Genomic DNA, 72,089 nt, shown 5'->3' with positions numbered 1-72,089 from the left:
CTCTGTCTTTCTCTGTCTCTGTCCCTCTCTTTCTGTTTCTCTCTCTCTCTACTTTTCTTAATGTCCCTACAATCATATACTGTGTGAGGAGTAACAGTGAGAGCACTCTTTAAAAGATCATTCTGATAATTATTTAAACTGCTTGGGGCTGATGAGTGGATTAGCCAAGCACCTGGCCACAGCATCTACAAGGCTTAGGTAGCTTAACAAAGCGCAAGGTGAGTTCCTTCACTTCCAGATTTCACAAATACCCAGACATTAAGGACAGTCAGAACCCAGTTAAAAGGCTAACAGACCAACCACCACTGGAGCTGTCCATAATCTGGCTACATCTGGTATGCCTCACTACACTCCTGTAAGTAGCATAAAGGAACCCCAGTCTGCTTTTTACCATGGGTATTTAAGACTGTAACTGGAGGACCTAACTGTGACAAAACGATATCTTTAGATTGCAGTAGTTTGTGTGTGCATATACAGTATGCGTGTATACGTGTGCTATGTGTGTGCATTGTACTCAGCAATCAACATACTCAAACAAGTTACTGCTGTACAAGGTTAACTTGAGAGTTAAATGGAATTTTAAGGGGCGACACAATTTTACAGTGAGGAGTGGACAACACTCAAATGTTATTTTGAGTACATCATGTTGCCTGACAGATGGTGGGAAGTGGCAAATCCAAGATTTGGACCGTATATAAGAGTCATTGGCATGATTCTGGGGGCAGGGGTATGGATGGGAGGATGGTGGCAGGGTTAATTGGAGAGAAGGTGTAGCAGCAAGGGTAGCAGCAGTATCAGGTAGCTGACCCCTCCACCCAGCTTGGAGCCATTGCCTGTCACGTTGCAGTCGTCAGAGAAACAGCAGTGAACCTTGACCCCGGGTGCCCTGTAGCCTTGGCTGTTGGCCTGGCTGCAGAAGGACTTGTAGGAACAAGACTTCATCACCCCACCTGGGACAGAGAGAGGCAACATAGAACACCTCCATCACACCAGGGTTTTGGATTAGATAGTCCTAAATGTACAATATGTAATTGTTGCTAATTCAAGTAATTCAAAAACAGCTAGTTAAGATTATTGAATGACTCAACATCAAATCTTCTGTTTACCCCAGAAAGCCACTAGTCCCCTGCCGTTTCTGAGCTGTGGCCAGACAGAGCAGCCTGTTTGCCCAAGCCCACACACATGCAGGCATGCACACATATATACACGCACACACACACTGTGTATTGATATTAAGACGTATACTACACTGTGTGACTCACTGCCGTGGCCTCGGACAACGGCACATGCGTCTGAGTAGCTGGGACAGATTTTGGAGCCCTGGCGGTTGCAGTCCTCGTCATTAGAGCCCATGCAGGTGTAGCATTGTAAAGCTTCACCTGGAGACAGAGAGTAAGAAGGATTGATATACGGTATACAATATAGTGTAGATATATTACAGTTTTAAACATGCAACAGGACCCAAATGGTTTATAAAGTATGTGTTACGATTAAAAGCAAGAAAATATAAAAAATGCAATCAAACTGGAAATCTGTAAGAGCTGAGGTTGTTAGTATCAGACTGATGTTACATTAGGATTCATCCGATAAAAAACACCATCTCATACCTTATCCCTCTTTACAGTAGAATGTATTTCAACACCTCACTTACAGTAGGTAAACAATACAAAATCAAACTAGTCATACAGCTAACAACAAGCCTGATAAAACCAGATTATTGAGTGACATCCAATGATTGAGTGATGGTGGATGAGTTTGTCTTGAATCTGACTCAAGGTGAACACGATCCATTACTGCATTGGTAAAATGCAGTAGCCACTGGACTTCTGAATTACTCTGGTACAGATCAACACAGTGAGCTCCTGTATACCATACACAGGTTCTCAATCTCCCTGGTCTTTATACACCCTTGAAGAAAAGTTAGTAATAGAAAGGCTTCTAAATAACAAACTTACATTTCTGCAACCTCAGTCAGCCTCACGGCCTGACTTGTGCTGAGATGGATTCAAAAGCAAAACAATATTTTTTGTGGTTGTTTGTCTTATGAAAATCCTAAAAAGAAAGTCAATTCAAATGACCACCACAACTCAAACTAAACCATTACACAAACAAGGTGTTTGTGATGTATGCTGGTTGTACACCAACTTAGCTACAGTGCTGTGACAGGTGTAAGAGTTTTGCACTGGAATACACTTTTTTGTTGACATCTATAATTCATCTACCTTCCAGCTTCTGACCCTTACTTCTTACTACTTCTTAGCCCTTACTTCAACTACATCAACAAGGTGAAGTCAATCCCATTAATGTACTGTAATTGGTATGGTCTACTATGGCAACAACCCGCGGCTTTCTTTTTGATGTATGATTTTAATGTTGCTTTCATCCATTTGTCTCACATTACCATACAGCAAATACAGTGGATGTAAACTGTACATACACAAGATAGAGTGTTGTCCATTTAGGACAGATGAGACTGAACTTCTTACCTTATTCTCTGAACTCCCTTAGAACTCCTGTGGAAACACTTATTCTCCTCGTAGTTTTATTGTATTTTTGTAGAAGGGATCAAACAGGACCCAGCTCAGAGGGACCAGAGTCAACTACACTCACCCCCACCTGTCTGATTTGTTGGACCAAAAAACTATTTTCTCAAGCCTTTCTTTGAACAAGTCATCAGACTTGACTGTAGAGCAAAACAGAGTCAATGTTTAGTCCACAGAGATATTGATCTTCAAGCTGCACCAGGTCCAAGTTTGCATACCCATCAAACCCCTTTGTACGGCTTCAGAATTCCAAATCTCCTGTTCTCTAAAGTATATGTTTTTATTGTTTCTATTCCTACAGAATTCAGAAGAAAAACAACAAATTCCTGGTAGCAGCAATCGTCTGTATTTTGGGTATCTAAGATTGTCTATGGTTTGACATTTAAGTGCCCCCTGCTGTGTCCAGATGACCCCAATCCATCCCTGCAGCTTCAGCAGCCCAGCTCACCACACATGCTTCTGGAATTAGCCCTCAGGCCTATTAGGAGATTAGCTAATGGGATGGCATGCTCGTTAGCAGATGACAGATTGAGGTGTTGCAAAATCTTGAAACTCAACTAACAAGACAAACGTAATAAATGTAAGGAATCAATAAAAAGAGAGACTTTCTATTTATAAATAGATAAATAAATATAATGTAACACATAATGTAATCAATTAAAATACTGTACAATAACTGGATGGATGTTTCCTATCAAGAAAAAAAGTTAATATTCTACGTTGCATGTTCTCAGATAGGAGCATACAGTCAGCAATTAATAGTTAAAAGTATTTGGGAGGATAAGGGTCAGAAAACTGAATTAGAGAGGTTGCTCTCTATGTACATTACATTTCAAAAAAGCGAAAGAATGAAGACATGAAGGACGTAACGAGGAAATATGGATGAAATCAATCAAAAGGTAATACGCTTGTGAGTGAATAAGGGATAGAAATTCAGAGAAGCTGAGACAGTGTGTGAGGGAGAAGGGAGAGAGTCCTTACTGTAGGTAGTGAAGAGGATGAGGGAGGCCAGAAGCAAGTAACACTGGATGGCTCTCATGTTGCTGGTAGTCCGTACTTGTGGCGATCGCGGTGAAAAGCAGGTTGTTTGCTGCTAAAGCCCCTTTTTCTTAATCCAAGCTATCACAGAGTTAATACCTCTGCATGTAGGGACTCGGAGATGATCTGCTCCTCCTCTGAGGCACCTCAGCAGACACTAGGGCTTTCCCAAACAGACTAATCAATGGAGAGGCAGGTACAGTACTGACGCTCATCTTACAGCTACTTTCCTGGACTCTGCCAGTCCTGACTCCGCCTTGTCCTGCCATGCCTTATAACACCCAGTCACGCCCCTCTCTCTTCACAGGGCTTTGAAAATGTGTTTTCTTAAAGAAATCATAGTGATGAAACTAAAGTTTGTAACATGAGCTGAGGATATCTCTGGCACTGTTTATGTCCAATTTCCTAGTATTGTGATCATGTTCATAAAGACAGCCTTTGGTCAATCGGCTTTCTCGGTTAAAGTAGAGCAGAAGTGGGATTTCATACCCACAAACATTAGAAACTCAGGATGCTTTGCCGTGTTTAAAACCAGCTTCAAGCTTTGGCTAAAGTCAAAATAAAAATTTCACCACCATTGATAGACTTGCATTTGTTGTATTTATCATACTGTTTCTATCTCACATTGATGGACTTTTATGAATTGCAATGTCTTATGTAATGTATTGGCTGCTCTGTGGTTGCTTTTTGTCTACCTGGAACAACAATGAACATGTGATAAAAAAAACACAATTGTAAGATTCAAGGTACAATACGATGTACACTGATATTGGCCGGGTTTCCCAGATTCGTTAAGAAGCTCTTAACGCTAAGAGCGTCTTAAGAACGTTCTAAGAGCGCTCTAGAACGCTTAGATCGTTCTTAAGAAGATCTTGGCGTTAAAAGCTTCTTAACGAATCTGGGAAACCCGGCCATTATTAGTACATACATTTTTGCAAACAGTATTAAAGTCCATGCAGGTGTAGCATCAAAATAGTACAGACAATTTTGCTTTTGGACTGAGGCGTTGGCATAATTAGCCTCTGTTGGACGTCATATAGGACGGCGGTCTGTGATACATCAATTTTCAATCGTTAAAATAATAAACATGCCTCACATTTAAATGAAAGTTTTAGGATTTATTATGACATTATATTACTAGTAAACTATTCATGGGTAAAATTGTCATTATATACCTGTAGTCTTTAGCCAATATAGCTCACTGTATCTCTGTACGCGACACGGTTTACAGAGCTGCCGACTCTCACGCATTGGCCGTGAGACACGCATTTCAACCAGTCCACACGCTCTCACGCCACACCTTGTATTTCTCACACTGAGAAGTCAAATCTTTCAAATCTTTCTTCCTCAATCTTTCAGCTACAGCCACCATTCAAACTTAAAAATGTTGACAAAACCCTAGCTATTAAAAAAAAAATCTTCTTTTTGATATTTATTCAACTTTTTTTAATATCACTGATTATGTTTCACAAGTTTTCAAACCGTTTCTGAGATTTTTACATGGGTGTGTATATGAGAGCCGAGAGTGCTGACTGAAACGCTTAGAGTGGAGGGGAGCTGCAAAATCTGTTTCAAAAAGTATTTCTAGTTTGCCAGCATTGCCATAATTTTCACTCTTCATGCTTCATTTTTGGATCAATAGATAGCACATTTTGTGTTGGTCGTAGACAGTTGTCTGTGGAATCCAACAGACTTACACATTTGTTCAGAGCCTCACGAAAGTCCAACTCTCGCCCCATAGAGACCAATGCAAATCTAGTGACACATTTCTCAGAGAAAGCAGAAGGAACACGATTTTGAAACTGCCGGTAGAGTCGTATTTATGACCGCACAGACATATAAAGGATATCTATGGTTTCGGCAGAGTCTTGGGTCTCGGAAAATATCATTATTTTGGGTATTGGACGTATAGTTTTGCGTCTAGGTTAACTTGTATTGAGGTGTGGATTCTAGGTACATTTCTGTTATTCTCTCGCCCTCAGCGCGAGAGAATAACAGGGAGTTCCAAATAGAGTTGGTTTAGTCCATAGCCCGTCTTTTCCAAAAAGTTTTCTCAGATAGGCTACCAATAGCTGGGCCGGGCGGCCCTACCATAATACGCGTCAAGGCTGAATTAAGGCCGATATATGCTTCACATGGGACACATGGGATACATGGGATATATGCGACACATGGGAATGCGTCCATTCGGCATTTGGCTTTAGAAAGCAAATGCAGAATGCCGTAACATAAGTTACGGTTCTTTGCCTTTGTTTTGTGGCACTCAAAAACGTTCAAATGGAGTATGGTTTCACTTGAACTAATATGTAACCTAGCAACAACAAACACATCTAGCATTTGCCTAGCCTCTCACTGGCATTCAACACAAAAAAGGGGTCAAAAGTGCTGTTTAAGATCGACATTTTCAAAAATTCTAATTTAGATAATGTGTAATCATTAAAACATCAAACTGATAGATTTCCAGTGTCCTACCTAAAATACATTTGGCAGGACAACTACTTTGAAAGTGCAAAAACTTTGAAGTCGTTTTTCTCCGTTCTACACTTCGGCGAGTTACGGTCTTTTGCTTTTGTACGGCAGTATAGGCCTAATGATTAACATTAGCAACATAATTGTGTGGCGGCCTGGGGAAACCCTTCACATGGTGAAAATGTGACTTACTGGGTGGTTTTCATCTTTGGAATCTACAAACTTTCATGAATACAAATCTGTTTAAATCAATCAGATATCTTTATCATAACTGAAGTTACATCATTTTAAAGTTGACCTGTGTCAAGTAATAAGGGAGAAAACTGCATTCAAAGATTCCACTCTGTTTCATTCAAATTCTTTTGTGATGCATGAGGGAAACAACAACACTCAACTCGACTGTTTCAAACAGATTTTCAATCTGTTTACATTAATAACTTTTCAGCAAGTTATTTTAACAGCCTGACTTCATTGATCAGTGGTTTGAAAAAGAGCAGGCAAACTGAGAATTTGATTTGACATGGCTTGAAACTTTTGCTAGCTAACATCTCCAAAAACCGTTGAACAGTATTTCATCCGCCACACAATTCGGCTAATATCGTTGTAGCGTTGTCAACCTACTCGCAAGCAAAATAAAATCAAAAAACGTGGTCCGGTCTTGGGCTTGAAAGCTAAATATTAAATGTAATTAAAATATTAGCCTTTTTGTATGCACCCAATATATGATACAAAAAAAAAGGTCCGGTCTTGGGCCTGAAACTCCCGGGCTGAAAAATTGCCCCACTCCTGCTCCTGGCCCCACCAAATCTCACTCCAAGGTTTTTTGAAAAGTTAGCAGCCCATGGTTTAGAAAAACGGAATTCTGGTCCGCCTGGCCAACGAGTTCTACTGTAGATTTGAAAGACAATTGGACTGTCCTGATCTACCCCCTACCGCCCATGTGGCCTCCCCCCCCCCCTCTACAGTGACGACTTTCCATTCAGGAGTTTGTGGATTTCAGCTCTGCCTTCAACACCATCCTCCCGGCCAGTGGCGTAACGAAGTAACGACGGGCCCAGGTGCAAGATATTATGACGCCCACCCCCACCCCCTAGTGAACGCATTTTTTTTTTTTACATTGGTTTAGATGGGGAAACACTTTGTTACATTTGGCTCCCCTCCTCTTCCTAGGAATAGCCTCCCTTGCACCCTGCGAGGCTATTTGCTAGCTTAACATAATAATATGCTATCCACCTAGTAGTGACCACTATTTACCCAACTTGTATCCTAGTTATCCTGCCCGACCATAATGTATGAAGGCTATAACTTGGCTTGAAATGTAATTCTATCACAATAGCCGTAGGTTACTTGTCTGAGGGCAGCGATACTGATCCCAGCTGAACTGCTGCACTGCTGCTAGCAGGGGGGACGTCCGTGTCAGACTTTGTGTGCTGGCGACTAGTTGATGGTCTAGTTAAAAAATAATCTAATTTTGGCATCTTTACCGGCTTCTCATCTTGTTCTTTTTTCTCTTGCCTTTTTCTGCTTCCACTCTTATGCTTAAATGGCATTGCTACACGTTCAGTTGTGCTGTGCTCAATGAACTGCGTTGTCGTGACCTTTGTCGGTGTAACTATATCGTATTGTATCGTCACATGATCAATAGAGACTTGACATTGGACAACAACATACTTATTACCCAGCAATCATCATTGCTAATCACAAAAATACAAAAGCTTACAAAAGAACTTATTGATTTCATTACATAGTTTTTTGATAGTTTCTATAGTATATGTAGGATAAGCAAATGATTTTGGTATAAATTGCAACTTTTCCCCCCAAAATTACAACAACCATGACTGAGATAAGTTTGCCTTATTAAGTGTATAAATAGCATTTGACACCACCATTAGATTAATAACAGCGCGTATTTGAACATAAGCATATCCAAGAGGGAATACAGCGCTGTACTGAGGGAGGGCCCGTTGAGCAACGGTACTTGGAGACATACACCCGACGAGTGATGGGTGTATGTCTTTGGGCCCGGGTGGGGACCCCGGCGGGCCCAGGTGCAGCTGCCACCTGCTGCACCCTTTATAGTTACGCCCCTGATCCCCCCCTGCTTCAGGACAAGCTGTCGCAGCTGAACGTGCTGTAACTTTAGGGGGATCACAGACTTCCTGTCTGACAGGAAGCAGTGTGCTAAGCTGGGAACACAAGTCTCTGACTCCCTGTCCATCAGCACCGGATCTCCTCAGGGCTGCGTCCTTTCCTTCCTGCTCTTCTCCCTGTACACCAACAGCTGCACCTCCAGTCATCCGTCTGTCAAACGTCTGAAGTTTGCGGACGACACCACCCTCGTTGGGCTCATCTCTGACGGGGACGAGTCTGATTATAGGTGAGAAGCTGACAACTTGGTGACCTGGTGTTGCAACCAGAACAACTTTACAGCTCAATGCTCTTAAGACAGTGGAGATGGTTGTGGACAACAGGAAGAATACAGCCCCACTCACCCCCATCACCCTGTGCTCCCCAGTTGACTCCCCAGTCAACACTGTGGAATCCTTCCGCTTCCTTGGCACCATCGTCTCGCAGGACCTCAAGTGGGAACTGAACATCAGCTCCCTCACCAAGAAAGCAAAACAGAGGATTTACTTCCTATGGCAGCTGAAGAAATTCAACCTGCCAAAGACAATGATGGTGCACTTCTACACAGCCATCATTGAGTCCATCCTTAACTCTTCCATCACCATCTGGTACGCTGCTGCCACTGCCAAGGACAAGAGCAGACTGCAGTGTATCATCCGCACTGCTGAAAAGTATGGAAGCAAATCGTTACCAAAATTCAAATGCAAATGCTTTCCAGAAATGCATTTGCATTTTCAGAATGTGGCTGCATTATTTGACTCATAAATGAAATTTGTAATCAATCATCCTATTTGCATTTGAATTTTATTTGTCAAGAGTGCTCAATCTTTCACTTAATTAAAATGAAAAAGAAATAGACATTTGAGATTTAATTTTCAAAATATGCCCCAGCAAATGGATACCAAAATTCTATTTGAAATGTAAAATTTGAAAATTGAAATGCAGCCAGAAATTCAAGAACGTGGCTGCAAAATCGTGACCACAATTCAAATTCAAATGCATTTCCAGAAATGCATTTTCATTTTAAGAATGTGGCTGCAAAATCGTAGCCTGGCTCTGCCCTCCTACGTACTTCCGCTCAATTTGGATTTTGCTTCTGTACTAGGTCTGGGAGTTTGACTTTGAAGTCGGTTTTCAGAAACAAACTTTTTTGTAGGTCCGATCAGCGAACAGAGGGAGTGGTTGAGAACGATGACGTTAATGTTGTGCACTTGTTTGAGTAGTTCAGTAATGGCTGCGAAGAAAGATGCGAGCGAAGCTATTCTGCGGTTGTGGCAACGCTGCCGAATATCCATAGGTTAAAGCCGGAGCAAGAACATTCCTTGCTGAGTTTTGTTGGTGGCCATGATGTTGTGGCCCTCCTCCCCACGGGGTTCGGGAAACGTTTGATTTTCCAGCTAGCTCAGTTACAGTAGTGGTGAAGGAGTTGGCTAAGGCGAACGCTTGCGATTGGTTATGGCAAATCAGTGTGGCTCTGGGCAGATCCAATAGTTTTAAACTTCAACAGAGGACCTGCCTTCAAGGAAGTTAACGTTTGTCAATGGAGCGATCCCAGACCCTCTGTACAAATTAAATGTAAGGGGGTCTGGTTAGGACCAGGCTAGCAAAATCGTGACCACAATTCAAATTCAAATGCATTTCCAGAAATGCAAAATGAACGAAAAAGCATTCTGAGCGGCGCAGCAGAGTGACGTCAGTAGCCGCTCTTCTTCAGCTCCCTGCTGACCGAGCTACCCATCTTGTTCGATAGGGGGCGGTGTGCACAACTGCATTGCATTACATTGCAAATGTGCCGGGAAATCGATGCCATAACCAATCGCAAGCGTTCGCCTTAGCCAACTCCTTCACCACTACTGTAACGGAGCTAGCTGCCTTAGCTGGAAAATCAAACTTTTCCCGAACCCCGTGGGGAGGAGGGCCACAACATGGAAAGAATGGATACCTATGGATATTCGGCAGCGTTGCCACAACCGCAGAATAGCTTCGCTTGCATCTTTCTCCGCAGCCATTACTGAACTACTCAAACTAGTGCACAACATTAACGTCATCGTTCTCAGCCACTCCCTCTGTTCGCTGATTGGACCTACAAAAAACTTTCTGAAAACCAAATTCAAAGTCTAAATCCCAGACCTAGTACAGAAGCAAAATCCAAATTGAGTGGAAGTACGTAGGAGGGCAGAGCCAGGCTATGATTTTGCAGCCACATTCTTAAAATGAAACGCATTTCTGGAAATGCATTTGAATTTGAATTGTGGTCACGATTTTGCAGCCACGTTCTTAAAATGAAAATGCATTTCTGGAAATGCATTTGAATTTGAATTGTGGTCACGATTTTGCAGCCACGTTCCTGAAAATGAAAATGCATTTCTGGAAATGCATTTGAATTTGAATTGTGGTCACGGTTTTGCAGCCATGTTCTTTAAATGAAAATGCATTTCTGGAAATTTAATTTTCAAATTTTACATTTCAAATAGAATTTTGGTATCCATTTGCTGGGGCATATTTTGAAAATTAAATCTCAAATGTCTATTTCTTTTTCATTTTAATTAAGTGAAAGATTGAGCACTCTAGAAGAAGAAAATTAAAATGCAAATAGGATGATTGATTACAAATTTTATTTATGAGTCAAATAATGCTGCCACATTCTGAAAATGCAAATGTTTTTCTGGAAATGCATTTGAATTTTGGTAACGATTTGCTTCCATAGAAAAGGGGTTCGGCTGCAATCTCCCTACCCTCGAGGACCTGCACACCTCGAGGACCCTGAGGCGAGCGAGGAAGATTGTGGCCGACCCCTCCCACCCTGGCCACTCCCTGTTCCAGCTACTCCCCTCCGGCAGAAGGCTGCGGTCCATCCAAAACCTCACGCCATAAGAACAGTTTTTTTCCATCTGCTACTAGCCTCTTCAATAAGGCCAAGGACTCCCACTGATATCCATTCATTATTTAACCCAGTATCTGATTGCACTATTGCACTGTTTACCACTCATGCAGCTCATTCTTATTTTTACATGTTTTATTTTATATTTCAATTGTTTTATTCCTAGATTGTTTAGTTCTTAGGAACAGTTCAACTTATGTACCTTTACTTAATTTAAGATTCGTATATGTTTAGTGTTTGCACCTCCCTGCCACAGTAAATTCCGTGTTTGTATAACATACATGGCAAATAAACCAAATTCTAATTCTGATTCTACCACTGTTTAGGAAGCCAAACGGCGACAGCAAACTCTCGGCACTCCCCTTACTTAAATCAAACTTCCCAAATGAGTTTTTCAATTGATAAACCAACCTGTCACTCAAATTTGAGCCAATCCCTGTATGAATACCATTCTGTATGTGGCTTGATACTTGTTTACTGAGTCAGTCTCCACTGAACGCAGTTAACACACCAGCTTGTTTTTATTGTACAGGTCTTGTTATGAACGCACAAATCGTGTGAAATCGTGATGTTTCAGTGGATAGCTAGTTAGCTGCACTTTTTCTACAAATTCTTAAAGATTTAAATTTATTTACACTCCTGTGTAGTAATTCTGGCATCACCACACCAACTAATGTTGAAGCTATTGAGAGAAAAGTTGCCTTCCATACCAATTACTTATCAAAGGTTTTGGCAGTGCCTTCGCACATGGTTCCACTACATTTTACATTTGAACACTAGATTTTCAATATCTCTCAAAGGCCTCATCATACGACAGGAAAGTGGAACCAACTAGATATAGCTGGGCTCACCTCTATGCATAGCACTGGTTTGAAACCAAACTCCTGGAGGGGGAATGGACTCTGTCCTTTTCTGCAGTTAATCAGGATGAGAGGCAGGTGTCCGCAGCTTGTTTTTGGTCCATTTTGGGCTGGTTTGGTAGAAGTGTGTTGGAGAACTGGTAGGGCAGGCTAAGTTTTGCGAAACCAGCAATTTTGGCTTGGGATTGAAAGTAGCCAACCCAAATAACCCACTCCCTCCCTTCAAAGTCACCTCCAAAAGGTAAACAGGCAAGTAGCACGTCCAATCATTGCATTCGGTCCGAACACAATTATTGGTCATGTTTATTACGGTCCTGTGAGGTCCACAGATATTGGATTCATTGCATTTTACTGCCAGAGCATTTGATTTATTGATTGATAACAGGATGTGAAGTTTATTTCAGCAAATAAGACCAAAAGTGCTTCTCAAAAACATTACCTACCTTGCCTTTAAACACATGCATTCCTTCTTGCTAAATCCAAGATGATGGTACTGGGCACATGGCATGCACCATCTACAGTACACTGGTTTGACACACACTGGTCTTGACTCACACAAGCAATGCCTGTTACTATTATTATCTGTCTACAACCTTTGTTTCTATGAACCTGTGTATAATATCATTGGTGAGGTATGATTTCGGATCAGAGGGCTTCATTTATGTCGTGTTGAGCAATGCAAAAAAGACGATGAGTAACAAAGGTATGTGTATTGCCATTTTTATTGCACTTTGTAAGCAGATGCTGTGCAGTGTAGCTGTGCACTGTGGACTCAACCCTCTCAGTCAGACACGCCAACCATAGCAGGACTATGACATATTGATCAAAAAGTAAATTACCCTGCAATCCTAACTGACAATTAGATTAGTTATATATCAAAATAAAATCCCACAAGGTTTTAAGGAAGCTATGACATTAAATTCACATCAACTATCTACAAGATTACACGAGGAAAGCTGTTTGAACTAACAGTAAATTGTATAAAAAATGCAGGTGTGAACTTTTTATCTGCATAATATACAAAAGGAACTATCCATCCACTTCCACATGCAGTTATCTCTGGGATAAGGTGTACAGTACCTTTTGGCAACGAAACATTGATAAGTCTAAATGTGCCATATACTGTATGTACACACTATCTCTGTTTTTCACAAGTCTTTCCTTTTCTCTAAGATACAATATGTGGATAAACAGTCGTTCCCCTCAGTGGCTGTCATGGCAACATAATTCTTATCACCTCATCAACATAAAACTCTTACATAATTTGTTTTTAAGTAACTCACTCACACTTTCTTTTTCTCACACAGTCTCTTTTACGATATGGAATACGTTTCTAAAACCTTTCACTGACCCCTGATACAGGAAACATATACACATTTACACAACATGTTCAGGGTGAACAGTGAAGTCATTCCAGTGGGTAGGGTACTGTACTATACAGGGAGAAAGTCAAGAGATCGCTCTGGCCAGAGATGTCCATCTATCCAAAGAGGCATTCATGTAACCTTTCTCTTCTTTCGTTCCCCTTTTCCTCCTGTCATCTTCTCTCCTAGGATGACTAAGAACACAGAAACAGCAGTGCTGCTAGCTCTTTCCCATCTTGGCGATCAGCTCATCACAGATCTTCGTTAGCTCCTCAATCTCTTTGTTCTAGACAGGAGAGACACAATCAGGAAGTCACCATCCATCATTAACTACAATAGGATATTTTCTGTAGTTAGCATTTAACATCAAAGTCATGTTGATGATATGGTGTATCTACAAGATTTGCTAATGCAAGGTTCCATCATGTCTGACCTTCTGCTCCAGTGTACGTTCTAGGGAGTCCACCTTCATCTGCTCCTTCCTCAGACTGGCCTGGTAGGCTGCCTGCTCTTGCTTGGCTTTAGTCCTCACCTGGGCTATGTCTGTATTGGCCCTGAAAGACACACACATTATCAGTCACATCTAATCACCTTCACGGACTAGGCGATTGAAAGGGTTTTTGAAAAGACGTCCTCATAGGAAGGTAGCTATTTTTAGTTAGATTCTCAAGAGTTTGCACACTGGAACTGTTGTATTCACTGTCATTGGACTGCGCATTTATTCTCAGTGTGGACTAACTTGTCAAGTTTCTCCTCAGCATGGATCTTGAGTGCCTGGTAGCGCTGCTCCTCCTTACGGACCCGTGACAGGTACTCCTGGGCGCACTTTTTCAGAACCTCTTCATTCTGAAAACACTCACACACATTGATCAAATACTGTACCTATGTGTGTGTGCGTGTGTGAGCGTGTGTGCTTGTGTGTGGCCCACCTTGCGGAAGCCCTCCAGCACGTCTTTCATCTTCTCGTAGCGGCGGAAAAGATCGGCCAGTGACTTCTCCACTGAGTTGAGGTCTGCCAAAGCCTGGTCCTTCTCCACGATCAACTGCTGGATAGTGTGGTGAGACAATGACTTTTCCTTCTGCTCATCCTCTGATGAAAAGACACACACACACACACACAGTTTAGATTGCAATCCTGGAACTTCACTAATGCACCCATGCAGGACACACACTATGTGCTCACAGACTATTGTGTGCACCAACTGTAATAATCACAAACAATCACATACTGTACACATACACTCTTAAAACAACTTCACTAAACTGAGTAGATGGGGACCTAGCTATTGCCCTCTGCATGAGAGTTTTATTGATCCACAAGTTTCTATGTGAAGCATGCAGACAGAACATAGAACTATGAGAGAAACTCGAGACCAAATGACTATTCGGAGGTGTCAACATACTATCAAGGGCGATTGTCTGTTACAACCCTTGACCCCCTTAAGATATATTTTCCATTCCAGTTTAGGAAGAGAATTCTACTACACCTACTAACTGACTTATCTCTTTAGAACCAAAGGGGAGGGCTGATAAAATCAGAAGCAAGTTTCTCACAAGTGAAAGACAAAAATGCAGAGATGTCACAGATATCTAACAGGTAGAGGAGGTAGTGTCTCACTCTTTCGCTCACTCTCTCTCTGATGGACAGAGATGTGCTGACACAAAATACATAAGAGTATGTGCCACTTACCTGGCATGCCTGATAGGGGGGTGTCAAAGAGTAAGGGGCAACAATGAGAGCAGAACAGAAAAGAAGGGACTGTGTTAAATCAAGCTGGGAGGACTTGTGTGACAAAGCTGTGTGGTAGACAGAAGTCAGAGACTGAGGAGGAGCACTCAGAATTCAGAATATGAACAGGGAGTGGTGCCAGAGAGCGGCAGAATGATTTGTTCTGTAACAGAAGTAGAGGTAGAAATAAAAGAAAAAGAGTGCACGAAAAAGATAAAGAGTGTCATTGAGTGAGGGCAGCAGGATGTGCTGAAGATAATGCCATGTGGGTTTGAAATTATATGTGGCACAAGAAATAGAATATGAGGATATTTATTTTCAATTTCATCACTATGAAATACCATCCAACCATTTGAACAAAATAGGCAAACAGATAAAAGAGAATAAATTAGACACAACAAACTCTCAAATAAGGGCTACTGAGGAGCCTCAAGCAAGGCGTATGCTTTTTCTTCACTTGCAAACAATCAACATGTTGTGAAAGGCAGAGGGGGTGTGGGGTAAGTGGATGAAGGGTGTGTAAGAGATAGTGACTGTGAAACGCTGGGAAACAAGTTCTAGCATGTTTTAGAATCTCACCACTCACCTATCATCTGTGCAATAGTCTTCTCATACTCTGCAACGATTCTCCTAACAAACAGAGTCCACGTGAATATTAACAAAATGTTGGTTAACAGATTATTTTCAGATGCTGCTATAAACCATGCTATCTGGCAAAGAAGATCACACAGTGCTGTACATTTACATTTAGTCATTTAGCAGACGCTCTTATCTAGAGCGACTTACAGTAAGTACTGGGACATTCCCCCCAAGGCAAGTAGGGTGAAGTGCCTTGCCCATGGACACAACGTCATTTTGCATGGCCAGAAATCGAACTGGCAACCTTCAGATTACCAGCCCGATTCCCTAACCGCTCAGCCACTCAGCCACCTGACTCCTAGAGGTGAGTAATATAACTATCTTTAGGCTGGGACTAAGTCTGTCCGGCTTTGTTTTCCAAGCTGAGTGAGTGGCCTCCTAGGAAGGAGATCCTCTAACAGTCACCAGCTCGGTGGGCTGAAGGAGGGAGGGAGCACTTGTTTTGGGAAAAGCAGGTTACCATAGAGTTAAGCAGCTGGATTAGCAGTGCCTTCCCCTTAGCCTCTTACAGGCTCCTTATCCTGTACCCAATCAGACTAATGCAGTAAGCTTCTATCTTATCCACAATAACTAGGCCGTAGCCAGATGGACCACCAAGCCTCCACTCCCCTAGTCCATCATCTTCTCTCCTCCTCTCCCAGCCTCTCCCCTCTGCTTCCTTAACTCCCTTCAACCTCGCTTTGCTTTCCTCCCCTCTGCTACCCTCCTTTTCCTTTCCCTCTTCTCCTCTTACCAACACCACTCCCCAATTCTCTAGCTCACCAGCTACTTGATGGGTGGAGACCTTTCCATGATGATGTCACTGTGATGCATCATCTGAGGCTATTATGAGCCATCATTCGCACTGTGTAGCAAACCAGGGGAGTCAGACCAGCCAATCCGGCCCGAAGGCGGGTCCATCAACTTCGATTGGGGGAGGTGATAGAGGGAGTCTACCTGCCGGTCGAGGTGCTGCAGCCACTGGGCACATGGCACTGGTCACACCTGGAGCCCATCAGGCAATCAGGCGAGGGCTTAAAGGGGAGCCAGCCCAAGGCCGCAGATGGAGAGAGAACCAGAGAGACAACCCTGGAGGAGAGTTGCCATTAACCTTTCCCTCTGCTTTGACCCCCCAGAACCTCACTCCGTAGAGGACCACAGACCCCGGATGGGAAGACCCCTAATTTGAAGTTTGTCCCACTACCCTTACCCTGAAACCCTTAAGGTGCCAGTATGGTACTCCGTTACGGATGGGCGGGCCGCCGGATAGGACGGATTAATTAGCATTTCTGTTGCCTTTATGGTTCTCCGAAGGCTGGGGGTGCTGAAAACAATTCACCGCCAGAACAGTAGGTGGAGAAGCGTTTTCTTGTCGAAAACACGTTGCTTTATTGCGTCTTTGTATGTTAAAAACATCGCTGTTTATCTCCCACCTTTCATCACACGTGTGACCCTCCTACCAGCTGTCACTAGTCAGACGATGAGTGCAGCAGGTGCAGTCACATTATATTAAAGATTGTGTCTAATGCTATATAAACACCTGAAAGAGCAAACTTTTCTCTATCATGGTAGGTATTATTTGTGGGGAAAATAGTAGCACTCTATAACAAAATGATATGCTTATCTTATATACACTATAGAAACTATTAAAAAACGATTCCATGAAATGAATACGTTCTTATTTTCTTGGGTATTTTTGTGATTAGCAATGATGATTGCTGGGTAATATGTATGTAGTTGTGCAATGGCAAGTCTCTATTTGATCATGTGACGAGACGATACGATATAGACAAGGCTCTGGTTTTGTAAATTCATTTCTCCACCACCAAGTGTATAATCCAATGTGAAAAATGATAAACAAAAAGACTAATATAATTGGAAACAAAAAGATCCATACAAACTGTATGTACAGTCAACTACAATGTACTAATCTTGGTCACTAAACTGTGGCAGTCAGTGCACAGACAACAAACTCACGTTTCTGAATTCGCTAGAGTAGAGCATAAAGTAGCTCACAATAAACTTTCTCTCCAAGAAGTTCTCATCACAGACGTCTTTCAAAAAGACGACCTTAGAGAAAACGCCTTCTGTCGAAGTCGGCAGCGTCGTCGTCGAGTGTTTATGTAGGGGAGACTGGGGACAGTTGCAACACTTTTTGCATTTCTCTCAGTTACTCAGAGACTATTTGGACTAGACCAACCAAATGTGTATATATTAAACTTGCTTCTGTCTGCTAATTACCCATACCATTTAAAGATGTATTTAAATGGTATTGTGATATAGGGAATGAGACAGGAAACGCGAGGTACAAAAATGTGAGATTCCGCAAATGATGTCTTTTGGAAATGATGTCATAGCGGACCAATCACGGCCAAGGGGTATCCGTCGCTGTACAGCACGGCATGACGGATCGACAGGAATTTCAACGGTGCACGGGAGAGCTCTCCGAGGGCCCCGCAGACGACGGAGAGGGCGTTCCATCTATGTGTAGGCCCTTCCCATGTGTCCGTAATCGTGAAGTATGGAGTACCATATAACGGCCTTTAGTAAAAACCCATTTATGTTAACCCCCGTGTCTGAGTCCTATTTTATGGTGTATCGGGCCTTCAAGTCCCCTGGGTTGCTACAACACATGTAAATGCTCAAACAAGCACATGTACACAAAGATGCATACAAAAGCAAACAAATGAGGGACATCTGAAACATTAAACACTAAATATGTGGTCCAATGGTGGTCAAGGACATGCAACATGATTCATTACTTTAATCTCACCTCATCTCCACCACTTCCTGATGACTCTCTTCATACTTCCTCTGCCACTCCAACACCTCCTTTTCTTTTGTCACAATCTGTGGAAACGAGAAATCACTGTTTGGAACTGCACAGCATATAATGCATTTAATGTAAAGTAAAAATTTGTGTATGTGTGTGTTTACCTCTTCCCGTGCAATGCCGAGGGACTGGTCAAGGTCTCGGGGCAGGTAGGGGCTCTCCTGCTGGGTGTAGGCTGGCCGGCTGGTGTAGAGCGAGCCCTTGGACTCTGAACTCTCTCTGGGAGATGCTACCTCTCTCTCCCTCTGCTGTTGCAAAGAGCCAGGCCACACACACACATACACACTTGTTAGACCTGCCACCATAATCTGCACATTGCACATTTCAGCAAATTTTAACCAAATATTTGTCTGAATTTGACCCATGTCTATAATTCAAAAGCCATCATGGCCACACATAATCTTGGAGGACTCTGAACCAAACCACTAGGCAGCATTACAGTCAGTAAGGTAGAGTAGATGCCACACCGCAAACCAAGTATGCAGATGAGGCAGGCTGTGGAGGATGTTCCTGAAGATACAGCAGGGTGTGATTGGATGGAGCCTACAAAGGTGCTATTGTTGTTTTCCTGTGATTGGCTAAGAAAATCTGCTTGTCTGTATAGCTTAACTGTATTTGGGTCCAGGCAGAATTGTGTAGGGAAAGGGAAGAATGGTTGGACTTCTATACAGACATATGCTACATCACATTGTATAGACAGGGAGAGAGGGGGTGGATAGAAAAGACTGAGGAGTGTTAATGTTGGGTTAGGCGGTGCGCCACACTATACAGTTGATTGTATCAACAGCAACCAAAATGCATTGAAATCTGTATGTGCTTAAAGTTCTCCTTTGCTAAAATATGTTTCAATAGGATCCAAACAATACCATAGTCTCCCCAGCTATAGTACTTGTTGAGCTGTGAACAGTTCATTTGGCTGGAGATACTTTCTGTGTCCTCACTCAGTTCTACTATTAAAGCATGATTTACTTTTTGAGGCCCTAAAATTGTCTCTGGTGGGGATTATTAATTCCTAGGAAGGAGGAGGGATTAAGGGATGATTTGATTGAATCTGAGCGTGGGGGGGGGGGGGGGTTAGGGAGACTAATAAAGCTCTAATACAGGGGTCATACAGAGAGGTGTTGGGGCTGGCTACAGTATTTATCACCACTAATGCCATTATTCTGATCACTCATTTTACTGTAGGCTCTTTGCCACAGCAAAAGACCGTTACTGTGTGATCCTGGGATTTGGCATTAACTCAGCCGACTGACCATACCTTGCGGAACAGAGGCTTTGTCCAGAACATAGAGACTAATCTCAAACCAGGTTAAACTGCTTGGCAGGGTATGAGTCACTACTAAGGCACACTAAACCCTTTGTCTTCATCTATTCTAGACAATCCCTGGGGGATGCCCTAAAATCGAATTACCCCAAATTCTCATTGCTCAGTGTGTGGTGTGTGTGGATCTTTAGTGTGACATAAGAGCAGTGTTTCAGTAAGGAATGTGCATATGTGCAGCAGCTCAAGTACAATCCCCCAAAACAGATGGAATAGGATCCAACTGCACAGTTGAGGGATGGGCCTCTGTCTGGACACACTTGCCAACAAGTTCCAGTAAAACCCCAACATTTTAATGCTTCATCAATCTATGGCACTAAAAGAGTCCAAGGGAACACGGAGTTAAAGATATCATGTGCTTTCCAACAACTTTGTGTTGTTGTGGGCTCTCTGCTCAGTATGAAACAAACTAATCAAATGCAACAATGGAAGATGTAAGGAATGTCATAAGAAAGTCGAACACCAGGAGACTGAGGGACAGCAGCTGTAAAGGGAGAGTCTTAGAAACGAGAGATGCAGAGTGAGAGAATAAGTAGGGAAGTGGCACTAGGACCTCTCCAAGCTATAGACCACATACATTTTGCGGATTGGTGTAGCTTGTAGTTGGATTAGCGCAGGATGGGAAGGGTCATATCTATAGGGCGGTAGGGATTGTACACCTCTTACTTTGACTAGGGGTATACCGTTGAGATTCCACCTTCGTAAACTAGGCTTCTTGAGGAGAGACTGTGGAGCATGCGAGACAAGAGCATGAGAGGTAGGAGAACATAGGGGAGATGGGAGATGTATCTATATCGCACCAGCTTGTTTAAAAACATGGCAACCTAGATTGCGATTCTGCATTGAACTTTATTTTTCAGTCGATGAGCTAGTTGATCCTTCAGTCGGCAGTGTCCAGAACGCGGTTTCATCCTAATACTTGTTTTACAACTCTGACCACCAACCCGAAAACAACTACCACCTGTATTGATTTTTTTATTAGTTCTGTTCATTGGTTTAGAAACTCCGATCATAAAACAAGAATGTGACCAGGGATTAGGAAGCCCACCTAAAATGGCAGAGTTTAGATTAAGAAAGTAGTTCTTATCAGATTATGATTTATTGCCTAAAAATTGCATAAAAGTGAAGCGCAAGAAGTCCCAAGTCACGTTAATGTTTACCAAGCCTCTCCTGCACAAGCAACATGCATGAGGCAAGTTAAAGAAAGAAGGCATGGCACTGTCGTCGGGCGAGGAAGGTGGTGGGGTGGCAGGGATTAGGGGTCCGGGAGAGCTGGGGTGGTATTTTGGGGAGTAAGGGGTTGTTAAAGACAGAAAGCCATGTTAGAAATGTTAAATGGTGGGGTTTAGGAAGCTGGGGGATATTGAATATGTTGTTGTTGTTGTTGCACAGCCACCATGTGGGGTAGACGGCCATGGGTTCACACATGGAATTGTGTTATTATAGGAATCAGGGGAAGGGCAGGCTGAGACACACCCATGCCGCCAGACATTCGACAGATGCGCACACTCTCACACACACAGCAGGTGCAGGCTGACTCAGCACAGTACCTGGGGGGTTACAGTGGAGAGTGAGGGGCACTGAGAGATGTTTTGGGCTACCTGCAGAGCCTCTATCCTCAGAGCAGCAAGCACCAGCTCCTCCTGGGCCACACAGGGTAGGTGTGGGGGGATATGGGGGTTATAGGGAGGGGGGGGGAGTGCGGCCCAGGGTAGAAAACAAATAAGAGACATACAGAGACCAAAGTTGAGCACACATACCCTCTTCTCCACCCACGATCTAACCAGACACCCACCCAGACACAGGAATATCAGCGGAAAGAAATGGCAGCGATAAAGGCATGAGAACAATCCAAGTGGATGTTATAACCTGAATAAGCAGGATGGGAATAAGTGGGAACAAAGTGAACACACATACACGGACACACAAATCAAGGAGTACTATGAAGCTAGCGAGGGGCAGGTTGATGGCCCAGGTGTGAAGGAACAGAATGTGTCTTTTTTGTGGTTCATGTTGTTTTAATTTGCAACTTGTATAACTAAATGCTCTTATGGGTCTTCCCTTTTGGCACTTGTTTAGTTTTTTCACAATGTATGCTTCATGTTTTGGCTGCTCGCAATGTTTGGGACTACCTCGTTATTATGATCAGTGACCTATGCTCTTTTGTAAAGCTCTCTCTTGGAAGTCGCTTTGGATAAAAGCGTCTGCTAAATGCATAAATGTAAATGTCTACACACCTGGAGTTTGAGGGCAAAGGCTGTGGGGTTGGTCTCTGCCAGGTCAGGCTCCAGGTACTGCAGGGGGTTGTCATTCGCTGGCAGCCTGTCTAACAGCGGTGCGGTTTGGGCCAAGGGCTCCACAAAGCCCTGGGACGGGGGCTACAGGGGTATCAGGATGGGGGGATTGGTTGAGGAGTGTGGAGGGGTCAGCATTGGCAAAGCAAGTGTTGGGCATATCGGTGGTAGAGTGTTGGAGCTACGCTGAAATTTATCACAACTGTGTGTTGCTGGTCATTTCTGCCTGGGTATCAGAGCCATTTAACTGAACTAGGTCAAAATAGTCTGAGGATTGAAATGTTGTCTCCATCTAGTGGCTAAACCACTTATGCATGGTATGTGAACCATAAAGAGTCATATGGAAAACAGACACAAGAAATGACATAGGACAATGGGTCACATACAGTGTGTACTGTCTGTTTGAGTTCGCTTAGGCTGGTAAGGTTAGTATGAGTGCTAGAGTGAAACTTACCACTTCATCTCTGACAGCACTCAGCTCCTGGCTCTCCCACTTCCTGCCCTTGTCTACAGCAGAACCCTCCGGAACAGGTCTGGAGTTCAGCACTGGGGTCTTCATCCCTGCTGTGATCTGGGCCTCCATCTCCTCAAAACTCCTGCAGAGAGAGAGAGATGTCACAGAGGTCTTTACATATGCCCATAGAACAGCACCTTTCATGTATGTATACAAGCATTCTAAGTAGTGAAATAAGCATTGCTGTGTGTATTTTGTGCGTTCAGTTCCATGTGAATTTGTGTAAAACTCTAGCGCTACCCTGTGCATGGTGAGTTGGGCTCAGAACCATGGGAGCAGGTCTTTGTCAGGTCGTCTGATACAGACTCCAACTTCAGGTACAGAGAAGGCTTCTTCACTGACAGAGGCTAGAAATACACACAGACACAAACTCACTTAAACAAAATGTGACACAGGCTCAAGTCTTTAAGTGTCAAGTTCAAGTTCTAAAAAGATCATGGCTACTTTCTTTTTCAGGCCAGGTAGCAGTAGATACTCACAGGTGAGGAAGAACCAATCTTCTCCATGTACTCAATCTCATAGTCTGGCACTGAGAGAGAGAGAAAGAGAGAGAGACACAGTTAGAGACGGAGGAGAATAGAATGATAAGGGGTAGAGCACCAAGAGATAGATGAAAATATAAGATAGATAAAGAAAGCGAGAAATAAAGAGAAAGATAGGAGAGACTGAGAGACAGACAGACAGGCAAGTGACATCAAAATGATCGTTGTGCCGGTGGGACAGGTCTGAGGCTCTGCTAGCTGGCTGCCCTTTTTCCATCCATGGCCCAGTTCATCCAGGGCAGAAAGAGCCTGTGGGGGTTCAGGGGCCCGTAGAGAACTGGGTCAGTATATTGGTATCACCGCAAGGCTGAAATCAATGCTGATGCAGCATTGATGGCTACTGTATGTTACATATACGAACAGGCGCACTGTCGCAACAGTTGTTCAGTTTGGTTTCCTCTGTACACACCTCTGCCCTGGTGTTGGTTAATTGTTATTCAGACACAAAATTGCCATGGTTTTTCCTGGGTCAAAATGGGTCTTCGGTGCTCAAAAAAAAACTTGTTTTACCGTGTGACCTTATTAGCAGACATCTATGTATTATTTGTAATCTTTTTTTTACCATTTCATAAATAATGGAGGCTATGAGGAAATCATTTTGCTTCCACTTTAGATTAAAATAGCTGACAATAGTCCAAGCCCTCATGTATGGTTCAAAGATGATCAAGGTTTAACTCTTTACATATATATGCAAACTACTGAAATGTATATCAATAGAATCTAGAACTAACCAGTGGTCAGAAATGGAACAAACAAATTATGAAATTCAAGTTGATCTATTATTACTATTCATTTTTATTATACAAACTAAGCTAAGGGGAGGCAGTCAGTTTTGTCAAACTTTTGTCAGCATTTTGAGTGGAAATTTCATTTGCATTTGTACAGGTGTATTCGTGCACGTCGGGCTGGCCCTCGCAGCGGAACGACAGTTAACTAGCCGCTCTGTCCATTTGCGCACCTCACAGCTGCGTATTGATCAGACAAGAAGACACGCTTATCAACTCGATTACTTACTATTGATCAAAACAGAACGAGGGTTTGGCTGTAGCCTACTTGAAACATGATATTGAGAACATATATGCTGACATGCATTGACCGCGTGATGAACACGGGATTTGTCATAGGCGCTTGGAAAAACGGCTTAGGCACGCGCCCACATTTTCTCTATGCAGGAAAACCCCTGGTTGCCCTCCAAGTACCGTGGGTCTGGGGAGGCAAACTGTTTTCGTTTACAAAAGACGTAAGGTCAGACGGCTGAGGGAAGTCCTGGGTATCGGAGGTCAGCTCCGACTGCATGTCATGGAGAGCCGCCCACTTATGATTGGTGGAGGAGGCGAGCTTCTCCTCATCTGTGGCATGGTCATCCTGGAGTGGGGGGGGCTCAACCTCCGGAGTGGGCTCCTGGAAAAGAGGGTATTTTGAGATTGTGTGTGTGTGTGTGTGTGTGTGTACATGTGTGTGTGTGTACAGGGTTACCTGTGATGATGAATCAGACATGGGGGATCTTTTCGGTGACCTCTTCACTCTGAAAGTGTTACTGAGAGGAAGGAGACCTGATTAGGATCAGAGTTTTTATTGCAATGCAATTTTTCCCCCCAATCTCCCCTATGTAAAAATACAAAATATGTACAGAGACAGGATGTCTTATTTTCGGGAGCATTTCTGAAGAGCATTAATTCATTTCCATGTTCATTATATTTTTTATTATGGTAAAAGAACCCAACACTGTAGAATGCTCCAAAAAGTGTTTTCAAAACAGAGAAAAGCTTAATACATACAAATATTAGTTTAAGTAAATTAGTTTAAGTAAATAAGTTTGATGGGGAAATGACCAGTAGGTTTTATGGTCAATTATGTCAGAGACGAAATGAGAAGACATTTCAGGAGTGACGCTGTATTTTTAGGCAATAAATGAAGGGAGGGTTGAAAAAGGAAGGGCTTTTTACAACAACAATGTTTGATGACAGTAATGTGATGAAGAAAATACATTAAGGTTCATGAAGGGATTTATGGATCTACTTTAGTGGGCATGTTGGGAGGCTGTGTGTTCATGCCCCTGTACTTACAACAGACAACATAGAGAAGACACACCCTTGGACTTCCTGTGACATACGAGAATACACAGACACAAAGGTGACAGAGAGACAGACAGAGGGTACAGACACCGCGCACGGGCGCAGCACAAACACGCAGTCACACCCTAATAATGGCATCTATACATTGACATACACCTAAACACTGTGTATGAATGCATACTGTATGATGGCAGTGAATAAAGATTGGCTAAAAACAGCCTGGTGAACTTACGACTTGATGGGCGTTTTCTTCTTTTTGGCTGGTTTGTTCTGGTTGTGGTCCTGCAGCTCTCCAACGTTATCATTGTCATTTTCAACATCATCATTGGTCACTTCAAAGGAAGCAGACCCAGCTTTAGGTGGGGAACTAGTCATCTTATTTGAGGACTTCAAAGAGTCTATGGTGTCATCAAACAAATCTGCTTGGAAGCTGTAGGATGGCCGGGACAACTTGGGCGAGTTGGGAATGCCGCTTTTAGAGGAGAAGGGGTTGAAGTTTGGGTCTTCCCACTTGTTAGGGTCAAAGTTGTAGGTGGCTTTGGGGATGGGAATGTCATCATCAATGTTGGGGTATGAGGTGGCGTTTCCCAGAGGCTCCATCTGTGGTGGGGGGGCTTTGTTTAGCCCCAATCTGGGCTTCCTCAAGGGCATCTTCGCGCCTGCCTTCTTGCCCAGCTTCTTGGGGGGCGGTGAGGCCTGGCGGGGTGCCTCACCGTTCTCCTCGGAGTAGTCAAATTCCAGCCGCACCGGCTGACGCTTGGGTAGGATGGGTACCTCCTCAGGGTTGGGGACTGAGCCTGCAAGGGGGGTGATGGGGAGGTCTGAATCGGCTGGTACCTCTGCAGGGACAGGGGGGCTCTTTGGAGGTGAAAAGTTAGAGGCAGGCACTGGTCCTTTCCTTCCCAGCACGGGGGAGTTGGCTATCTTGCTCCCACCGCTGTTGAAAGGGTTGATCTCCTCAAAATGTTCTGGGTCCCATTTGTAGGAACCACTTGGGGGGAGGGGGGACTCCTCTTCAGTCACTGGTGGCTCTGGCACAGGGAGAGGGGCTTCCTCCTGGCACAGGAGTAAGGAGAGGTCAGGTTGGACCTCCTCTGGGCTTGTGTGATTGGTCTCCTCAGGGAGAGGGGGTGGGGTCTCCACACAAGGCTTATTGCGAGCCCTGCATAGGGTGCCCCCAGGGCTGGATCCGTCTGACCCTTCCTGGCTCTGCAGAGGGCTGGCAGCCCTGGGCTTGGCCCTCTTCTTCACCTCTGGTGTGCCGGAGGAAGAGGTGGGCTGGGGGCTCTCAGGATTGGAGCTCTGCCTAAGTAGAGGCTTCTTCTTCAAGGATCCAGGACGGACTTTCTTGGCTCTGAGTAGAGTCCCTGGAGCGCTCTCAGTGCCTGCACTGAAGGGCTCTGCAGTGGGAAGGAAGCCTCCAGTGACAGACCTGTCTGTTGAGCCGGAGTCGTCAAATTCCCCTGCCTGAAGGCTGAGAGAACGGGTTAGAGGGGCACGGCTGGGGGACCCAGCAGTAGACACTTCAAAGTTGTAGGTGCCACTGGCAGCAATAGGCTTGTCCTCATCAAAGACTATGGAGAGTGAGCGACTAGGAGGACGGCCTGGAGGAAGGTCTGAGGCTGGATCACTGTCTGTTACTGATCCAGTGCCTAAGATGCAACCTGAGAAAACACAAGACATATATATATACAGTATACTTTGTGAGTGTGTGTGTGTGTGTGTGTGTGTGTGTGTGTGTGTTTGTGTTTGTGTGTGTGTGTGTGTGTGTGTAGGCATTGCACACCAGTGTGAGAACTTCCTACGCGAGATAAAGAATCCATCTGGTTTTAGGAACTCTAATTACAGTGATATGTGTGCCTTGATTCATTTAATAGCAGGACCCTAGTTGGCCAATCAGACATTAGACAAGTCATGAAGAATACAAGGAGGATGGATGGATGGTGATATTAAGCATAGCTAAGCCTGCTAATGTATTTGTGCAGCACTGTACAATACTAACGGCAACCACTACAGGCTGTCTAGAGCCATATTTCAGTATACAAAAATCTTCCCTACGTCCATCTGTCTGGTCTCTTAAGGCTGTACTTGTCAATGTATATCTGTGTAGCCATCCAAATGTTAAAATGATGCAGGAAATTCACAATGCACTACAACTGGAGGCAACCCTCATAAGACGTTTGACCTGTGGTCTAGGAATCTCTCTCCCTCTTGATGTTAAGTGTTACTAGCCTTTATCATGTGCTTTCTCAAAGCTCAGCTCCATCCACTATGGTCTCTGCACACAGTTTCAGCACAAGTGTTTCCAGTTTCCCGTCTCACCTGTGTCCTCTGTAGTGAGCTGCAGGGAGCAGGGCTCAGTCTCTGAGAGAGGAAGGATGGGCGATGCAGCCTTAACTGGGGTGGTTGACTCAGGGGTCTCAAATGCTTCGTCTGAGTCTGAGCTCCTATGAGGGGGAGAGAGCACAACATTGATACCAACAGAGATCGAGACAGAGAGAGTTAATGAGAGAGAGAGAGAATGAGAGAGTGAATGAGAGAGAGTCAATCAGAGACAGCTGGGGTGAAGGAAGAATAGAGATACTGTACATCGGTGTTTAATGGCAGGTTACATCAATAGAACAGATAACCTTCCCATGTCTGCCAATGAGCCAATCTCCATGCTGCCATGACTCTTCCATACAGATACACTCCCACATTGAGCAAAACAAAGGCCTTTGTCAGGCATTTGCCTGTGTGTGTGTGTCACACACACACACACACACACACACACACTGCCCCTTCCCTCACACACACTCCTACTGCCATCACACACACCAACATTGGGAACTACTGACTAACTAGGTTGAGCAGTCCACCTAACAGAGACAAATCCAATAAAAAGGATACAATTCTGTCATTGTACACTGAATTAATTGATGTAGCTAAAAAACATTATGTCATTGTCCACACACACACAAACAGACACACACACAAACACACACAAAACCAACACATGACCGCAAATACATTACCTGCTCCTACTGTACATCTCAGTCCTCAATTTAACCCCTCCTTCACATCTTTCCATATCACTCCTCCATTTACCCCTCCAGCTCACCTCTGTCTTCTAGGCCCCCTGGCTGCTTCCAGCATTCTGTCGTGTCGAGACCCCCAGGAAAGGCGCTGGAGGAGCCCCAGAGCAAGGTCTGGGCTTTCCCCTCCCCCAGTCCCTCCAAGCAGTGAGTCCCAGCTCCAGCGAACCCACTGCAGGGGAGACAGAGCCTGCCACACGTTCACCGCCATGGCTGCTGACTGCTCCGCTCACCACACACACTGGCTGGCTGGCACACTGGTAAACACCCACCGAATCCTCAAATGCTCCTCATCTTATCTTCTCCTCTCCTCTATTATCCCCGACTGGCCCTTGCCAGCACCCCTTTCTGCTCCCATCTTGTCGCAAAGGATGCTGCCTTTTTCCAAATGCGACTGACTGCAGAAACGCCCCACCTGCAGAAATTCTGGCAATCTCTCCCTCTCTCTCCCTTTCTCTCACTCTCATTCACTGTCTGTCTCTCTCTGAACCTCCACCTTACATATTCTCTCTCCTGTTTTCTCTCTCTTTCATGAGAACAGGGGAAGGATACACAATTGTATCAGACATATTTACTAAACTCAAATAGACATATAAACTCAAACACACACACAAACATTAATTGCCGACACAATGACAAAGCATCTTCATTTTCTCTCTTCCATATCTGTCTCTTTAATTCTCTTCTGAATTCCAATGAGATAATTGACATGCAGATATATTGTGCAGGGGCAGAGAACCCACATGCCAACTACACAGACCCCATACACCAGAACCACTCCTTTTTTTTGGATGTTCCTAAGGATGACAATACACTGGAGGTTATAGACTTGGTACTGCTCTGCTTTAACAGAGACATAAATTTTGTTTTTACTGCCAAAAACACCCTGAGGCAAGCGGTCTAATGTTCCCTTTACAACAATATAACAACGTTATAAGGACGTTTCCTTATATTGGGTGGAGTTGTGGGTAAAGCAGGTTGGTATGAAACCCTTACTCCAATAACATCTGGTAATATCTGGCAATATCTGGTAATTCCCTGTCTCTGTACCACAGTCAATACTACCTCAGGGGACAGCAGTGGCATGGCCATAATCTAGACAGTACCAACAGCCTGGGGGGGACACACATCCCGACACACAGAAACATCTATCCTCGTTTTCCAATAGTTTCAAGTTTTTTTATTGTCAGGTGCACAAAACGTTTAGAGTAGAGGCCTCATCCATCCAAAGAAGTTATTTGAGACATCAGTTTGGAAGTTACTACAATCTACAATCCGTAATATGTAATGAAGAACTAAATCCATAAGTTATTAGTCTCAATGGCTTTCAAGTTGAAAGCAGCTAGCCCCTGTTTAACCCCACCCACTTTGCTTGTATTGCCTTGCAGAGAACATTTCACAACAGAAACACACAGTTGCCATGGTGACTGGAGGCTGCACATGCCATATGTTCCACTGTGGTCAAAACCCAGACTGTCAGTAAGCACAGTCTGGGCCAACACACACATCGCACACACATATACATTCTGGGACACACAAATCTGCCCAGCTAAGAATTTTGCAGGCGCTACTTCCCTCAAGTACTTTTGAAACACAGCAGTTTTTTCCACAGTGACCGTTGTGTAATTGAGACATTATTTCCAATAATTGCCTGGCTCCCACAGCCAGGGACTCATTCATACCAGCCTATCTAATACTTCTTCTTTTATAAATGTAGTAACAGCTCCGTTATCTTTGCAGATGCCAACCGAGGCAGTGAGTAAGCATTTCTCGGAGAGAGAGAGAAAGAGAGAGAGAGAGAGAGAGAGAGAGAGAGAGGATATGCTACCCTTAAGTGAATGAAACATTTATTGTAAAGCAGCAGCCTCGATGAATGGAATGACACATAAACGGTTTTGAATCAAAGGTTCAGTGGAGGTGGGAAATAAATAAAAAAGACAACGATGGACTGACAAAAGGGAAGGGAGTTTGGTCGCTGCCTCTCTGGTTTTACACAAACATAGATGTCTGCCTAGAGACAAAGAGACACAGCAGAAGGAGGAGGAGGTAGAGGTGGTAGGTGGGTCCGCAGACAGACAGACAGACACATAAGTAGGCGGATAGGCAGACAGACGCATGTGTCTCTCCTCCTGCCAACAGGCTTTGCCCCTCCCTAACAGCCCTCCACCCTCGGGAGAAGGCAGATCAGTTTACACCTGTGCATGAACCCACCACCTGTTTACCCACAAGATGGGTGGGTGAATGGAGAATAGACAACATAGAATACATTATATGCCTCTTCTGTTAGATCAATGGGTTAGAAATACAGGAATAAGTGTTTTGGTCATGATCATCCAAATAATGCTGGATTTGATGCAAAGATTGGTGGGTGAAAAGTAGTGATGTAATCTCTGAGAGAAAGATGATGAGACAAAGAAGGTAGATGGAAGAGCAAAGAGGAAGAGAGGGAGAGTTACGATTAGTGGTTGTCTCAAATATGTGTGAATAGCGAGGCATCCGATTAGTAATGCTACCCCCTCTTACACACATTATAACAGACTGTCAACCCTTTTCTTTGCCTGTCAAAATAGTTGTCTCACTACATTTAACTGTGACTGCTACACAGTTGCTTTCTCCCACCTCCCATTTCGCTCTCTTTCCTGCATTCATAATTCAACTTGTGTGTGTGTGTGTATTGCTCTTTCTCTGTGTGTGGGTTATACAGTGGGTGTGCGAGAGAAAATAAAGTGTGGTGAATGATGAAAACAACAGAGGGCGCTATTGTGATGTTATTTCACTATAGACATGGACAGGCAGGTACATATAAAGGATACACACACCTTATAACACTGCACCTTGTCTTTTATCTTTCTCCTTTCCTTTCACAACACTCACATACACACAAATAAAGGCACATAACTGTACAAGCACACATGAATGAACAGTCCATAGACATACACAGACAGACGGAAATGAGACAATGATCTGTGAACAGAATCTGGATGATCTATTTCTCTGCAGCTTCTTGTCCTGACAAGGGATTCATAGCAGAGAAGAGTTTCTGCCATTGTATCATGGTCATGATCATCATTGTATCATGGTCATTGGAGACCTATTCCCTGGCAAGATATATTGAGAAACTAACCTGGTCTGGGAAAGGCTAACTGTCAAGCTTAGCCTGTGTTGTTGCTGAACCAGACGCTCCTGTAAAACTGACCCAATAGGAAAACAATGATTTACCACAGACATTCTGGCGTGATGCCATATTTCTTTTTTTAAACACTATCAATACAAGTATAGTACTGGCTGGACCTGATGTTAGTTTCCTCCAGGATCACAATGACTCTTATAGAGTGACTTGTTGCTCTTGTAGGTTAGTTATAATGAAGTTAAGTCTTGTACTCGCTGTGAAATATTTTACTGTTGATTGTTCTTCTACAGGTACAGTCCTGCACTTTTTGTGGTTCATGTTGTTTTAATTTGTAACTTGTATAACTGCATGCTCTTATGGGTCTTCCCTTTTGGCACTTGTTTAGTTTTTTCACAATGTATGCTTCACGTTTAGGCTGCTCGCAATGTTTGGGACTACCTCGTTGTTATGTTCAGTGACCTATGCTCTTTTGTAAAGCTCTCTCTTGGAAGTCGCTTTGGATAAAAGCGTCTGCTAAATGCATAAATGTAAATGTAAGTATGTTTACAAAATCCTACTTAAATAAATAATACATGCAATAAATTATACAATGATAAATGATGATACATACCAACATATGTTTTAATTATGGTAGACTATGTGTACCTAAATCCATATGGCATCATGCAAAAACCATGTTTACTACTTGAAGACTACTTGAATCTCCATCAAGCCCAAAACACAAGAGAGACTTCGATATGCTTATACATGTGGTCTTATTTTCCTGAACAGCGCTCACCCTTTTCCAATCGCCTATTATTTTTCACTAATCCCTGAGAACAATAACAAGAGAGGCAGGTGAGATGGCATTATCTGTGGAAAGACCCTCAGACTAGATCATTTTAAGTCTAACAAGGACCAGTCTAATCTCAGACCGGTCCGTCAGCCTAGATGAAAAAGAAAGGCCCTGAATTTGAGACATCAACAAGCTGGAAGTTCACATCAACACCAGCATCTACTGTAAGCAGAGAGATCAGGCCATAAACCAGATAGAGACCCTATCATTATTTTTCCAAACTAAAAACAAGTGCAAGTCCCTTACTTCCTCCACTATGGATCAGCACTTGATCAACTCTCTTGACAGTTCTGAGTTCTATGCTTGAACATAAAGCGCTCCGGACAGCTTCCAGGTGAGCCTAACTTGCGTCAGTGCACTGAAAACAGTTATGTAACCAAAACCTTGAACATCCTAAAAGCCACATTACTTACGGATAACCACACAGCTCTCTGGTGGCACATACACACACACACACACACACACGTACACAAGCACACAGACTCCCTCTCTTAGTCACTTTCCCTGGCACACTGTCACACTCTTCCTTTCCCTAAGTATTTGGGATATTAATAAAACACAGGAAGTAGAACACTCTCTCCCTTCATTTCACCATCCCACCTGTCCTCCCAGTGTCTCCCTCCACAACATTATATTTCAGCCTTGTCACCAGCTTTCTCTCATGATCCCATCACTGCAGAGGTGCCCTCCTCCCTTGCCCCATGAAAGAAAACACTGAGGCATTATCACAGCAGCCCATTTCTGGAGCCCGGGGCTGCTACCCCCTGCCTGTTTGCCTTGAACACTGATAGTATTTTCCTGTCGCATTGATCTGAATAGTCTGACACACACATACTGTGCAATGTGTTGTATGTTCCATTAGACATGCTTCTCATTGATCCTTTCAATGAGCAAAAACACATTACATGTCTGTCTATATTTAATTTCATCCCTGCTGTGACCAATCAAGGCACATGCTTACACACATTCTCAGTTATCTATGGTGCACAAAGGGATTTGAAAAAGCTCATGAGCATTTTGCAGCATGGCTAGGTGGCCTGTATAGGGAACTCCTCACAGCCAACACAACAACAACAAAGGCAGCAGCGATGGCGGCTCATCTACCCAGAGCTCCGGTCAGTACAGTTCAGCACAATCCTGTCAAGGCAGGAAGCCAGTTCAAAATTCAGGTAGCCAGTCACACAGCTAGAACGGCAGTCAGTCAACCTGCTGTAGAACTTACATGGTCTCTGTGTGCTCCTGAGATGGATGCGGGGCTCCGTTTTCCATGGACTCAGTGGCTCCCATCCTCGGCTATGGTCCTCTACCTCCTACTCTCCCTCCCCCCTGGTCTGCTCCTGCTCATCAGCCCCCTCCACATCCACCCTCCCTTCTACTCTCTCTGTTGGACTCTGGGACTCCTTTCTTCCCGTGGTAAGGCTGCCGTTGCCTGGTGTGTGTGTTTGTGTGAAACACAATGGTTATGCTCCGCGGTGTGTGTTGCGCCGCAACAGTGCAAATGTGGAGCTCTTCCTTCCGATGCCAGTAGCGATCTGAAGGTCCTCACTCACTCAGCACAATATCAGTCTTCCTCAGTTACCCTCTGATTCTCCATGATTCTGATCCTGTCCTTCTCTGTCTCATTGCTACCCTCTTCGTTTATCTATCCCTCTGTGCATTTCCATCACAGAGCAATGATAGAGGTCTATGAGAGAACAGCAGCAGTCAAGGTAGCATGCAGCAAAATAACAAGAGATACCATTCTCTTCAAATGCATTATGAATGGAGAAAATACTATCAAAACAAAAGGGTATAAAGGAAATTGTTATCCACTCCCTCTCGTTCCGTCACTGAGGTGTCTTCTTCTTCCCCTCTGTTCGGTAGATGGTGGAGCTGAGCTGTGTTGCAACTCTCTGCCTCCTCCCCCTCAATCCACCACTCTCCCCAGAGACCAGTAGCCCGTAAAAAGACCAGCAGCTTTTTACCATCAGTGCAGGAAAGCCAAACAATAGCAGACAGCAAACCCAACAGATTAACAAAAGCTCTCTCTCTCTATCACTCTCTTCATCTCTTTCTCATTCTTTCTTCCAACCTTCCATTGAGACTTTCCCCTGTCATCTCGTTCTCCCTTTCTTTTAATTTCCTTCTCCTGTCAGGATCTCTCTCTCCTAGCCTGGTTAGTGGCATAGGGAGCGTGTCAGACCCAGTCTCATTTCACACAATGGAAGCTTCCAGCAGCCAGCATGGCCAACCAGAGTGATGCAAGAGGTAAACAATAGACCCTGAGAAAGTGTGTGTGAGCATGTGCATTTGTTCCCCACCCCCACCCCCCTTTTACCCAACCCTGCACCATTCCTATAGCACACTCGAAAGAGCTTTAACAGACACAAAAAGCAATGACAAAAACAATTTGACAAACCTGCTCTCTGCATTTGGGAGAAAAGGGGTGTGCTATGCACTGTATGTCTGGTGGCACATCATATTTGCAAAGTTTCCAAAAGGGTTGTGAATGCGTTAATGCAGATGCCTTCCCAGTCCATTGCCATTTGAGAACTTTCATTCTGCTGACTACCTACCAGGAAGGTCTAGTGATCTCATTCATTGGAATTCTCATTCACCAAGACACTTCACTGATAAATACTGGTCTGAAAGGTGACTATGGTTTTGTGCCTACTGTATACTGTATGTGTGCACTTGCTTGTGTTTGTGGTTGATGAATTGAGATAAAGAGAGTAAGAGATTGAGTGAAGATTAAAGAAAAAACTGATATGCAGAAATTAGGTTGCTAATGACCCTAGGGTAGAAATAGGAGCTTAAACAGGTTAAACCAATGTCCATTGAAGATTGAAGGTTGCTGGTACTGAGCCTAATATGCCATCTGAAATATGAGATCACTAATATATTGTACAGTCATGTGAAAGAAGAACAAGGGGCTCAGTCTGTCTACACAATAGCAGTTTGGCCCTTACTGGCTGAAGTTATTATTACTACAGAGATGACTAGATTCCCAGTTCTGAAAAAAATAGTAGGCATAAAATGTTTCAAACACACATGCACAAACACAGAGACACACACACACTGTGTACATATAAACACACACACACTGTGCAAAATTCAGAAATATAGACAAAAAAAACATATGGTCCATCAACAGAAAGCACCGCGGACATCCAGTGCTGATAGGACTAATGGGGGGGTCAGTCAATAACTCTGGCCATAGGAGACCAGTGCTGCATACTCTACTATCCTCACCCTCTCAGACCTCTCAGTTCACAGGAGTAACATTGATTCTCAAGTCACTAACTCCATTATCATTAGGTTCATTGGTCAACAAAGAAAATGTGTGTAGAGCACAGATAAAAACTCTTTGGATGAAACAAATCTAAAGTTCAACAGTGAAGGCGACGAGTATGTGTTAGCCCTCAGCCTCAGACTGAGGAAATTGAGAAATTAAAATTTCAAGCGAGTCAGCAATACGGCAAGCTTTTTCTGAAAGATTTATAAGGTTAGTATGTTCAATGTAGGTCGCCATATTAAGTTCATAAATTCATATAAGTTCATAAATTGGTGGAGGTTCTAATGCCCAGTACATTCAACCAGGGTGGATAGGCTGAGAAGAGCTTTGTATATGTATATGAACATCAGCTGTGTGGGGTTGTGATCCATCTCATTAAGAATGGTTGTAGTTATCGTTTGGTCAGCACTTCCATTCAAAATCTGTCATATCATGACAGCAAAGCCCTCTGGGATTCATATGAACTCACATTGTAATTACTATGTCACATGTGAAATATGATATGCAGCTGTTGTTTAGTTTTGAAGTTAACCACCCTTTTAAAATATTTAGAATTCTGGCTAGCTGTATTTTATTGCACTGAACCAAATCTGATTCTGAAATGTAATAATAATGTTTTTATACTTTTATGCCTGAATAACATGAACTCTTAATACATTTTTACAGTCATTAAAGCTGTGTTTTTGTATGTTCATCTATTTATCTGTCTTTCCAGCACTTATCCCAAAACCTGTACTTCAATCCTCAGGCTGACTGTGCAATCTGTACAGTACAACAACATGTACACTGTCGACTTCTCTGTTGCTCTCTCTGGTCTGCCTCTGCCGGTATTTAAAGTACATCATAAATAATAGTTATAGCTGCTCCACTTTACTCTTTCTTTCATGCATCTTTTGTATGCAGGGTAACACTCATGCATAGTGAATTATTCCTGTGTCATTTCCCATTAAATTGAGCAAGTTATATCCTATTTATTTATTGATTTATATTTATATATATTTAGCCTCTTTGTGTATGCACCACCTGACTGTAGTGTTCTAACCTGAGTGTTCAGACAGTATGGTGCAGACACATACTTGCTGTGAATACTTAGAAACATTAACTCCCTCTTCTGGTTTAAAATTGTATTACAACTGAACTGACAAAAAATAAAAAAGAGTCTGTCACTACCCTTGTATGAAACTACATCCACAGTTGGTCACATTTTATATGTAGGTAATAGATTAATATATATATATATATATTAAGACATATACATATATTAAGACATATACATATATATATACATGTGTATATATATATATATACATATAGTAGATAATAATTCCAGATAGAAACATTATATCATGGAAAACACATGAATGAGAAAATACATGTGGAATTTCAACAATGGAATCAGAGGCCCTAAATCAAATTGTCCAGAAGACAATAGGGCTTCTGTACCACACCTGAAATATATGTTTTCTATAGGAATAAATGTAGCTATGACTTCTACAGACTCTTGATAATAGCTATATCACACTTACAAGCTAGAATATCTCAGATTGCATCTGTGAGACTGATGAGAGTGATGGATGTTGTCTATGATAATGTTGACGGCATTGTTATAACTCCATACAACAAAGCCATTAGACAGGCTTATGCGCAAGCACTGTCTTAACACAGCAAATCCCTTTATGGTAAAGTATTTCTCATCAATGATAAGCAAAAAGATTATTCTGTACAGTGTCTCATCAATACAGTATGTTATGGCACGTTTGTAATTAGGTTGACCAAAGTACAAAAATGGGATGTTGGACCGGACCTCTAGTTCAGCGAGCTGTCCATGCCTGGTCTACTAGATAAAGCCTTAATACCAACATGGGGTTGATGGCACAACAGATGGCACATATTAGACATCCATCTCCAATCATGGTTAAGCCCAGCTTCCGGCAGATAAGGGCATTCCTGCTTTGCGTCAAGTAGGCTAAGCTAAGTGGACCAATCAGATCTCTAGTCTTACAACAACAGCAAGGCAGACTTGTAAGATAATCGGTCTGACCATCAGTGTTAATTAAAACAATAGTCTGTACATCTTTTCAGTGGAACCACACAAGCAGGGAAGAAGGTAAGTAGTAAGTTGGAATTAAATCTACAAAGGACTCAAGGCCATAATAAAAAAACATGAAATATCTGGAGGATTGACAGAGGGGATCATACCTGTTTAGGGGAGGACAGGAAGTGAAAAAGGGTTCCTTCCCCTGATTGCCAGAGGCTGGAACTGGAGGAGGAGTTGGGGAGGAAGGATCTGGGACTGAGGCAGGATGCAAGACTGAAGCAAGGCCTGGAGTTGGGGCTGAACAAGGGTCCGGGGCTAAGGCAGGGTCTGGACCTGAGGAAGATGTTGGGGCTGGGGCTGAGACAGGAGCTGGAGAAGAGTGCGGGGCTGAGGCAGGGTCTGGGACTGAAGAGGTCTGAGAGGATGCAGGAGCAGGCCTCTCTGGGGGCGTGGGGGGAGGAGTGGGGAACTCTGTGGTGTCTTGAAGGAGGTGGGGAGGTAGGGCAGGTGGGAAGTTGTGTCCACCAGAAGTGGGGGCGGATGTAGCCGGAGAAGAAGGAGTAGAATTAAGAAAAGGAGCAGGGTCACCCACTTGTTCTGTCAAGAAGCACCTGTGGAATAGGAAGAAATTAGAAGAGAGGAGAGGAGTCAGGATGCAAGGACAGAAGGGGAGAGAGGAACATAGGAAATACACAAAAGGGAGGGGGGAGCCTAAACTAATTCATTTGAGTACTTTATATCCTTGGTATGGACTATAGGGAGTCAGGTGGCTGAGTGGTTAGGGATCGGGCTAGTAATCAGAAGGGTGACGATTCGATTCCCGGCCATGCAAAATAACGTTGCGTCCTTGGGCAAGGCACTTCACCCTACTTGCCTCGGGGGAATGTCCCTGTACTTACAGTAAATCGCTCTGGATAAGAGTGTCTGCTAAATTACTAAATGTAATGTAAATGTAATAACCCATTACCTCCAGTTCTAAGGCTAGGGGGGTGAGGGGCTAGCTAAAAAAATCCTGTGCTTCTAGCTGAGTGGGTTGGGCTTGATCCTCCTGGGCAGAGTCTGTTTGACATAACTATCCTGTACAGGCTCTGTTATAAAGAGGCCATTCTTATCAGAGGCCATAAGGCTCTAAACTGACAGCAGTTTGGAGGACGCCCTTGCAGCTGTTCATCACTGGGGCCTGCCTGTAAGGCTCTAAAAATAAACCACTCTCCACCACAGAGCTGCACAATGGCCTTACGGCAACTACACACCGGACACACTGGAAGACATACAGTTCCACATAGCACACAAGGTGGCACAGTGTCTTGTACAGAGCAAAGACCTGCCTGCCTGTCTGCTGTCTGTCTGCCAGCAGTCTCTGTTAGCTCAATAGTAGATTTCTGTCTGTCTGTTTGCCTGCATTCCTACCTGCTGTCTGTCTGTCTCTTTGCCTGCGTGCCTGCCTTCCTGCCTGCCAGCAGTGTCTGTTAGCTCAACAGAGTAGGTTTCTGTAATCTGCCTCCTGCTGGTGTCTTAAACAAAAATGTTAACTAATTTTGCTGGATACACTTAACATGATTCCATAGCCTTTCCTTGGAGATCTATACTCTTCTTGTACCTAAAAGTGTTAAGTCTACTAGTGTTTGGTCAACTTGACATTCCTTGAAAAAGAGGTCACATCACGTGTCCAGGAGCCGAGCAAGTGGTGATAACACTCTGATTGCTGCTTATAAACGCAAGGAGACCTAACCCAGAGAAAAGTTGTGGGATGTCACACAGGCACTGCCAAAAATAAGGTTTTATTTATAACAGTCAGTTGTATTCATAGTCCATGGGTCTTTCTAGCTTTTCAGTGAAGATTATGTAATTTGGTCTGATGCTGTTTCTCAGCTGGAGCTCTCAAATTGTGTTCTAGTCTGCTCTCACATCTAGGCTACTCGCTAGAAAAGGCTTAGACAAACACTATGAAAACAGCACTGTCAGGCTCAGAAGGTGGTGTTGACTTTCACTGTAAGCTGGCGTGCAGATTTGTAAATAAAACATCTTGAGCGCAGCTGACACACACACATACACACAAACTGTCAATCTTGGAAGCAGCTGGAAGCAGAAGAGAGAGGGCCAGGCAGAGTGTTAAGACTAACATACATCACTAAATGAAGCCAGCTGAAGAAAGTGGGGATAGTGGCTTTTTAACAGCTATATATTATGACTCCTGTGCCCTGCACACTGCTGTTCACACACACACACAGATGCACTGACCATCTTGCTGACTGAAGTTCTACAGTAAGAGCATGCTTACATTAGCGTCAAAGACTGCTCGTCAAAAGATGGAGGAAAACACACACAAACACAGAGAGAGAGAGAAACACACACACTAATGCAATCAACCCACCAGCGCATTCCTTTAATTAGCTAAATTGAGCAATACTATCCAGAACCTGTCAAGCTAAATGAATGATAGTTATTAGGTGTAGATGAAACTATCATAAATTGCCAATCAAACTTTTTAATTTTTTTATTTAACCTTTATATATTATTTAACCTTACTTAAACTTACCTATTTTACATGACACATGGGCACACCCTCTCTCTTTTCAGACTTCTATATCTCTGAAACAATACCCCAAGAGACTAGAGAAGATTCCTTCATACAAAACCAGGTACATTTATGCATACAATGCATTGCATTTTGCAGTATACCACACATTAAACTCCAACCTCTAGCATCACTGCTTTTAGAAGCCACAACATCCTAGTCTGAGACAACTAAAAAACATTTTTAATGGAATCCAAAACAACAGCAACATCTTATATTTGCCTGAGTGTCACAAATTCTTCCTAAGAAGCAAAGAAACAGAAACTGTTTTGAAATAGTCAAGTGTCTGATAAGGCACATAGTGAGTGAGGAGCTCTCTAGACCTGTGTCGGAAAAGAACATGCCTTAACTTGTGTTTCCAAAATCCTGTTCCATTCTGCTCTTTCACTCCCTCTAATTCCCTACCTCCCTCCTTCTCTTTCCCTCCCTTCATCTCTCCACCCATCTGGTGAGGTCAGTGTCGGCAGAATGTAATTAGCAGTAGTTACCTTGTAAACCATCTGCTTCGGCCTCATGGCAGAATCCTCAGGACTTGTGGAGAAGAACAACAAGCTACAGGAGCAATAGCAGATATGTTCCACTCACTGCCGAGGAGTCAGTCAGAGAGCCATAGAGGTGGACATTGAGTTAAGTTATTCACTGTGCTGCTCTTCAAATACCACAGATAATTTGGTCCCAACCGCTCCTTTTCTCTTCCTCTCTTGGTCTCTCCTTCCCTGTCTCTATCGCTTTTTCTCTCTCTCTCACTCCACCATACACATACAGGCACCGGCACATGCTCAAGTGTTTCTCTGAACTCTGGCTTTTGTTCCAGTCAGTCTGGCCTTTGTGGGTGACTTCAGTGTGCCTGAGCGCCAGCCCAAATTCCTCCCACTGCACAGCTCATGGCCCACATGAGCCAAAATGAGGCTGACAGCCAGGACAGCCTCTCGGGGGCGGAGACATACAGACACACACACAAACATATATATATATATGCATATATATATGCACATATACATACGCATACATACACATTTATATATATACACACGCATGGGTATTATTGACACATTCATGCAGTAACTCTTTGTTGACACACACTACCTTTTTGTATACACATTAACCCTTGGCACATAAAGGGAATCTATCTGTAAGGGAAGTATTTGTGTGTGTTACTGTATCTCCCCCTGTTGTTACCACAGCAGTAATAGGACAAGTGTTGTGACTGACAGGCAGCAAGTGATGCAGTGGCGTGTGGGATGGCTCCAGAGGCACACAACCAGACAACAGACAGAGAAAGAGAGCAATAAATAGAGAGAAAGTGAGAGAAAAGATAAAGAAAAGTAGAACCTATAGAAAAGAAATATTGCACAAAAACCTGAACAGCAAGAAAGTTAACTTGATCCAAGTGTTTATTTTTCATTCTGTGTGTTTATACAAGTACCAAATAGATTCTCACACTTAGAGGTCACAGTCCTCCACATGTTTAAAGTATGTGTATAATGTACCTCAGAAGGTTTACCAGAAGCTTCGTTGCTGTGATATCAGCCAATACAACTACACAGACTTAATCTGTTCTTTCTGCGACTTTGAACTTCAATCAACTGAAAAGTGCGATGTACCATCAGTTAATTTTGAAACTGTCTAATCCTAACCTTCTCTTTGTATTTTCAGATGTACTGTAAGTGTTGTATCTGCCTTGGACTTAGGTACAGTAAATCTTCACCATCACTGGGATTCTCCAAATGCTTAATACATAATTTCTAAGGCTTTATTGGATCGTTTGTAGTGAAATGTGACAAGAAAGGCAGGGAGAGAGACAGAGGAAGACATGCAGCAAAAGGCCAACACCGGATAAAAACCCAGGCCACTGTGGTAAGGCCTAAGCCTACATGGTACACACACTTATCCATTGAACTACCAGGGTGCCCCCCCATCACTGGAATTCTAAATGAAATTCCATGTATATTGGAATCAATGAGTGGTGTTTGATACTGGCTTTTATTGAATCACCTTTTGAGGCTTTTGTTTAGTATCTTATATTGCATTGTAACTTTAACTCTCCTGTTTCATCTAATTCTATTCTATCTACATTTTAATTAGACTTTTTTAAATAGCATATACATGTATTGCCTTGTTGAAAATGTACCAAACAAAAAAACTTCCCTTGGCTTACCAGGTCTTCTACTCCTTTATATCTTGACAATAAGAAATTAATTGAAAATGAAAAAATAAGTGTAAATGTAAATTGAACTCACCCACTCTCCCCTGACTTGTCTACTGTAGGAACCTTTGATGTACTCTCTGCTGGGCTCTCTGCTATGTTGTCCTGCTGGCCAAGAGGAGTAGTAATTTCCTCTGTGGGGGTCCGGTACTCAGCCTGGGGAGACTCCAGAAACTGGAGTGCTCTGTGGAAAGTGGAAAGAAAACCTTGTTATTCCGTTACAGATGACACACATCTACCGAATGAAAGAATGCATGCGTGTGTGTGTGAGTGTGAAGTATTGCTATTTTCTTTGTTTCTATTGTGAACAGCTGGGATTTCTGAATAACAACAAGGCTCATTCTTGGTCAGAGTTGATGTCACAGTGATGTCATCCTGTGGATATAATAGTCTGTAGTTCTCCCATTGACATTCCTTCTAATTCAACCAGTGTCATCTGACCCAAAGACCAGTCACTACAAAGTCAAGCTCTGTGCTTATGAGCTCATTAATATTCATTGTCACAATGCTCTTTGCAATAGCTTCCATTACAACAAATCTGTTCTGAATATGAATAAATATAACTGTATTAATACAAAACTATAAACCTTTGAATTCTGAGAATACAGTGACCTAAATGTGATAAAAAATTGTTCTAATACCAACCTTTTAATAAGCGTGGAAAATATGGTTAGTACAGAAACACTGTGTGTGTGTGTTTCTGTGCATTTGCACACGTTTGTGTGTCTGTGTAGTTTGCACATGTGTGTAGATACTGTTAATGCCCCTCACGATGTGACACTGCTGTGTCATGCTCAATTCTGACCTTTTCCTTAACTATTGGCCTGTCACAGGTCATTATCAGGCCTTTTACATGATTTCACAGTTTGATTCCAGGACTAATATGATATCAAGTTGTAATTTGTTGTAATTTGTGAAAACGATAAATAATATTAATAAATAATTGTATTACTGCGACATGATAGAAAACAAATGACTAAGTCCTAATAAGGACCATTAACACACACTATGTGATGGTGCAGGGTACCTGGTTGGCATGATTTTATCAGTCTTTTCTCTGTTCTGATGTTCAGTCTGAGAGTGGGCGACTGCATCACGGAGGGCTTTTACTAGCCAGTCAGTGTCTTTCTCAGCCTGTGCTGGGGCAGGAGCAGGAAATAGTATTGGGATAGGTCCTGCATTTACAGAGATTGGCCCTGTTGGCTCTCCGACTTCTGCATTCTGAGCTAGCCCTTGTTCCTCCTTTTGCTCTTTGTCCTCTTTGGTCTCATTCTCCTTCTTTTCCTTTTTTTTGTTGTCTAGCTCTGAATAAGGGCTTTTTTTAAGGGTTCCTGGTGCTGTGAGGCTTTGTGTGTCTGTTTCTTTCTTGTTGCTTTGAAGCACAGGAGTGTCACACACTACATCCTGACCTCTCTGCTGGATTCCACGACTGGATCCCAAAACCACATCAGAACAGGTCTCCTCTGCCATAGGTTCTTTGTTTACCAGAGACAGATTCATTGGAGTAATGGTGTTGCTGGTTATTTTTACAGGAAATTCCTGGATCTGGTCTGGCCTGGGTGAGGCCTCGATGCTAGACTTCTGGTCTTCCAAGCAAACTAAGCATTTCCGTGCTGTGCTTTCCTGTGTGTGTGATAAAGATACAATAGGAGTTTTTGTGTTATTGGCTGGGGCATCGCTTTCTCCATCTTGACCTTGACAAGCTGATGCTACCCCTGTTCTGAGAGCTTTGGCCCACTTCTCCACCTTTCTAACCTCCAACGCTATCAGGGTCTTTTGTGTCTGAGTTTTTTTACTCATGAAATCCAGTTTGACCAATCTTGGCCCTACGCTATGATTCTCATCCGACCTCTGTATTTGATCACTTTCAGGACAGTCTGTCTTTGTCTCTGTCTCTTTAACTGAGGTGACTCTCTTCATATCTGCACAGCTGCTTCCATCACTGTGGGTATATGAAGCCATGCTAATACTTTTATCACATGATGTAATTGGTAACTCCACCTCCAACTTGTTATGCCCCTTCTCTCCTCCTGGACCTCTCTCTCCATCCATGATACAGCTGTCGTCATCTCTGTCATCCATGTCTCCTGACTGACTCAAACTCCCATAAGGCCTCTCAGCCACCTGAGTTACCGCTGGCAACAGGTTTTTGTTGTCATCTGAGGAGTCTCTGAATCCCAGCTGATGCTGTTCCTGTCCATGTTTCTGTTGCTGAGCAACCTGTGTGGAACCTGATTGGCTGTGAGCTAAACTTCGGTCTGGTTTAGGGTTGATGTCAGAGTCAGGCTCAGCTGTTGCTTGGACCGATGGGTACAGAGCCAGGCTGTGGTCTGGCACAAGGGGAGGCACAACCTTAAACGCCTTTTCAACCCTCCCTCTGTCCTTACAGAACCCTACTCCACTGAGGTCAGGAGCAGATGCGGACAAAAACTGATCTTCTACATTTTTCCCTCCGCTTGTGTCATCCTTCTGTATGGCCACTCTTTGTACATCCTTCTGTCTTTGTTTTCGCTTTTGTTTCTTTTTCTTCTTTGAGTGTAGCTCTGTTTCCTCCCCAGCCTCCTTCTCAGTTCCATTACGCAGTTGAGTACAGGCTTGGTATAGTTTTATTGTCCTGTGGCCTTCCTCACTACCCTTTTTTCCCATCTCATAGAGTGTGATGTTTTTAATGTCTTCTTTAAGTTTTTCTTCCTGCAGTTCTCCTTGTTCATCCTCTGTGTTTTCACCAAGAGCCCGGCCATGGGGCAGCTCAGACGTCAGAGGCGGGCTTACATTGATGACCTCATCTTTAATGGACACCTCACTCCTACAAGGTTGGACATTTGTGGCCTCTGGCCGAATGTTAGATGGCTGAACGTCATTGTCAGAACCAGACATTAACAGTGCTGTTTCATGAGACTGGTACAAGATATCATGGAGTTCTCTCCCTCTCTGTGGAGCTGTGATTTTGTACTCTGGGGTGGGGATATCCATATGTATAACAGAACCAAGAGACAATTTAGGTAAGGGTTCCAGTGTTTTTTCTCTGTCTTCCTTCATCTCTTCTTCTAGGATCCTTTCATCCCTCACTGTCCTATCATTCACATCCTGTCTGGTTCTCACATCACTATCCTCCAGAGGCTTAGTTGATATTGATTCTTTTGTTGATGTTGTTGATGCTTGTGTCATTTGCCCACTCCCTTCAGCTCTGACTTCTTCAGAGCGTGGGATGGTGTCATGGCTGTCATGATGACTGTTCTGTCCAGGATGTGAGACGCCACGGTCATTGATGAATTCCCAATGACTCAACATGGGTCCCGGAAGCCTCAGGCACAGAGTAGATTCATTGTCAAGGGTTGGAATCTCTTGAACAGCAGCCTGAGATACAACAGGACCATCAGCAGGAACAAAATATTCCTCCTTGCCCTTCATAGTCTCTGTGATAGGCCTGTCATGAATAACAGATTGATTTAATTGGTTAGAGGGCTGATCCAGCTTTGTGTGCGGGGAGATTTGCGAGGAGGTCCTGGTCAATAATTTTTCAGGACTTGACTGTTGCTGGTCAGAGATGGGCCCCTTCTGCAATGCATGCTGAGACTCTCTGTCAGACTCAGTAGTAATGAGCTGGTTTGGAGATGCAGCAGAAGAGGGAAGCTCTTGAAAATGAATCATTTTAGATTCTGGATCAACAGACAAGTTATTGGTTGAAGGTGTCTCCTGAAGTCTGTCAGGGTCCTCTGATTCTCCACCGGGAATCTGTAAAGGATCTGACCCATCTGACACACAGACTTTAGTCTCTTCCCGTTCTCTATCCACTTTACGTGTACCATCCATTTCTCCTCCTTCATACACTCTTCTTCCTCCAGCCATCTGAATGCTTTTACAGACACTTTCTGAGTCCTTTTCAACATCTAGGTCTCCCTTCTCTGGAATTTCAGCTCCTTCACCTTGAGCTGTGAGCATTATGTTACTGCTTGTAGTACTGACTCCACCTCTATGACTTTTCAACTGGGCTTTTTCAAATGTTTCATCTGAGGCATTTTCTGTGACATTAACTGGTGTCACATTCTCTGTATTGACCATTCTCTGCATGGTTTTGTGATCAATGGCAGACTGACCTTCATGTAGTTTCTCATGATCCTCATCTCCTGCAGCTTCTGTTTTGGCCTGCTGGGAGTCTAGGAGACTAGCTACTGCTGCTTGCTCCCCAGCCAAGGCAGTTTGTGGAGGGGTATCAAGCTTCTTCAAACTAAGCGTCTCTTGGACTGTAAAACTAGCTTCAGTCACAGGATGCCGGAGGCTCTCATGTACAGTTAATGGAGGTAGTGACGCACTGTTCGTCCCAGCTGGCGATGGTGAAGGAATATTGAGGCCCTTGGACGAAGAATCGTCATATTTGATGGATTCTGTCCAATGTACTCGTCTGCTGTCCCGGGTGGCCAGCTTAAATATTCCAACTGTAGCCATGGTAAGCTCCACACTGCTGCTGCTGTCTCTAGGCTGAGCCAAACTGAGCAGACTAGCCTCAGTTTCCGCAAGCCTGTCCTCTGTGTTGCCAGTGGGCTGGAACGGATACACCTGGGCACTGGAGCTTCCCACGGCAGTTATGTTCTGGACTGTAGATCCCAGAGTTTGAGAAGGAACAGAAGGCAGACAAATTCCAGTGGGGCCCTGCTTCATCTCTGTAGTCCTGATGGAGGCTTGTCCAGGTTCATTTCCTTTTGCAATTTTTTTCTCTGAACTCAGGCTCTGTTTTAAAGTATCAAGCTCTGTTGTGTCTCCATCTGTACGGATGCTGATGGAGTCATGTCCAGAAGGAGCTGGGACCCTGTCTCTGTCCAGGATGGACTGAGGCAGACAGACCACCTGAATAGAGGTACTGGCGCTAGAGATGAGCTTACTCCAGCACTGCGAATTCACTGGTGACTCGGCAGCATCCGGGGGCAGACATGTCTTTGCTGGGGATGACGCTCCTCTCACTGAGCCTGCCAAATGGTTGAATGAAGTCTGCTCTCCAGCTACCCCACCACCTCTTTGCCCTCCCTCCTCCTGTCCTCCTCTTACTCCTCCTCTCCCTCCTCCTCCCTGTCCCCTTCTCTCCAATCCAGTATCTTTGTTTTCCTGGCAATCAGATCTACTGGGTAGTCGAGGGGGAGAAGCGATGACATTTTCTGCTACCTGGAGTGATTCCCTCTCCTTGTCTGTGTCTCCGGCTGGAGAGAGAGCATTAGTAGTTGGGGAGGTAGCGGTGAGCTCCCCAAGTCTCTCGTTCTGTTTTCTGCCCAGTGAGTTGTGAGGCATGTCTATTCTGTAGCTCTGCTCAGTCGCAGCTTGTAATTCCTGGGCTGAAACTGAGATCACAGGTAAGCGTATTATCTCTGTGCCGATTAATGCAGGTTTGGCCTGGGGGAGGTTGGCCGGGGGGGGGGTCTCCTTCCCCTCTCCTGCAGAGCAACTGACACAATCGCCTAATCCCCCCAAACATGTATCTTCTAATGCTGAGTTGTTCACTGCTGCCATTCCTGGAGCAGCTTTCCCCAATGAGTCGATTTGCTCGTCTTTCCCCTCTCCCTCACATTCTATCATTTCTGGCATTGTGGGTGTTGTCAGTAGCAACGCGGAGGCAGCAGCAACTGCTGAAGCTTTTTCAAGGGCACTCTTCTCCTCTTCTACTGCCCAGGCTGGGTTGTGATATGTGTTTATGTAACTGCATGTAGGGGGTGTGATCTGATGTGTTCCTACACTTGATCCCTTATCACTGCCCGAAGCAACATTTGGATTGAGCACATTGATTACTGTGCTTTGGAAAGATACCAGTGTATTTTTTACATGACTGCTCTGGTGTGGGGATTCAGGCCCTTGGGTCAAACTCCAAGGGTCATCTGACTGTTGGGGCACGGATCCCAAGTGAAGGTCTGGGCTGGGGACAGGACAGCCCAAGAGGCTAGTAAGACGACCCTCCCCTTTCACTGAAGAAGAGTCTGTTGCTGGGGCGAGAATAGGGTCATTGACTTGTGGGCTGTTACTGGGATGTACCCAGAGGATCAGTTGTTCCTGTGAATTGGAGTCTTCATCCCTGCCTTGCCTCTCTGTCTTACTCTCTACCTGCGTGTTACTTTGTTTCTGTGATTTAATCTTTACTGCCTCTGACTTAGACACTCTGTCTTTCTCAATTTGTTTTTCTGATTTAGTGTGACTGACATCAACCTCTGCCTTTGACTGTGAATCACTTTGTACCTTTTTTATATTATTTTCCTCTGTCAATGTATGTGACAGTATTGTATTTGGGTCCATTTCTTGACCAGTCTGTTCCTTTTTTTCAGTCTTTAGCTCCTTCTGTTCAGCTGAATATGTGTACTTCTGTGTTTCATGATGTATATCTGTCTCAGGCTGTCTCTGTGTGGGTGTGTCCTTCTGTTCACCTATTTCTGTATCATTCAGAGGCTCATGTCTGTGCAGTCTTTCCTCCTGGATTTCTTCACTCTCTATACCCTCTCCTTCTGCCCTTGTGTCTCCATCTTCAATACCCAGAATATAGTCCCTGAAACTAAACACAGAGATGTCCCTCCCACTGTTTGCCTTGTCACTCTTTCCGTTTGTTTTATTATTGCCATGGCTACCATTATAAAGGCCTGGCTGAAGCACCATTGGAGGAAGCATGGATGACTCATCATCTTTGTTAACCAGCCTTTTACACCTAGCTCTGTTTTCCTGGTCCTTATGTCGGGGCAAGGCCAGGGGCGTGGCCGTGGCGTGCTCAGCCAGACTGACATGATTGGTCATGGGGACAAGAGGTTCAGAGGAAAGGTGGGCAAGGGGAAGTCTGCCCAGTGAGGCCATCTGATCCTCACATTCCTGAAAGGCCTCTTGGAGCTCCTTGTCTAGGAGAGTGGAGAAAGGCAGGGGTGGAGCACCTTCCCCGAATGTAGTAGAGATCTGCGGGGGAGGCCTGGAGTCGAGGGTGGGTATGGCACTTGTCGGAAGGGAAGAAGAGTGACAGACAGGTTGAGAGTCTGACATAGCCAGGAAGAATTATTCACTCCATAATACAAAGGATTTCTAGTAGCATGCGAAGTTCAAAGATTTAATACCCCTCCAGACACAATCTCAAACACATGCCTCCTTTCTGTACTCTGACAAGTTTGGGGCGAGCAAAACATTGTTATTTCACAAAAATTCCAGGAATGTATGACTGTCTGTGTTTCTGTTTTTGTGGCTTGATTATCTGTAGAACGGGAAATTGTATGAACAGTACAGGGATTTGATTTCCATTGCTTTGCTTGGCATCACCAAATGGATTTACTTGGTGGATATTTCAGTTGACTATTCACAAATATGTTTTTTGGGCATTCTATTTTGGGTATTGCTATTACATCGCCTATACCGCCACATGAGCAGGGCTGACTGCCAATGCCAGCACAAAAGTAAAGTTATATTCAGGTTCTTTCAAAGGGTTTTCTGAAATGCTGGCAAACTAACAGTAAGACAATATAAAGTGGATACATTATTTTCAGTATAGATCAGTGCATTTTGTTATTATAGGTATTTGTTCATGAATTGACACAGATTTTTTTTTACTGATAATCCATGGGAAAAGGTTTTGCCCTTGAGCACAAACTCCAATTAAGTTCACACAGCATTACTGACCAACATAATCATCAACTGCATCATGGGCACAGGCATCACAGGCACTGCACTAGTCATCCATTATGAAACAGCGGCCACTTAGCATTCAGGGACACGCCCTCCATAATCTGACAATGTTAGAGGGCATCAGCCACATTCTGTCTCTACATCAATGCATCACTACTGCTCTGCTCTACTCTGCACTACTGCTGAGTCACTGTGGAATCAGGCACTGGCCCTCTGCAGCAGGAGAACCACGCTATATTGCTCCCCACAGATCTATCACCTCAGCAATTGTCCTTGCTGCAGAATTACTGCTGTTTTATGCCGTTTTTTCCATGCAAAGAAAACATAGGCTTGTCATTCACTTTTATTTTGTGTAAGCCATCATTTATGCACATCTGCAAGTAGAAAGAAAAACCTGCCTAAAATCATTTAAAATGAATTTGCATAATGCATAATCAATCACCTCTGCCCCAGGATAGAGGCACAGACTCTCGACCTGGGAGACTCACACTGGATCTGCCTGTCCCTACATGAATATGAGCCTGGCTCCTCCCTAAAAGGCATTAGGAGACCATAGCCTGTGTCTTTGACATGTTACCGCCTGCTCTTCATGCCTGATGCTCCCTAGTACAATCCCTGGATTACTATCTGATCTACTCCTGTCATTTCAACATCTGAAGTGTAACAGTTTTTCTTACTCTTCCTCTAGAAAAGGTACTGATAAAATGTATCTTATCCAGTATTTCTTGTCCCTGTTTCCAAGTGCGGTTAGTGGAAGGACTCCATTAGGAAAGCATTAACATCTGGGGTGTCACTGTGTTTCTTACACTTCCACACATCCAAACTCTGAACACCACACACTACATGCTGCAATGTGATACCTCTTGTCTACAGAAACCAGTGGTGGTCTGTTTACTTCCATGTGGTGCTGGAGTCCAGTTAGCAGGTGGTTTACCTGATCATCCTTTATCTCATTTGAGCTATGAGAACTGCCAGCGCACAAAAACACACACATAAATACACACACACATGCACACGCATACAAACACACACCAGAATTACACTTAAATGAGAATCATTCCATATTTTCTGAGCATCAAGATCAAATATTCAAATATCAATCCAACTCTTACATTGACAGAATGAAAAGCTCACCTTGAATCCGTGGTGGACTCAGATGGATTCAGAATATTTTTATCCCCTTCTTAATTTTATTGCCATTTTCACACCACATTAGCGCAAATTAATTGTCACTGCTTTATCTGAATAACTGACCTTGAACTGTACTTTAACCAATTTAATGCTCAATACAAATGCAGACAATGATTTCTCAAAGCATTATTTTCTGTTGCCCTTGATGTTGTATAAGATAAGTACAATCCTCCCATAAATTCCTGCAAAGCCTAGATATTCTCAAAGATAAACAACAGTGTGGTGAGACTACAAACCATATTTCAAAGAAAACTTAAACAGACTGAAGGTAGGCCTGAACTTGCTGCCTGGCCTCTACCAAAGGCTCCAGAGCTGGCTTTACCACAATCAGAGCTACCTGAAAATCTATCTAGGCTATCTAGGTGTGTTCATTGTTGAGGTACTAAAGTAAACATGATATTACTGACTAGTAACACATTAATTCCACTACAACATTTATTCATGTTTCAGTACACCACAATTAACATGCACAGTAAAAGATGCTGGGGACATTTTCATCTCCATAGATAACACTGGAAATGTATGTCAAATCACTTACATGTCTTAAGCATGTATTTGTATGTTTAAGAGACACTTGGGTTTTTTATTGCCAGTTGGATGAAAGTGTATATGTGTGAGTGTCTGTGTGGGTTCCAGTAAATGTTCTATAAACAAGGCCTACCCGAGTGAGGTCTCCCAAATGTTAAATTCACTGCCGAAGTCTAAGTTGGGCAGCAGGTCATGAGGAAACTCCAGCTCCTCTTTATCTTCCTCCACAACCTTGTTTGGATCCCCCCAGGTCTCCTGGATGCGTTCTAGCGGGCCTCCCTGCTGTTGCTGCCGCTGTGAGGCAGGAGGTTCAGTCAGTACAGCTCCATTATCTGTTTGGTTGTCCTTCCTCCTTTCATTTTGGTTTATACTCTCAGCATGAACTTCAGTCTGGAGAGGAACAGACCAACATGGATTTCAACACACTTTGCATGACAGATTACTGTTAACATACTCCTAAAATATACACACACACACAGCAAAACACAAAATTCCTCCCACCATGCTTTACTGGGATCAGTCAGAGACTTGGCTCTGCTCATAACACTTAAACAAATACTCCACCCATGTGATGCAGAACTAGTCATACAAACCTTTGAGATAAATCATTTAACTGAGCCAGCAATCCTTAACATCTGTCAGTCTGGCATTTTTTATTACTCTGCTACTAATATCAAACAACAAGCCCTTAAAGCAGATATCCCGTATATGGTGTCAATTTACACAGGCCTAAACTTAGCAAAACATGCATCCTTGTTAACATCAAACATCAAAATGTTAAGCTTTACATATTTAGACTAAGGTAAGTACACCAGATCACTTTGTGAAGGTGGAGGGTTGAAATATGTCCCTTAATGCCAGTCCAACTCCTGACATTTAAACTGGAACATCCAGAAACTGACATGACATGACAACAGTCATATTATCTCAAAGTATAGTATGTCTTAATGCAATTGAGACAATGGTGTTCCATGGCACCTCTTAACTCACTATAAAATCAGTATAGTACAATAACAAAATATTAATCATCACTGAAACCAGCCCATCGAGTGGATGGGCTGGACTCGATGGACTCGTATAAACACAGTCAAATTCACCAGGGCAGAGTTACTGCCCCGTGGGGGTCAGATGGCTAAGCGGTTAGGGAGTCGGGCTGTTAATCAGAAAATTGCTGGTTCGGTTCCCAGCCATGCCAAATGACGATGTGTCCTTGGACAAGACCCTTCACCCTACTTGCCTTGGGGAAAATTTCCCTGTACTTACTGTAAGTCGCTCTGGATAACAGCGTCTGCTAAATGACTTAATGTAAATGTAATGTACTGAAAAATGAAAGCTAAACCACAGTTAATTTGAAGAGTTGTGTACTACAGTAGGATAGTCTTCCTCTGTCTTTAATGTTTTGTTGTAGGAAGCCTACAACAAAACATAGGAGCGTGTGTCACCATGTTAAGTTCAGTCTAACAAGCTCAAGCTAACAACAACAGGACCATTAGTCACTCAGGTGAGTGTGATCCCTATTTCTCAGTTTCACACTGAAACTTGGTGTGTCACCATGCTAAGTTCAGGCTAACAAGCTCAAGCTAACAACAACAGGACTATTAGTCACTCAGGTGAGTGTGATCCCTACTTCTCAGTTTTACACTGAGACCACATTAAAATGTCCTCCCTCTTTCAACACTGGACCTCTGTCATATGCAAACTTTTAGCATGTTTGTTTGTGTATGTGTGCGTGTGTCTGAGAGACTTGTATGTGTTTGTGGTGAGCACAGTATGTGACTGTACTTCTGGTTTCCTGTGTCAGCTCTTAACTTTTCCAACCCACTGTCAGACCTGGTAAGGCAGAAGTTTATTGCATGGAAGCATAGCCTGCTACACACAGCAAAACATCGGAGATTTGAGTTTGAACCTGAGGTCTGGTTCAAACAACTTGTGACAAGACATCTGGTTTGTTTTGTTGGGATAGCTATAATGTGGTCAATCTGTTTATCACCACTACTTTAAAGTGTTGCAGCTTGAATCTCTTTTTCACCCTTTTGAAGTGCTCAGCCAGAAAAGCATACCCCTTGACTCACTCAGTAAGTGAGCATGAACACGAGGCATTGTCTGCTGTTATAGTCAAACCCCCCAGTAACATGAACACAACAGCTTGCTGTAAGCAAGGGTTGTCGAGGAGCAACACTGGCTTACAAAAGTCACCAACAGTTCATACATCTTCTACTGTATTCTGCCATGTGCTAACTAAGGCTAAATTTCAAGACATTGCACAAAGTAGGGAATCTAAATACACAGAGAAATAAGCATACATACATGTAGCACACATGCCAACACACATGCACACACACACACACTAACAGACATGTAACTGTACCATCTCTTACCAAGAATTGTGTCAGAGCCACTGAAGGTCACTCTCCAGAGAAAAGCTTCTCTGTCTGCTCTCTAACTCTCTACCTCTGTCTCTTTCTGTAGACCTATCTATCTCTATCTATCTAGCTATGTTCCCCTTTCTCTACTTCACTGAAGGAAGAATTTGTAGGTCTCCCTGTTATGATCTGCGACTAACCGACCGCACATACATCTTGCTACACACATTGCTGCTGCTCTGTTCCTGCCTCAGCTAACCTCCTCCTCTCCTCGGTTGCTGGCCGCTCCACTGCGATGTTTCCATGTCTCTTCTGGGCCAGTGTACAGAGACTGCTGTGTGGGGTGGAGTTCAGAGAGGCTGTGAAGAGACAGACGCTGAGGAACACACTTGCGACTGACTGTATGTTACTCACTGGGCCTGCTACAGGGAAGTGGTGAATAACACTCCCATTCCCTCCACCATAAACTCTTTTTTCTTAACACTCTCTGTCTCCTCCCCCTTTTTCTCCCTCCCTCTCCTTGGTGGTGTTTTCCTGCTGGGAAATCGAGGGCGGGACTCTGACAGTGCCACTGCAGGTGAATGCTGGGAATTGGGCCAAGGGTCAAATTGACACATTGACCCCAAAAGAATGAATCAGGTTACATACTATGAGGCTCTTAGCTGGCACACAAACACACACACACACACAAACACAGAAGTACATACAGATACACACACCCATGCTGACCTCTACTGGACTTCCAAGAGCTGTAGTCTACAGCCCCTCCACAGCCCATTCTGAAAAGCTAATACACCTCATTAACCCACCTCCACTCATGAAAATGGGGACTAGCAATGTCCTCAGACTCATTACAATTCAATGATGTCAACCACTCGTAGCATTTTAGCATAGATGAACAAAAACCAAATGTTAGAAATAGATGTTAAAACTAGTCCAAATGCACAAAAATATAGTTAATAATTGCAAATGCACAGACACTCAAATGCTGTATGTCTTGTAGCAAACCAGGGGAAACATACCAGGCAATCTGGCACAGGGGGTGGGTCCATAGGCCCAGATTGGGGGAGGTGATAGAGGGAGTCTATCTGCCTGTTCAAGTGCTGCATCCACTTGGCACATGGCACTGGTCACAACTGCAGCCCATCAGGTGATCAGGGGAAGGCATTAAGGGAGCCAGCCCAAGGCTTGCATGGGAGGAGAGTGCAGAACAAAGGACCAGAGAGGCAGCATTGCAGGAGTTTTGTTAAGTAAGGAGAAGGAAAAAGGACTGACCTCTTGCTCTGCTCTAAAACCCCCAGAGGACAACACCCCATGAAGGCTGACAGATAGTGGTGGGGGAAACAAAGCTTTCCGAAGCAACGAGCTATTTGAGACAATTGTCAAAAAAGTATCGCCAGAGAATGTCTAATATAGAGAGAACTGCCACTCTCGGGAAACATCCGGGTTCTGAACTGGTAGCAGTTCCATGTGAGGGCGCTGACGAGCGAGTGCAAAATGAATGGAGGTCTATGGAGCTATACCACTCAAAATCCACTTTTCTCAGGATATAATTTTTTGTCTAGTAATTTGAATTCTGAACTCGAAAGGGGAGGCAAAAAAAATACACACTGATTGTTTTAAAGTCGCCTTTCTGTTCTAAAAAGCCTTTGAAAATGTCATTGACGTCATACACATCGTACAACCAGAGCTACTGCTTTACGGCAAGCTCTGGTCACTTACTTTTTTCTCTCAAGGCATCGCCAACACAGCTGACAGGTTAGGCCAGAGCCTGTTTAAGGAGAGCCTGCCCACTCCCTATTAAGCCCCATTGTACCGAATTTTGTTGCAGTTCCACCAGAGTTCCACTGGGAGTGATTGCGGTCGAGTGCATGTTGAATGGGAGTCTATGGAGCTAAACGGCTAAATTTGCCTCTTTCGCCTGATTGTCGTTGATAAATCTCAGATTTGATTATAGTTTTTGCATGTTCAACATGGATTACAGGTCAAAAGTTGAATGAACGAGTACTTATGTCCTTTCGATTTCTTACAGGGTAAGTCGTTGCTGCACATAACACGCTAGCATTCTGCTAACGCATGTTGATTGGTTAGTGAAGGACTGACTACGACCAGAGATCCCTCTTGATGGCATCCGAAGCAGAACTAGAATGTCAGAGCATTAGCAACATTAGCAACAACATTAGCAAGCCAAAACTCTTTCTAGCATGTGTATTGACAGGGAGAGCCTAACCTGTCAGCTGTGTTGTCGATGCTTCGAGAGTAAAGTGGAAGTAACCAGAGCTTGCCGTCAAGCAGTAGCTCTGGTCATACGATGTGTGTGACGTCAATGCCATTTTTAAAGGCTTTTTAGAACAGAAAGGCGACTTTAAAAACACCCAGTGGTGTGTATTTGTTTTGCCTCCCCTTTCGATTTCAGAATTCAAATTACTAGACAAAAAATTATATCCTGAGAAAAGTGGATTTTGAGGGGTATAGCTCCATAGACCTCCATTCATTCTGCACTCGACCGTTAGCGCCCTCATATGGAACTTCAGTGGAACTGCAACCAGTTCAGAACCCGGAAGTTTCCCGAGAGTGGGAGTTCTTTCTTTATTAGACAATCTCTGCTAACGTCTCGAGGACTTGACGTCACTCGACCAGTGGGCGGCGCCAGAATTTTTTTAATGCAGGTGCTGAGGGGGTGCTAGATCATTGACAGGGGGAGCTGCGCAATTATATATATATATTAAATAAATACTATCAGGGCCGGAGTGGAACCATTTTCAGCCTGGGAGTTTCAAACCGGCCCATCCCCACCAGGGGCCGAGCCATAGGCTACGTTGAACATTTGGGGCTTAACTCGAACCTAACGGTGCGTTCACACTGCAGCGTTTTTTACCGCTCTGCACCGCCGGCCTTCCCACAGTGCACCACGCTCGGGGGCGTTTCAGACAGATTAATTCAGAGCTGTAGTTCTCTTAAATCACTGTTGTAGTTCGTATAATGTCATGGCAAATGTGCAGACAAAATACAACTTTTACACACATTAAGCAAAAATCCGATACGCATTCTAGATCTGACATGATGTTATCTACAGCACACAATAGGTTATCTTTTTCCACACTTTTTTTACGCCGAGTGAAAGATTAAATGCCACCCGCACTCTATGGAACGGGTCTTGTGCCAGCTGGAAAAAAAGATGCATCAGACATAAACGTTGACATGTTCAAGTTCAAGTCTTTTATTTGTCAGATCCACAGAACAACACAAGGTTAGACTGGGCACTGAAATTCTTAAGACAAGACAACGCAAGCACCTGACATGACATAACATATAAGTACACAGAACAAATTTACATCTATGCTGAGCTTAGATGAGTGAACTTCCTGAATATACAGATAGCAATAAATAAACGACTATACTAACCTTAACACTAAAACTTCTAAAATTACAGATAACAATAAATAGTACGTTATACTAACCCTACCGCACAAAAAAAAAAACTGTTTCAACCCTATAACCTATCTAACCTAAGTGGAGTACAGTGCAATAGTGCAAATTTGCAGATCAGTGACTATGTCAATGACCAAACAGGAGCCTGGTGGCGAGGTACAGTGAGGTACAGTAAGGTGTAACCTTTTATTATATTACTCGAAATCTCTGCAAATCAATCGCTAGATTATGACTTGCCACTACACATTCACTGCATGGATGGAGAGTGGCTGCCAGCCAGCATTTCAGCGTTGAATGTCAATCGTGTGCCGGGTGAGCTAGCTACTGTACTAGTAGACTATGCAGCTAGCACAGAAGAAAGTTACGTAATGTGAAGAAACTGAATTAAAGTACAAAATACACACCAACAACCTCAGCAACCCTGCGCCAGGCATAATTTTTTTTGTTTACGTCTCTGTAATTGAACAAAGACGTATCATACAATACTGGGTATGAAGACACACATGCGATGAGTTGCTCTTCCATCTTGAAATTGTCAAACCTAGAAATGTTTACCATGACCAACAGTTGCTACGTTACAAGAAACAAGAAACCAACCCGATTGGCCATCGCTGGCGTTTTCACGCTACTCATTTACATAAAGTTGAGAAAATCCAACTTTCGCCGCCCCGCTCGCCTTCCCACAACGCCCTACGCGGGCGTCGACGCCCCGCTCGCCTTCCCACAATGCCCTACGCGGGCGTCAACGCCTGGTTTCATTGAAAATTAATTGGAAGCCGACGCCCCGCTCTGCCCGCCCCGCTGCAGTGGGAACGCACCGTAAGACCTAGTCAAGGTTTTGATGTGAGGTGAAATCGGAACTTCACATGAATGCGAGGACGCATGGCGGTTTTTTTTGCTTTATGTAGCCTATAACAAACTTCCAACCCAAATGTTTACCTGAAAGATTCAGAGCTTTTGAGAAAAAAAAATTCCCACCCTTGCAGGAACCTAGATTAATGAAGTGACAGATCTTTCTTTTTTTACCCTTTCAGTTCCTCCTGGCATCTTTTTCCCTTCCATTTTATTATTCTATTATCAGCTTAATCTAGCTAACTCCCTCCACATTAATAAATGATGGTTTATTGTCTCCATGGCAAACAGTTGGTCCACGCAGTTGTGTTTGAGAAAGAGAGCATGCGCGACAACTGAAAATTGCACTTTTTAATGCGCGGCCTGATCATGCGCTTATTTAGATTAAAACCTAGTGTATCCTTTTATTCGGTGCGTGAAAAATCTAAGAGAAAGCAGGAGATTTTATAAGCGGGCAGAGCGGCCCACTGTGAATTCTCCAGATTCTCCCGATGGCCTGAAAACTATTAAAAAACAGGCAATATTTTTGGGGGTGCTAGCGGGGTGCTTCGGTCTTTCTTGGGGGTGTTTAAGCACCTACTAGCCCCTCCCTAGCGCCGCCCATGCTCGATTCCTTTAATCTCTCAATACAGTCGCCATACCATGAACTGACCAGATGTCCCTATGGAGAAGATGTATCAAATGCTTCGAAAAAGCTATACTTTTTTGACACAATTGTTTCAAATAGTTTGTTGCTTCGGAAGGTTTCCCCCATCATTAGCCTAGTACATCTGATTAGAGCAAGCAACAATGAATTGCAGATTAAGGGGTCCCCTATCGTCCAGCTAGCTCTCGACGCTCAGCAGGACTTGCAGGTCCACTCACTAAAAATCAATTGCATTTCATTCTGTTCTATTTACCAAACTCCTTGTCTTAAATTGAGCAGTTGCTGGTGTGATTCCTATCTAGATTAGATTCAACTTGCATCAAGTACTACAAATGTAAATGTTGTTAAGATAGTCAATTGTAAGTGCTGATGAATAATAAAACATGTTTAACACGTCCCATTTCAGGGCTCGATATTAAGGCTTTTCCAGGACAAGTGGAAGAGAAATGTAGGCTACTTATCCCGCTGGACAAGTTAAACCTCAAACTAAATGAAAATGCCATGTTACTAAACGTTATGTGCCACTCATTAGGCTACGTCTATTTAACCGATTTTAAAGTAGCTAGCTAGCTTTTTTCCTCTGTTTCGGTGAAGTTGATACTTTAATTTCCCTCCACTGGCTACCCATCACTAGCCTGACGTTGTCATACTCATAATTCTAGTCAGAATATGAGTCTGAGAACTCTCCGTTGGGCTTTGACTACAGGGCGTGTTTCAAACGAGCCTGGAAAACAAATGCCTCTTCGCTCAATTGGATAGATCTACAACCAATCAGAGCAAAAGAGTATGTGACGTATGTTAAGCACCGCATAGTTGTTGTCAACAGAACTAAACTACAAGCAGACTTGAAGTATGCTTGAAGAATGAATACAAACGATTTTTGCCGGTGTTGTAAAATTAATTTAAGGGTAGGGAGAGTACTTGTTCACACGGTCAACCTTTTTGAGCGAAACAATAAAGGGCAATGCATATACGAAGTTCTCCGTTTAGGATTACAACTCCATCGGGGCCAGCTGATAAATTAAACTTTTACCGAATCCCGTAGGAAGGACGGCAAAAACATATTTTCCATCGACAAATGCCTTGATTGCGTCTCTCTGTTCCTCTTTCAAAATTAATGCGCTGTCGATGTCTTCTAAAACAGACTCGATGGCAGAATCACAACATCCCAGATCTCCAGCGGTAGCCATGTTTGTTCAAAACGAATTCAACTTAAGCGCTCTTTTGTGACGTGGGTGATTACGTTACTGTTGATCATCTGTCCATCATCGTATAAAGCCCGCCCTGGCAATTTCATTGGTTCGCCCAGATTCTGGTTTTCTGTAGTTGGTCCCCAATACGAGACCCTCCAGACCCAATTTCCCGAACAAATTTCTTTTGGGCGGGGAGAAGTTGGGCTGGCAGCCAGGCTAACCCATCACGGCCCGCATCAGATTCAAGACCCTGCTACTGACCTTCCGAGCAGTGAACGGGACTGCACCCAACTACATCAAGTCTCTCCTGCAGCCTTACACCCCCACCGCCACCTACGGTCTTCTTCAGACAACCGCCTGGTGGTCCCACCGCTCAAGTAAAATATTCTATTTTAGTTAATCTTATTTTTATTTTTACTGTTGCCTGCTTTTTCTACAGGTACACTTGCACTTAGAGATTAATGTTGTTTAATTGTAACTTCCTCAACTACATGCTCTTATGGTTCTTCCCTTTGGCACTTATTTTTTGGGTGTTCACAATATGTGCTTCTTGTTTTGGCTACCCGCAATGCTTTGGGGCTATCTTGTTCTTATTATCAATGACCTATGCACTTTGTAAAGCTCACTCTTAGAAGTCGCTTTGGATAAAAGCGTCTGCTAAATGAATAAATGTAAATGTAAATTTACTTTCATCTCGGAGAATTCTGCAGCAAAAAGGTCAAGGAGGACAGCCTTTAAGAGAGAAAGTGATTCCCCATTGATCTGTTGCATCCGAATTTTGATTTGGGTCACGAAAGTCTTGAAATTTGAGTGAGAATGCGTCGCCTGCATAGTCTTAGGTGGCAGCCATGTCTTGGTCCCCCGCAGTGTGCAAAACACGGGGGGTCCGGGGGGGGATTAACCCATGAGCCCCCTGAAAGCCTCAAAAGCAAAATTTGAAGGGGGTCTCAATTTTGTTTTTAATAAATAAATATTGTCACTAATGGTCCCTAAAATGTTTTTAAGCTCACCATGTCCAGTACTCAGTATTCAAAACTATTATTCACAAAAAAAAATGCCAAGCATAGCCAGCCAGCTAGTTGACGGGTATTTCGCACACTGGTCCCCTGTTACACTGTTTTGACGTTAGCCTCAGTCAGACTCGGGTCACTCACAAGTAGTGAGTGTGTTCACAATGTTGTATATTTCACTCCATTCTACACCAAAAACCTCAGGGAGGACTGCTTTTTGTAGATAAGCGCCTGCTGAAGATAGCCAGAATCTTGGATTTCTTTAACCGAGCCTGTTTCATTCGTCCTGAGAATGCGACTTCCGTTAGCCAGGCTATTCGAAAACCATTTAAGCGTGTCGCAACTCTCTTTTTATATGGCTCTGGGTACCTTTCAAAAGGTCGATACCACTTTGTGTGCACGGCTTCGAGTGTAACATCACTACTGACAGACCCCGGACGGGAAGAATCCAGAGTTAAAGTTTGTCCCACTACCCTTTTCCTGGCATAAGTTATTAAAGGACACTTTATGTTACAACTAACTGTCTCTGAGTCTCCTATTGTCATTGTGAATCTGGCTTTCAAGTCCCCTGGGTTGCTAAATTCTCCGCTGTACCCTCCACAAATTGTTTTGGAACTCCTGAGGTGGAAACAGTACCACATATTCAATAGTGTCCTCTTGTGGCTGAAACAGGGAATGGTCACCTATCTAAAGAAGATACATCTATTTGGCTATTACTATCTAAAATGGTAAAGCCCTGCAAAATGTGAACATAGACTTGTGGATTTTGGAGGAAAGCCAATAGCGTTGAAAACCAGTTCAAGAATAAAACAGTCCTGTATACATAATCTATAGAGTATGACATAGGAAGAAATGTTTATGTTAATCCTATTAAAAATAATCCGTGGATTCCACAGTTTATATTGTGCAGCAACCAGTAGATGTGACTCTTTTCTACTAGCTAGAACATAATTTACTCTCTAAGCAGTAAGCTATTGAGTAGAATATTGCGCGACCTACAGTACAAGGTCTTCTCCATCAACCACCACAAATGTTTGAGCCATTCACACTGATTTTCCTAATGCAGACATTCATTGTCAATCACTTCAACAGAACGGCACAGCCAACAGCATGCTGGACCACTGTGAGTGCCACGCTGAAAGCCATAAACACCTGGAGTCCATAACCGTCCAAAAACATGACTGCTCCAGCTGTCACAGAATAGCCGATGCCTGTTATCTCATTGCTAACAAGACAGAGACATACATTTTCTTCCACACACAGGACTGTACACAAAGTGTACAGACAGTCAGAAGACACCAATACCAAACTGTCATTAAGACCTGAAAGACAATTAATCCAGTGCTCATCCCAGTAGCATCAGTATGGTCAGTCAGCGCTGTTCAGCAGTTTAGTGTAGCAGCCTAGCAGAACCAGTCGTTGGTACACATGTCCAGCACCTGGTGGCCTTACCGTTGGCTCCTCGGAGCTGTTCTCATTTCCCATGGCTGGGTCGGGAGCCTCAACCCCAGCCCTGTCAGATCAGCTGGCTGCAAGACACCAGCACTAGCATCAGCACTTTGCAGGTCCCAGAAAAAACTCCCATAGGGAAGACAGTAGATTGACTAGTCACATACACACACTGCTACTTTATGGGATTAGAGATCTTGTATACTTTGAGTATAAGGCCTGAGAGTGAGTGTGTCATGTGTTAAGATTAAAGGCCAGCGAAGCACAATTCCTCGCTGACCAGAGTGTAGGCACGCCCTCTCCTGGAGGAGGACAGGAACTACCTTATCAAATGTTGAGGATCTATTTCCAAACAATCCTCACAATGTTGTTCATCTATTTTTAAACATTCTCAGATCATGAATCATCTGTATTTCGAACAGTGCCCACAGCGTTGTCTGAAAAAGTTGCATCATGGTAGCATTTTGACACAAAGGTGTCAGCAGTGCTTAATGGGGACAGCTAGAGATGCACCATCAAATACAATGAATTCAACACTTGCCAGTTAGATTCAGTACTAGTTAGCTAAACGCGATTGGCTGGCCAACAGCTGCTCGTCCTATATCTGAGCGACCTTTCACCTTGTGTGCTTTTTGCCCGTGTTTACTTTTGAGAGGATGTAATTGGAAGACAAATGTAGGTCTACAGGCATAAGGGTCTGCTCTTAACTGTACTGCTAATTACAAACCTAAATCAAGTCCTGAGCAAAGACCCTGACTATGACCAAGAGTTTGAGTATGGTGGGCGTTACAACTACGGGAAAGTTACCTCTGGTGTGACCGAGAGGGTTTCTGGGGGTGGCAGACAAGAACTACTCTCAAGCAAAGTAGGCCTATCTCTTCTGTTTTGGAATCTTGTACAAATAAGACAACACCAACTTTTTTTTAAAGCAAACCGTGTGTTTATGTATGTGTGTGATCATGTGTTAGTTTCTATGGCAGACATTGCCTGAGGCTGAACAATGCCAGGAGGTAATCCTCTTGGGGTACACCAGTCATATGTGTGTTTGTACTGAATGTGTATTGGTGTGTCTGTGTAGAAGAATATATTGCATGCAGTCTATTATAATGCTGAATCCAATGACTAATTACCTCTCTTTGAAACATTATGTACTTTAACTTTACCATGGTGACTAGGCTACAGCTTAAAGACATAAACGCTTATTCTGGGAGGTGTTTGTGCTCTCAGAGGACATCAAGGACTGATGTACGGCCAGTGTAGTGTATGATTAGTCAGAAGGCACTAACCTGAATATGAAGCCCGTTATTAATAGATCAGTGTATGTCATCTTTGCTGCACCGTTCCGGACACCTGCTGTATGACACACTGTTCCAAGCTATCAAGTCTTGTGTATTTAATTTAAATAAGTCCACCACTCCTCAGTAGCAAATTAACATTGGAATTAGCTGTTAAATGCTTGGCTTGTAATTATTGGTGACAGTACTATATGTCATCATCAGTTTTTCAAATAGCTGCTCTAATATTCTAAGATGGTTCTCAGTTATATTCTGTGGTCTGGGCACTATTGAGGCCTGAAGCTATTTGTGGGAATGGGATGTAATTTCAACCTCTCTGGTGTATGTGAATATTTGTTTTTGTTTGTGAGTAAGCGTGTTAGCTGAACAGTTTAGAGTCTTTTCACTTGTTTGGGCAGTGAAGAAATAATATCAATCATATCAATGATTGTTGCCAAGTCCTCTAGCACCTCATTATCATCAGTATGCTTGTCACTCAACAACAAGGCCTCTCTTACACCTCTAGTGGTCACTCTGTCCCTCTACACACACACACATCTTATTTAGCTTTATTTAAACCAACTAATACTATTTCTATAATAATCTATTAAAATTGTTCACAATATTACACGTTTAATTCAACATTAGCTAATCTACACTGCCACACTACTTTAGAAAGAAAGAAATAGTTTCATAAATAACCAGTATAATACATATTACACTGAATGCCTGAGTCTCCTGTCTATGACAAAACTTTGCTCAGATCCTTAGCTTTGAAATCCCAGGGTGATTTGTTACCTAAAACTGATTTATCAAATCAGGATTCCTGCAAAGGAGTTTTATGAAAATCAGAAGCTTTCCAAATGGTTTCTGTACAAAAGGATCGTATCTCGATTTAGGATAATCTAATCTAATTATCTTCTACAAACTGACCTATAGGAGGAGTACCTCTCCTTCTCCAATGCAAGGAATAACACAATAACCATACAGTACTAGGAAGTGAAAGCATGGGGTATAAACATAGGAAAATTCACTTGTAAAGACACCACAAGTAAACCAAGGGTACATTGCAACACAAACTCACCTAGACCAAACAGCAGTAGAGAACTTTTACCTTCAAGGTTTTCCTCTGCCTATGCGCTGCTATGTTTATTTATATTGTGGAGGGCGCAGTGTTGACTGGCTTGCTGTGAGGAGCCCTGCTCTCACTGTTGCTAAATCTGCTCTGACTGGTCTTCGTGGAGGGGTGGGGGGTGAGTTGCAGACAGGAGAGCAACAGAGAAGCAGGGAGGGAGGGAGGGGACATAACTGGAACTTGTAAAGCCATGTTTGCTAGTGTCAAGCTGGGAGTCAGCTGGAAAGGACAGCCTCATGGATGACACAGGACAGGCTCTCAAGTTTTGAAGACAGGCAAGAGTGACCCCCCCCCTCCCCCCGTCAGGGAGTCCAAATTAATTAATTAATTGCTTTTTTGTTTTTTTTGACATCTTTGACATTATTTTAAAAGTGACCTATAACATAGACTATGCAAAACACTTAAATGTATTTAGTGTTAATAAAATTATTACGCCTATTTGGAAAGAGATGTTTATAATGTGACAATATGTCAGTCATCATGTGATTACGAAAATATGACTAGGCCTATTATATATAACAGACGAAGCTCCGTAAGAGGTATCGGGCCTATCTTAGTGCTGTGATGGGTTCGAATCTGCCACCTCTGACATCCCAAGCGCCACCACTACCAACTACAACGAAAAGCTAGCATTCCGTCGATGCCGCCTGTTACATACCTGAGGAGTGAGTTTCACCGATACACACCGGCTACATCTATGAACTACTTGTTCTGAGCAGGTGTTGTCAGTGAACAGGCTGTACAACTGTTGGTTAAGACACTCATGAAAAACTGATGCTAATTATCTGGGAAACATTTTCTAACAGCAGTCAAGTCAAACAAATTGTGAATTTGTTGTAACATTAAAACAGGAGATCATGACTTCTCAAAGTGATGCTCGAGCTCCAGTGGTTTGCTTTGTAGGTGAACAAAACTTTCGGAAGACGTTGTAGCAGAATCACGAAAAATTACAGGATATGCTTTTTTTCCATTGGTTGCTGCATAAAATCTTACCCAGATACAATGGTGCTATTTTCCGATTGGCTATTGTATAAACCCTTTCTTTTTTTTGATTGGCTGATAAGTGGCAGACTCGACCTAGAACTCCAGGGGAGACGCGCTTGATTCCTGCCGGTTCCATGGTGAGAGTTAGCCTGACGTTACTCATAATTCTAGTCAGAATATGAGTCTGAAAACTCCGTTGGGCTGTGACTACGGGGCGTGTTTCAACCGAACTCGTAAAACAAATGCCTCTTCGCTCAATTGGATAGACCTACAACCAATCAGAGCAACGTAATATGTTGTTTGTTGAAAACGAATTCAACCCAAGCGCTCTTTCGTGACGTTGTTGATTACGTTACTGTTGATCATCTGTCCATCATCGTATAAAGCCCGCCCTGGCAATTTCATTGGCACGCCCAGATTCTGGTTTTCTGTAGTTGTTCCCCAATACGAGACCCTCCAGACCCAACTTCCCGACCAAATTTTTTCGTGGGCGGGGAGAAGTTGGGCTGGCAGCCAGGCTAGGTGAGAGTGGCGCGGCCAGAGGAATTTTGGTTGGGTGCTGCGGCATATTAAATATATTACAAATATTTTTTTTACTGTGTGAGAGATACAATGTGTGGCGGGAGGGCGTGACAAAATACCCGAAATGAGTGACTGTCACGCTCAATGCGTGACAGTTGAGGGCCCCTGGGACACACAAGATGGTCCCCTCCAAAGTCAAGCATGTCCCTCTGGATAGGCTACAGTGATTGACGTTGTTTGGATAAGCATTTAAACGTAAAAAAGCGCCGCAAAGCGCCGCGATTGCCTGCGATCTGCAGCGACCGTTTCCGCAGCTGGTCGAATGTTATTACTATATATTTATATTATAATATTACTTTGGAGGCCTACGTAGGCTACTTTACCAATATTCACCCTATATTAAACCTAACTAATTTTGGTAACGAACGGCCTTTCCATGTGGTTACCATGTGGAAAATAAACGGTTTGATCTGTTGAGCTAGCATCCCCGTAATTGTTTTGTTTGTTTGAGAGAAACGAGTTGTCACGCGTTGCACGCAACACACACGCGTGCAGATATAGCCTACCGAGAGAGAACCCCCAAGTCGATTTATAAAATCAGCGAGAAATTCAAGGAGATGAACGAAATCAAATTATTTCTAGAAGTTGAAAAGCACAGGGAGTTTTACGACCCCCAGCAACAATTTAACAAGGACAACAAAGGGTAGATAAGGATTAATGCTGGGGTATAGCCAATGTAGCCTACAGTGTTCATTTTAGGACATCCTCAGATCTCAGACTCAATTGTCAGACTCAAACGAAAAGGCGTCAAGTCTCAGACCAAAAGTCGTCAGACTCAAGCGAAACGGCTTCAGTCTCAGAAAAACCTCTGTCATCCTCAGACAAAACACCCTCAAACTAAACGCCGTCAAACTAAACGCCGTCAGAAAAACCTCTGTCATCCTCAGACAAAACCCCCTCAAACTAAACGCCGTCATTCTCAGAAAAAACGCTCTCAAACCAAACGCCGTCATTCTCAAACAAAACGCTCTCAAACCAAACGCCATCATTCAAAAAAAAAACGTCCTCAAACCAAACGCCATCATTCTCAGACAAAACGCGCTCAAACTAGTGATGGGAAGTTTGGATCATTTTACTGATTCGGTTCTTTGATCTGAATCTACAGAGCCTATGCAGGTCACGTGAAAAATGATCCAAAGACTCCTAGAAAGACCGAGTTGGGAAATGAACGAATCGTTCATTTCCTCTAGCTACCAGTACAGATACAGGTCACGTGAAAAACGATCTAAAGACTCGTACCAGAGAATGTATAATAAAGAAAGTAATTTGAATTCTGAAATCGAAAGGGGAGGCAAAAAAAATACACACCACTGGGTGTTTTTTTAAGTCGCCTTCCTGTTCTAAAAAGCCTTTGAAAATGGCATTGACGTCATACACATCGTACGACCAGAGCTACTGCTTGACGGCAAGCTCTGGTTACTTCCACTTTACCAGAGAATATCTAATAAAGAGAGAACTCCCACTCTCGGGAAACTTCCGGGTTCTGAACTGGTTGCAGCTCCACTCAAGTTCCATATGAGGGCGCTAACGGTCGAGTGCAGAATGAATGGAGGTCTATGGACCTATACCCCTCAAAATCCACTTTTCTCAGGATATAATTTTTTGTCTAGTAATTTGAATTCTGAAATCGAAAGGGGAGGCAAAACAAATACACACCACTGGGTGTTAGATTTTTTTTTAAGTCGCCTTTCTGTTCGAAAAAGCCTTTGAAAATGGCATTGACGTCATACACATCGTACGACCAGAGCTACTGCTTGACGACAAGCTCTGGTTACTTCCACTTTACTCTCGAGGCATCGACAACACAGCTGACAGGTTAGGCTTTCCCTGTCAATACACATGCTAGAAAGAGTTTTGGCTTGCTAATGTTGTTGCTAATGTTGCTAATGCTCTGACATTCTGGTTCTGCTTCGGATGCCATCAAGCGGGATCTCTGGTCGTAGTCAGTCCTTCACTAACCAATCAACATTCGTAAGCAGAATGCTAGCGTGTTATGGGCAACAACGACTTACCCTGTAAGAAATTGAAAGGACATAAGTACTCGTTCATTCAACTTTTGACCTGTAATCCATGTTGAACATGCAAAAACTATAATCAAATCTGAGATATATCAACAACAATCAGGCGAAAGAGGCAAATTTAGCCATTTAGCTCCATAGACTCCCATTCAACATGCACTTGACCGCGATCACTCCCAGTGGAACTCTGGTGGAACTGCAACAAAATTCGGTACAATGGGGATTAATAGGGAGTGGGCAGGCTCTCCTTAAACAGGCTCTGACTTTACTCTCGAGGCATCGACAACACAGCTGACAGGTTAGGCTCTCCCTGTCAATACACATGCTAGAAAGAGTTTTGGCTTGCTAATGTTGTTGCTAATGCTCTGACATTCTGATTCTGCTTCGGATGCCATTAAGCGGGATCTCTGGTCGTAGTCAGTCCTTCACTAACCAATCAACATTCGTTAGCAGAATGCTAGCGTGTTATGGGCAACAAGGACTTACCCTGTAAGAAATCAAAAGGACATAAGTACTCGTTCATTCAACTTTTGACCTGTAATCCATGTTGAACATGCAAAAACTATAATCAAATCTGAGATTTATAAACGACAATTAGGCGAAAGAGAAACATTTAGCCGTTTAGCTCCATAGACTCCCATTCATTTTGCACTCGACCGCGATCACTCCCAGTGGAACTCTGGTGGAACTGCAATAAAATTCTGTACAATGGGGCTTAATAGGGAGTGGGCAGGCTCTCCTTAAACAGGCTCTGCTCGTACCCGAAGACCGATTTGGGAAATGAACGAATCATTTCTGTTTACTTGGAGGAGCCTATGCAATAGTCCCGATCCGCGGCCACGAGAAATTGAACGAATCACTCTTTGAGAGTGCACGTTACTCCCGAGTCCTTGTAAGGATTTGTTCAAAATCAACGAATCGTTCACGAACGACACTTCACTACTCTAGTAACCTCATCACTACTTTAGCTAATTCAGAAAGCTAGTCAGCAGCTTCCCATCGAACTTTGACCAAAAACAATTTTGGTCAAAAAATGGAAAAAATGGAAAAAATTTATTTTGAGGGCGTTTCGTCTGAAAATGATGGCGTTTAGTTTGAGGGCGTTTTGTCTGAGAATGATTGCGTTTTGTTTGAGAGCGTTCTGTCTGAGAATGACAGAGGTTTTTCTGACGGCGTTTAGTTTTGAGGGCGTTTTGTCGGAGGATGACAGAGGTTTTTCTGAGACTGAAGCCGTTTCGCCTGAGTCTGACGACTTTTGGTCTGAGACTTGACGCCTTTTTCGTTTGAGTCTGACAATTGAGTCTGAGATCTGAGGATGTCCTAAAATGAACACCGTACCAATGCCATGTTTATGTACCATGTCAGCCAAAGAAAAGCTCAGAGTAGCTAAAAGGCTTGGTGACCGGCGCGTAGAAATGCGCGTCTGGTGTGAACAGCTTTTGCTCAGTCGTAGCCGATCGCGGTGCTTCGCGGCGCGTCCAGGCGCTTTGCAGCCAGTGTCCCAGCCCTAATGTGTCACCATTTCAACTAAAACCTGGGGAAATCTGATACATTGCATCCTCACACCCCAGCAACGCAGCAATCTAGAAGTCTGTTTCAAACCTTGCAGCGTAGTATCTAGTCACCACACAGAAAATAAATTTCAAGCACCTGTTCCCTCTGATCATTGAAATAAGCTTGAGACAAGATGTCTTCAGCCTGACACATCAATGAAAATTGATCATTTCCTGAAACCCAGTACCCACTGATACTGGTAAGATAGAGCATGTCATACAGGTGTTAGAAGAGATAATAGATTACTGTAAGCAGTGAATTTCCCCTACGACAAACCACTAATCAGCTCTATTTATATTTGATGTCCTCTATCCACAGCCAGTTTCAATTAACAATAGCCTGTGTCTCACTACTTCTAGTCAGCTCAGCCCTAAAAATCTTTAGTTATGTCTATTGTGTTTGAATTTACTTTAGGTTCGTTCAATAAGAGTTTGGTCTGTCTTGACAATCTATCAGACCCCTTTGAGTATTTCTCTTTCATCTTTATCTTTCGCCTCTTGGTAATTCAGCTTTATCCCATCTCACGCTTCACATCTGATGGATTCCCCCTCCCCCCTCTCTTCCATTCCTCCCTCTCCCTCCCATTCTCTTTTTTGTGCTGCTCAACTGACGTCAGTCCTCCATCCACACTATAGTACAATTTCTCTTTACCATTACATTGACTCTGCATGCTGACAGAGAAATCCATGTACAGGATTTCTTTGTGTCACTACCCCCCTCTTGATGTTCTTCTCTTTGCCCATCCATGAGGTGCATTCTACACTATCTCTTTATCTCTTTCTCAAGCATGCTGCACTGCCTTGTTACCTGGCCACGCACGATTCCAATGCAGCTCCCCATCTTGTATTCCATGTCCTCTTGTGGCGATACGACAGAAGTGCTACAAGGCTGGCAGAACACCTCCCAGCAAAACTGCATTGCTCACACGCATACACTGCATCGCACAGCCCGGCAACCACACTGAAGCCAGCCTCTGTCCTGTAGATGTGTCTGCTGTGTGTGTGTGACTTAATGAGCATGTTCATGTACTGTTTGTGCCTTTGCTTGCTGTGTCTGTGCGAGTGGGTACTTGTATGTGTGTGCGTCTATGTGAGCCTCAGTGACAAACACTCACTGCATTGCCTTGGGTTCATCTGTGACTTACATGTTCATACTGTACAGACTGTTATATAACTTCAACATTATATCAAGATAAATGATGAGCAGTGTAGAAGCTGGAAAACGAAGCTACTGAGGAGAGAAGAGTAATAAAGAACAAAACAACTGTTCGCACAGAAATTAGATATTTTGGTGGCGTACAGTACATTGTAATTAGAGCCAGAAAGCAAATACCAGGGCTTTGTATTGTGAAGTAGCAGTCATACAACAAAATAGCTTTATTTCATTGAGTGAAGTGCAGTTAGCCAAACTAGGACACCGGAGAAATTAGGTTACTGAATTTGAACATTCAAATCCTCATAACTACACAAATTTTAGACTCACTAACACACAAGCTTTTTACAAATGCACCATATGCCTTACAGTAGTACTACCAAATTTTTCTCTCTTCCCCTCTCTCATATACACACACATACTCAGAAACTTGATCAAGAAGCTACTACATACTCTATTCAACTGTCCTGATCCCTGCTTTTCTGAACTGGGCTATGCTGGGCTGTCCCGGTTCCTGCTTTCGTGGCTGGGCTGGGCAGTTGACTACAGGGGCAGCAGAATGGCTTCAGAAGGCATTGGAATTGTTGATTCCCACATGCATTTTGGGAGAAGGCAATAAAACAAGCACAGCATCAGACTTGGGTTTTCTTTTCTTTTTTATTAAATCAAAAGCACTTACGAACTGGAAAATTCTAAAACTATATTTACATCATCCTTGGAAGTTTATAAAACATGTAATATATTTAAAAGG

The 72,089-nt window shown here is 43.4% G+C and overlaps 3 protein-coding genes across 5 annotated transcripts in view; all 3 read right to left on the bottom strand.

Annotated features, from left to right (window-relative positions):
- ly6pge (lymphocyte antigen 6 family member pge) overlaps positions 1-3,673 on the bottom strand; it is a 4,099-nt gene extending 426 nt beyond the window's left edge. Inside the window, exons 1-3 of the mRNA XM_047029967.1 lie at positions 3,525-3,673; positions 1,263-1,379; positions 1-950 (exon numbers count right to left, since the gene is read on the bottom strand). The exon at positions 1-950 is cut by the window's left edge and continues 426 nt beyond it. Coding sequence (XP_046885923.1) covers positions 754-950; positions 1,263-1,379; positions 3,525-3,582 — 372 coding nt within the window. The 5' untranslated portion in view covers positions 3,583-3,673 and the 3' untranslated portion in view covers positions 1-753. The remainder of the gene's footprint in view (positions 951-1,262; positions 1,380-3,524) is intronic.
- Positions 3,674-12,622: 8,949 nt separating this feature from the next.
- tacc2 (transforming, acidic coiled-coil containing protein 2) lies at positions 12,623-65,125 on the bottom strand. 3 transcript variants are annotated; one of them, XM_047029929.1, is made up of 23 exons: positions 64,998-65,125; positions 62,643-62,719; positions 51,828-52,084; positions 50,836-50,943; positions 43,371-49,295; positions 42,378-42,527; positions 37,721-38,170; positions 27,531-27,655; positions 25,441-26,872; positions 24,610-24,670; positions 24,333-24,534; positions 23,071-23,120; positions 22,832-22,938; positions 22,532-22,673; positions 22,021-22,161; positions 21,334-21,426; positions 18,567-18,710; positions 18,403-18,479; positions 15,598-15,641; positions 14,212-14,372; positions 14,022-14,128; positions 13,716-13,836; positions 12,623-13,568 (listed from the first exon to the last, which is right to left on the bottom strand). In XM_047029929.1, exons 2-23 carry the CDS (start codon positions 62,673-62,675, stop codon positions 13,503-13,505), a joined length of 9,996 nt encoding a protein of 3,331 aa, XP_046885885.1. In that variant the 5' UTR covers positions 62,676-62,719; positions 64,998-65,125; the 3' UTR covers positions 12,623-13,502. The 3 variants fall into 3 exon arrangements, with proteins under 3 accessions (XP_046885885.1, XP_046885886.1, XP_046885887.1); XM_047029930.1 differs by lacking the exon at positions 21,334-21,426; XM_047029931.1 differs by lacking the exons at positions 21,334-21,426; positions 22,021-22,161.
- A 6,860-nt stretch (positions 65,126-71,985) lies between these two features.
- The window catches only part of nsmce4a (NSE4 homolog A, SMC5-SMC6 complex component), a 4,604-nt gene continuing 4,500 nt past the window's right edge, over positions 71,986-72,089 (bottom strand). The window contains exon 11 of the mRNA XM_047029952.1: positions 71,986-72,089. This exon is cut by the window's right edge and continues 79 nt beyond it. The gene's annotated coding sequence lies outside the window, so the exon portion shown is untranslated.

The sequence above is a fragment of the Hypomesus transpacificus genome, chromosome 11, assembly GCF_021917145.1.
Source record: "Hypomesus transpacificus isolate Combined female chromosome 11, fHypTra1, whole genome shotgun sequence".
NCBI lineage: Eukaryota > Metazoa > Chordata > Actinopteri > Osmeriformes > Osmeridae > Hypomesus > Hypomesus transpacificus.
Note: the sequence above shows the minus strand (reverse complement) of the source record. Positions and strands in the feature narration are given on the sequence as shown.

Excerpts from the sequence above, each read along its gene's own strand:
- tacc2 (XM_047029929.1), bottom strand. The coding sequence starts at position 62,675 with ATGGGAAATGAGAACAGCTCCGAGGAGCCAACG. Across the intron at positions 50,944-51,827 it reads ATTTGGGAGACCTCACTCGG|TTCTCATAGCTCAAATGAGA; the intron begins GTAGGCCTTGTT and ends GTGCGCTGGCAG. Across the intron at positions 13,569-13,715 it reads AACGTACACTGGAGCAGAAG|AACAAAGAGATTGAGGAGCT; the intron begins GTCAGACATGAT and ends TCTCCTGTCTAG.